Source organism: Miniopterus natalensis, chromosome X (assembly GCF_054644295.1).
Source record: "Miniopterus natalensis isolate mMinNat1 chromosome X, mMinNat1.hap1, whole genome shotgun sequence".
Lineage (NCBI taxonomy): Eukaryota > Metazoa > Chordata > Mammalia > Chiroptera > Miniopteridae > Miniopterus > Miniopterus natalensis.
The window spans coordinates 45801733-45873821 of NC_142103.1; positions in this window are offsets into that span (position 1 = coordinate 45801733).

The following is a 72089-nucleotide window of genomic DNA, read 5'->3' on the forward strand; positions in this document are numbered from 1 at the left end:
TCCTGTTGGATTGATCCCTTTAGTATTATGTAGTGACCTTCTTTGTCTCTTGTTACTATGGTCTTTATTTTGAAGTCTATTTTGTCAGAAATAAATATTTCTATGCCTTCTTTTTTTTCCTTTCCATTTACATGGAATATGTTTTCCATCCCTTCACTTTCAGCCTGTTGAATCTCTAGCTCTTAGATGGCTCTATTGTAGACAGCATAAATATGTCTCATGTTTTCTTATCCATTCAGCTACCCTATGTCTTTTGAGTTGCGGCATTTAATCTGTTTACATTTACTTTTATTGATATATGTTTATTTAATGCCATTTTTTTTCCTTTATGCTGATATACCTTTCTCTCACAATTCCTTTTTTTCTTAGAGCAGTTCTTTAAGAATTTCTTGCAATGCTGGTTTGGTGGTACTGAAATTCTTTAGCCTTTTTTGTTGTTGGGAAGCTCTTTATTTCATCTTCAATTTTAAATGATAGCCTTGTTGGATAAAGTAGTCTTGGTTACAGGTCCTTGCTTTTCATTACTTTGAGAACTTCATGCCAATCCCTTCTGGCCTGAAGTGTTTCTGTTGAGAAATCTGCTGTCACCCTTATTGGGGCTCCCATATAAGTCATTGCTTATCTCCCTCTGGCAGCCCTTAATATTCTTTCTTTTTCCTGAACATTGACCATTTCAATTATAATGTGCCTTAGAGTGGGTCTCTTTGGGTTCCTCTTTTGGTACCGTCTGTGCTTCCTGAACTTCTGTGTCTTTCTCCTTCACCAGCATAAGTAAGTTTTCTGACATTATTTCTTCCGCCAGGTTCTCTATCCCTTGTTGACTTTCCTCCCCCTCTGGTACCCCTATTATGCAAATGTTGTTTCACTTCATGTTGTCTCAAATTTCCCTTAACCTATCCTCATGCTTTTTAAGTGGTGTTTCTTTTTGCTGCTCTGATTTTTTTCTACCTTACTTTCTAATTCACTTAGTCAATTCTCTGCTTCATTGAGCCTGCTTTTAATTTTTTTCAGCATATCCTTGATATCACATATCGTATTTTTCATTTCTGCCTGGTTCTTGTTTATCATATCTATACTTTTTTTCATGCTGATGAATCTTTCACTAAGTTCCTGGACATTCCCTTTAAGTGTCTTATGGTTTTTCATTAATTTCCTTGAGCATCTTTATAACCATTACTCTGAAGTCTGTTTCTGATAACTTGCTTAACTCCACTTCATCAAGGTCTTTTTCTGGCAATTTTTCCTTCTCTTTAGTTTGGGGGATTGTTTCTTTGTTCCCCCATTTTAGTGACTCTTAGTTTTTGCATCTGTATATTAGATACATTTGTGGTATCCCAGTCTTGTGTGGTGGGATTTTGTAGTATATGTAGTGTGGCCCCAAGGTGTGGTTTCCTTATGTTTCTGATCTATATGCTCTAGGTGTGTCCCTTTTGTTGGTGTCCTTTTTGTGGGTCTACTGGGGTCTCCTGTTGTGATTGGGTATAGATTGTTGTTGACCAGTTCATGCAAGGACCCTTCTCTCAGGTTGGCTAACTGTGAGGCTCAACCACAACAACATCGTGTGAACTGCTGTACACCTGTAGACTCTATGGTGTTTCTTCAGTGCTCCTTACTCAAAATATACTCAGGTATATTTTCCTTGTTTTTCAAGCTGGCTACTCAGTATTTTAGCTGTAAATCCAGTCCGTAGCTGGGAGCAAGGGCACTGTGTTACTTGTCAGAGTGCTGCCATCCTCCCTTCTCTCTTAGAAATTTAAATATGTTGTTCTACTGTTTTGGGGTTGTTTATAATGAGAATCCAGTCACCATTTGAATCATGTTTTCCTATATGTAATGCTTTTTCTAGACTTTTTCCTTTATCATTGGTTTTGAGTATTTTAACAAGGATGTGTTTTATATTGGTTTTATTTGGAATCATTCTTCTTGTAGTTCACAAGTCTTTTTGAGCTTGTAAATGTATGTCTTTCACTGAATTTAGGGAATTTTTGGTTCTTAATTTTTCAAATATATTTTCTGTTTCATTCTCTCTTTTCTGCCATCTACTAGCCTAGTTACATTATATTGGGTAACTTTATTTAGAGAGTGTACCATAGGTTCCTGTTCATTTCTTCACACTCTTCTTTCTCTCTGTATTATTCAGATTAGAAAATTTCTATTGATCAATCTTGAAGTCAACTGACTATTTCCTCTCTGTCACATCCATTCTGTTGACAAACCTGCCCAGCGAATTTTTCCCCAAATATTTTATTTTTCAGTTTTATAATTTTTATCTGGTTCTCTTTTTCTTTTCTTTTTTAAGTATATCTTTATTGATTTCAGAGAAAGGAAAGGATAAGGAGAGAGAGAGAGAAACATCAATGATGAGGTAGTCATTGACTGGCTGTCTCCTGCACGCCCCTGACTAGGGATTGAGCCCACAACCTGGGCATGTGCCCTGACGGGGAATCGAACCCCGATAGCCTAAATCTTAGGTCGACGCTCAACCTCTGAGCCACACCTGTCTGTTCTATCTGGTTCTTTTGAAATCTTTATTGTTTTCCCACCATTGTTCCCCTCCACCCTGCATCCACCAAAACCCAGGCCTTACCCATAACTATGTCTCTGTCCATAGATTATCCATATAAACATATAAGATCTTTGAAAAATCTCTTCCCATCCACTCCACCATCTCCGCCTTCCCTCTGAGATCTTTTCGTCTGTGTCATGCTTCTATGTCTCTGGATCAGTTTTGATCACCAGTTTATTTTGTTTATTGTATTCCACATATAAGTGAGGTCATGTGATACTTGTCTTTCTCTGACTTGCTTTTTTCATTTAGCATGTTACTCTACAGTTCCACCCATGCTGTCCCAAAGGGAAAGAGATCCTTCTTCTTTACAACTGCAAAGTATTCCAAGGTATAAATGTCCCACAACTTTTTTATCCACTTATCTACTGATGGGCACTTGGGCTGTTTCCAGATATTAGCTATTATAAATTGCTCTGCTATGAATATAGGGGTGCATAAGTTCTTTCTCATTGGTGCTTTGAGTTTCTTAGGATATACTCCTAGAAGTGGGATCACTGCATCAAATGACAGTTCAATTTTTAATTTTTTCAAGAATCTCCATACTGCTTTTCATAGTGTCTATAGGAGTCTGGATTCCGACCAGCAGTATACTAGGGTTCCCTTTTCTCCACATCCTTGTCAGCACTTGTTGTTTGTTGATTTGCTGATGACAGCCATTCTGACAAGTGTGAAATGATACTTTATTTGGTTTTAACTTGCATCCTTCTGATGATTAGTCACTTTGAGCATATTGTCATATGTCTCTTGGCCACCTGTATGTCCTCTTTGGAGAAGTGTCCATTCAGGTCCACTGCCCATTTTTTAATTGGATTGTTTGACTTCCTTTTTTTAAGTCTTATGAGTTCCTTACATACTTTGGATATTAACATTTTATCAGATATGTCATTAGCAAATCTGTTCTCCCATAGAGTGGGATACCCTTTCGTTTTGTTGATTTTTTTGTTTGTTTGTTTGTTTTTTTGCTGTGCAAAAGCTTTATATTTTGATGTAGTCCCATTTGTTTATTTTCTCCTTTGTTTCTCTTGCCCTAAGCGATGTATCTGAAAACATATTGCTACAAGGAATTTCTGAGATTTTGCTTTCTGTGTTTACTTCTAGGACTTTTATGGTTTCATGTCTTACATTTAAAACTCATCCATTTTGAGTTTATTTTTGTGTATGGTGTAAGTTGGTAGCCTACTTTCATTTTTTTGCATGTATCTGTCCAATTTAACACTGTTCATAGAAGAGACTATCTTTACTTCATTGTATGTTTTTGTATCCTTTGTCAAATGTTAATTCATTGTAATGTCTTGGCTCAATTTCTGGTTTCCCTGTTCTTTTCCACTGATCCATATGTCTTTTCTTGTGCTAGTACAAGACTGTTTTGATTACAGTGGCTTTGTAGTATAACTTGATATTTGGTATTGAGATCCCACCAACATTGTTCTTCCTTTTCAAGATTGCAGTGAGTATTTGGAGTATTTCTGTTTTCATAAAAAATTTTGAAATGTTTGTTCTAGATCTGTGAAATATGCTTTTGGTAATTTAATAAGGATTGCATTGAATTTATAGATTCCACTGTGTAGTATGGACATTTAATTGATGTTGCTGCTTCCGATCCATGAACATGGTATATACTTCCACTTGTTTACCTCTTCCTCTATCTCTTTTTGCAACATACTGTAGTTTTCTGAGTACAATTCTTTTGCCTCCTTTGTTAAGTTTATTCCTAAATATCTCTATTTTTTGTTGCAATGGTAAATGGGATTGTTTTTTTAGTTTCTCTTTTTGAGAACACATTATTTGTATATGAAAATGCCATTAATTTCTTGTCCTTAATTTTGTATCCTTCTACCTTGCCAAATTCATTTATTAAACATAGTAATTTTTTGGTGTAATCTTTAGGGTTTTCTATGTACTATATCATGTTATCTGCAAATAATGAGATTTACTTCCTCCTTTACAATTTAGATGATTTTATCTTTTCTTCTTTTCTGATCACTGTGGCTAGAACTTCCAATACTATGTTGAATAAGAGTGGTGAAAGTGAGCACCCCTTTGTTGTTCTAGTTCTTAGTGCAAATGCTTTTAATATTTGCACATTGAGTATGATATTGACTATAGATTTGTCATGTATGACTTTTATTTTATTAAGGTAAGATCCCTCTTTCTCACTTTGCTGAGAGTTTTTATCAAAAATGGGTGTTGGATATTGTAGAATATTTTTCTTTGTCTATTGACATGATGATGTGATTTTTGTCTTACAATGAGTTTATGTTTTGTATCATGTTCATTGATTTGCGAATACTGTACCAGCCTTGCATCTCTGGCATAAATCCGAATTGGTCATGGCCTATGATCTTTTTAATATATTGCTGGATCCGATTTGCTACTATTTTGTTGAGTATTTTAGCATCTATGTTCATCTGAGATATTGGCCTGTAATGTTCTTTCTTTGCAATGTTTTTATCTGGTTTTGGAATTAGGCTAACACTGGCTTTGTAAAGACAGCTTTGAAGTATTTCTTCTTCTTGGATTTTTTGGAATAGTTTGAGGAAGATAGGTGTTATTTCCTCTTTGTATGTTTGATAAAACTCCCCTGTGAAGCAGTCCAGCCCAGGCCTTTTTAGTGCTGGAAGATTTTGATCAGTGCTTCAACTTCATCCATAGCTATCAGCCTATTCAGGTTTTCTGATTCTTCCTGATTGAGTTTTAGAAGGTTGTATTGTTTTAGGAATTTGTCCATTTTGTCCCAGTTGTCCGGCTTGGTTGCATATAGTTGTTCATAGTATTTTCTTACAATCCTTTGTATTTCTGTTCGTTCTGCTGTTACTTCACCTCTTTCATTTCTGATTTTTTTCATTTGGGTCCTCTCTTTGTTTTTTGATGAGTCTGACTAAAGGTACATCAGTCTTGTTTATCTTTTCAAAGAACCAGCTCTTGATTTCATTGATCTTTTGTGTTAATTATTAAGTCTCTATGTCATTTATTTCTGCTCTGATCTTTATTATCTCCTTCCTTCTATTTACTCTGGGATTTTCTTGTTGTTTTCTTTGTAAGTCTTTAAGTTGTAGGGTTAGAGAATCTATTAGACATTTTTCTTGTTTTTAGAAGTAGGCTTGTAGTGTTCTCAACTTCCCTCTCAGTACCGCTTTAATTGTGTCCTATATGTTGTATCATTTTCATTTTTTTCCAGGAAGTTTTTTATTTCTTTCATGATCTCTTTGGTAACCAGTTCATTTTTTAATAACATGCTATTTAGGCTCCATGTTTCTGAATGTTTTTTAGTATTTTTATTCTAGTTGATTTCCATTTTCACGCCATTGTGATCTGAGAAGGTGCTTGATATGATTTTAATCTTCTTGAACTTGTAGAGACTTAGTTTGTTTTCTATGATGTGCTGTATCTTTGTGACTGTCCTATGTGCCCTTGAGAACAATGTATATTCTGCAGCTTTGGGATGGAATGTTGTGTAAATATCAGTTAATAATTATCAGTTAAATCCATCTTATCTAATGTGTCATTTAGAGTCACTGTTTCCTTCTTGATTTTTTGTCTGAGAGATCTATTCATGAAGTCTGTGGGTTGTTAAAACTCCCTACTATGACTGTATTGCTGTTGATCTCTCTCTTAAAGACCTCCAGAGGTTTCTTTTACACATTTAGGTCCTCCTATATTGGGTGCATATATATTATCAGTGATAAATCTTTTTGATGGATCAATCTCTTTATTAATATGTAGTGATCTTTCTTGTCATTCATTACGGTCTTCATTTTGAAGTCTATTTTGTAAGACATGAGTATTGCTACCCCAGCTTTACTTTCATTTCCATTTGCATGGAAAAATTTTTCCCCTCCCTTCACTCTCATCTTGTTTGAGTCTTTTGATCTGAGGTTGTTCACTTGTAGACAGCATATATTTAGGTCATGTTTATTATCCACTCAGCCACCCTATGTCTTTTTATTGGAGTATGTAATTAATTTACATTTAAGGTTATTATTGATAGATAATTATCTATGTTTGTCTGCAGATATGTCATTTTTCGCCTTTATTATGTTATTACATGATCCTTCTCTTTCCACTTTGCTGAAAATTTTTATCATAAATTGGTTCTGGATTTTGTCGAATGCTTTTTCTGCATGTATTGACAAGATCATATGATTTTTTTTTAATTGCAACCATTTTTATTATTATTATAATTATTATTTTTTACTAATATTACTAGTAGTATAACTTCTTAGGATCAACCAAGCAGCTTCATGCAAATGGAGGGGGAAAAAAGTAAGGGCCACATTCTATTTGCCCTGTTGGGGTCAACACAAAGACTTTTTTTTTTTTTTAATTCTCCCCTTTACATTACAAGTCCAATGCAATGAACCAGTCTTCTGTTTGAGATGGCCATTTGGACTGCATAACCTCTAATTTACTTTCTGCACTTACTCTTCCTTTTTTTTTTTCATTTCCTTTGCAGTCCCCCACTGTAATGTGACATACAGTATCAGAGGTTCAATAAAGGTTGGCTGACTGAGGCTTTCAAACTTCCAATACAATCACTTTCACATTTCTAACTTTTATTCAGTTTGTGATTTATGGGTATATGGAGTGTTTTCTATTCCAGAGTTTTCTCATTTGAGTTATCATTTGCAAATAGATGTAACAACCCATAAACTGATATCAGCATCAAAACAGAGCCATCCAAGTGGAGTAATAGATGGCCTTTGGAGGCAAAAGACACTAGCCCATTAGGAAGGGCACAAACAACAAGCAAGAGAGTATGAACACCAGCCTTTACAAAGTCAGGGTTTCTCAGTTCATTTTATGCATTCTGTCCATTCTAAGACACTGTATGATGAATGCCTAATGCAATTGGACTCTCACTCTCTTTTGGTAATGCAGTCTCTCAACAATAGACTAAACCTCAACCTTGCCAACCCCAAATTGGCATGCCAGTCTGCCTCACTCCAGATTTGTGACTTGTCACCACAAAGTAATAGTGATTCTCTTGTCTGTACCAATTGCAGGCTGCAGATGGGTAGCCTAATGCTGTAATGTCGGACTAAATTCTCCGCAGATGAACTGGAAAATTTCCTCACTCATTCAGAAATCTGCCGGCCAGCTGTCAGGTCTCCAGAACTCCCCTACTTGCCTAGGTCACTGGTGAACAGATGGTGTTCACCACAATGATTAGGCTGTGTTTTCCATTCAAACCCTTTTCTCTTATCAAATAATTTAATCCGTTCTTCTTTCTTCATAGACTCATGCTCTGGAGCCTCACATTAGTAAACTTGAGGCCTAGAAGCCTCTTTGCATAGACATAGGCATCTCCCTTGACTTAAGGATGTCACGATACTGGATCAAAGCACCAGTAGCATTCTTTCAGCATTCCTTGACTGGTGGTCTTTTTTTCTTTGCTTTCAAAGCCACTGACAGAGGGTTGGGTCGGTCTCATGCTCTGAGCACCCTCTGTCCTCCTCTTCTGCCACATTTCTCTAACTCGATCATATGATTTTTATCTTTCATTTTGTTTATGTGTTGTATAGCATTTTTTGATTTGTGAATATTGTTCCAAAATTGCATCCCTGAAGTAAATCCTACTTTAAATGGTTGATAATCATTTTAATATATTTCTGGATTCAATTTGCTAACATTTTGTGGAGGATTTTGGCATCAGTGTTCAGGGATATTGGCCTATAAATTCCTCTTTTTGCAGTGCATTTATCTCCTTGGAATTTGGATATTGCTGGCCACATTAAAAGAGCTTTGAAGTCTTCCTTCTTCTTGAATTTTTGGCAATATTTTGAGCAGGATAGGTGTTAGTTCTTCTTTAAATTTTTGGTAAAACTCCCCTGGGAAGCCATCCAGTTCAAGATTTTTCCTTGCTGGGAGTTTTTTTATTATTATTATTATTACTTATTCAATTTAATTAGTTGTTAGTTGTCTATTCAGAATTTCTGATTCTTCCTGAGTAAGTTTTGGAAGATTGTATGTTTCTAGGAATTTGCCCATTTCACCCAGGCTGTCCAATTTGTTGTCACATAGTTGTTTTAATATATATATATTTTAAATCCTTTGTATTTCTGTGGTGTTAGCTGTAACTTCACCTGTTTGGTTTCTGATTTTATTTATTTGGGTCCTCTCTCTTTGTTTCTTGTTGAGTCTGGCTAAGGGTTCATTCATCTTTTTTATTTTTTCAAAGAACCAGCTCTTGGTTTCATCAAAATATTTTTTTTTAGTCTCTATGTCATTTATTTCTGCTCTGCTCTTTATTATTTCCTTTTTTTCTACTTTGGGCTTTTCTTGTTCTCCTTCTAATTCTTTAGGTTGTAGGGCTAGATAATTTATTAAGGATTTTTTGCTTCTTGAGGTAGGCCTGCAGTGCTATGAACTCCCCTCTCAAGACTGTTTTTGCTGTGTTCCATAGATTTTGGGTTGTGTGTTCATTTTCATTTGTTTCCAGGAAGTTTTTGATTTCTTTCTTGATCTCATTGGTAACCCATTCATTGTTTAATTACAACGTATTTAGCCTCCATGTCGTTAAATGTTTTAGAGTGTTTTTATTGTAGTTGATTTCTAATTGCATAATTGCATATTATTGTGACCTGAGAAGATTCTTGATATGTTTTCTATCTTCTTGAACCTGTAGAGACTTTTTTGGTGTCCTAAACTGTGGTCTGTCTTTGAGATGTCCTGAGTGTGCTTGAGGAGAATGTATATTCTGCAGTTTGGTGGTGCAATGTTCTGTAAATATCAATTAAATCCATGTTTTCTAGTATTTTATTTGATACCACTATTTCCTTCTTGATTTTTTTGTCTGGAAGTTCTACCCAATGAAATCAGTGAGGTGTTGAAGTTCCCTATTTTGACTGTATTGCCATTGATGTCCTCCTTAAAGTCCTCCAAGGATTTGTGTTTTTTAAAATTATATTTAAGCTCCTCTATATTCGCCGATATCTTTACCAGGGTTATATCCTCTTTGGGATTGATCCAGTTAGTATTATTTAGTGACCTTCATTGTCTCTTCTATGGTTTTCATTTTGAAGTCTGTTGTTTTAGACATGTGTATTGCCACACTTACTTTTTTTGTGTGTGGAAATTTTTTTCCTTTCCTTCACTTTCACACTGTGTGAGACTTGTCCTGAGTTGGTTCTTTTGTAGACAGCATACATATGGGTCATGTTATTTTATCCATTCAGCTATCCTATGTCTTTTGATTGGAGCTCTTTATTTCATCATCTACATTAAATGATAGACTTGCTGGATAGAGTAGTCTTGGTTTCAGATCCTTGTTTTCCATTGCCTTGAATACTTCATGTTATTTCTTTTTGGCCCATAGTGTTTCTGTTCATAAATCAGTGGACAGCCATATGGGAGCTCCTTTGTAGGTAATATATTGATTTTTCTCTTGCTGCTTTAAGATGCTTTCTTTAATTTTTGGCATTTTAATCATGATGTGTCTCAGCATGGGCCTCTTTGAATTGTTCTTGCTTGAGACTCTTTTTGCTTCCTGAACTTGTGTGATTATTTCTTTCAACAGGAAGTTTACTACCGTTATTTCTTCAAAGACGTTGTCTACACCTAGCTTACTTTCTTCTTCTTCTGGAACTAGTATGATGTGGGTATTGTTATGGTTCATATTGTCCCATAGTTTCCTTAAACTGTCCTCCTGATTTTTAATTGTTTTTTTGCTTTTTGATTCTCTAATTGAGTGATTTTTTTTTCTACTCTGTCTTCTAATTTACTTATCTGATCCTCAGCTTCCTCTAATTTTTTGTTTTTCATTTCTTTGTTTTCTTTATTTCTGGAATGTTTCTCTTCATTTCAAGTTGTTGTTTTTCATAGTCTCTGTATCTTTTCTCATGCCATTAAGCATCCTTGTAACCATTATTCTGTACTATATATCTGATAAATTTAGCTCTTCTGGAGAATTCTCTTATTCTTTTGTTTGGGGCTTGTTTCTTTTTCTCCCTATTTGGGCTGTCTGTTTTGATTTGTTTCTATGTATTAGATTGATCTGCTATGACTTCCAGTCTTGGTTGGGTGGCCTTATTGAGTAGGTGACCTGTGCAGCCCAGGGGCAGTCTCCTTTATCACCAGACCTGGGTGTTCTAATAATGTTCCTTGTGTGCATTGTGTGGGACCTCCTGTTGTAACAGAGTCTTGATTGCTATGCACTCATTTGTGCTTGGGCTTTCCCTTCAGCCTGGCTGACAGTGAGGCTCAACTGCCAACTCAGCATGCACAATGCATGTAGTGTTTGGAGCTTGCCAGTATCTCCTTGTGGATATACTGCTTGTGTAGCTTATTGGATTCTGCTCTATGTAACTGGCCACTGGGTTTATTGATTTTGGACTTCTTTGGAGGATCTCTTTTGTAGGCCAATATCAGATGCTGTTTGTATCTGACACTGAGTACCCTGTTTGGAGCTAACAGTGATCCACAGCTTGAGGCTATTTCTGCAGGTTTGGTTATGTGTGGAATCCACCAAAGTGTACACCAAATTTTGCTTTTCCTGGATGAGAGTACAGAAGCAGTACAAGCAAAGTCTTAGGGCATCCAGAGATCCACTACTCCCTGTAGGCTTATTGATTGTCTCAGTCACTTAATGAGCCTTAGGCTGTAGAGCTCAGCAGGGCAAAAACTCCACAGAGTGGGGTTGAGAGGATATCCAATGAGCGAAGTAATGTCTTCCCCCCACCCAAGCTAAAGCTGCATTGATGAGAAAGGTCTGCCTGAGAAAAGTGACCTCTGCAGTATTGGGGAATGACTTACCATATGAATCCAGGTGATAATCCCTCTAACTCTTTCCCTAGATCCACCAACCCCTTATTCTCTTCACAAAGCTCTAGTCCATGCTGCCCAGCCTCTGCCAGAGCCCAAGGTGATTGGCTAAACATGAAATTTTGTGTATTGACCCTTTGAGGGGTACCTCCTTTTCCAACCACCTTTCTCTGGCAGACAGAAACCCTGCTGCTCTTCACAGTCAGATATTATGTGGCACCTTTCCCAGTTCTAGTGTCTGAGCTGGGGAGCCTCGTTTGGTGTTTAACATTCTGATTTCTTAGGAGGTCCCCCCTGAAGTTGAAATATCTCTCTGGAACTTAGCTTTTGCCTGTGGGAGCTTGTCCAGCCTTTTCACACCTCCACACATCCTACCAGTCTCAATATGGCCTCCTTTTTACATCTTTGGTTATAAGCATTCTCTCCAGCTATCCTTCAGTTGGTTACTCAAGGTGATGTTACTATATTTTAGTTGTAATTCCAGTTTGGTCCTGGAAGAATGTCAGTGTAGCTTCCAATTAATTTGCTGCCATCTTGTGTCTCTATCAACACCAAAGAACTTTTTATTATGTATGTTATATCTATCAATATATGCTGTATTAGAAATGAAATCTGAAAATTTAAAACATATTAATATGTGAATTAATTTAAAAATCATAACAATAACAAACTCATTACATGTTAATATATATATAGAATATATTATGAAAAATAATATTTTCTGCCAGCTCAGGTGTGGCTCAGCAGTCGAGCATCAACCTAGGATACAGGAGATTGAGGTTTGATTCCCCAACAAGGCACATGCCTGGGTTCCGGTCTCAATCCCCAGTCAGGGGTATGCCGGAAGCAGCCAATCAATGACTCTCTCATCATTGTTGTTTCTATCTCTCTCTCTCCCTCTCATTTCCTCTCTCAGAAATCCATAAAGATATATTTAAAATAATAATAATAACATTTTCTAAAACAAAAAGTGAGAATAATGGCTAAATATAAGAGACTTATATCAAATTCTGCATTTAATATTTTTTAAAGTTCATGAATATAGATTTTAAGGAAAGAATATCATGACAACTTTATTTTTTATGCCTAAGAGGGTTGGGGAAAGTTTTTCCCTTTTCATAAAAGAACTGGTATAAAAAACAAGGTAACACAGAAGTGGAAGAAAAATTATACAAACATCAACAGTTCAGCTTTACTTAAGGGAGAAACATTTATTTAGCATTCCTTGTTTCTGTAGTGAGTAATGGAATTATGTGGTATCTCACTCTTTCATTTCCTCCTTGTATTCTAATTATTAAGAGAACTTTCTCATAATAATGGCAGCTACTAAGCCACTTGGAAAAGATAAAAGACACTGCATAGATTCTGTTCATACAAAATTGGACTTAGAATGATTTTGAGAGTCTCTTCTAAATACAATTTCTGAATAAGTTACAAGCAACACTGGGATACAGATGATTTGTTATTTACTACTCAAACTTTTTTTATTTTTTAAAATTTTTAATTACAGTTGAAATACAACTTTATATTAGCTTCAGGTGTATAATCCAGTGATTAGGGATTATATAACTTACTATGTAAATACCCTGATAATTCTAGTACCTATCTGACACCAAGCAGAGTTATTACAATATTATTGACTGTATTCCCTATGGGGTACTTTACATTCCCATGACTATTTTGCAACTACCACTTTGTACTTTTTAAACCCTTCAAAATTTTCACCCATTCCCCCAACCTGTCACATTTGTCAACTGTCAAAATTTTATCTATATCTATGAGTTGTTTGTGTTTTGTTTGTTCATTTAGTTGTTTTTGGTTTTGTTTTTAGATTCCACATATAAGTGAAATCATATGGCATCTATTCCTCCAACTGACTTATTTCATTCAGATCAATACCTTTTATGTCAATCCATGTTATTTTGCAGGTGGTAAGATTTATTCTTTTTCATGGCTGAGTTACATTCCATTGTATTCATACACCACTTCTTTGTTGTTTTCTCTACTAATGGACACGGGTTCATTCCATATCTTGGTTATTGTAAATAGTGTTGCAATGAACATATTGATATATATGTTTTAGATTTAGTATTTTGTGTTTCTTCGGATAGCTGCCTTGAAGTGGAATTGTTGGGTAATTATGTGTCTCTTATTAAGTAGCATTTATTTATTTATTTATTTATTTATTTTTAAATATATCTTTATTGATTTCAGAGAAAGGAAAGGAGAGGGAGAGAAAGAGATAGAAACATCAATGATGAGAGAGTCATTGATCAAGCCCCTAACCGGGCATGTGCCCTGACAGGGAATCGAACCCCGATTGCCTGGATCCTAGGTCGACGCTTAACCGCTGAGCCATGCCCGGCCAGGCAGCATTTATTTTTAAGTCTATTTTGCCTGGTATGTATGTATTGCTACCCTAATTTTTTTTTTTTGGTTGTTTTTTCCATTCTCATGATTTGTATTTTCCCATCCTTTTACTTTTAGTCTATGTGTGTATTTCACCTAAAGTGAGTCCCGCAAACTACAGATTTGGGGTTGTTTTGACTTCATTTTCACTTATTTCTAGAAAGTTTATTTCTTTATTGATCTCTTTTTTAGCCCATTCATTGTTTAATACCATGCTATTTAGCATCCATATGTTTGAATCTTTTTTAGTGTTTTTATTGTAGTTGATTTCTAATTTCATGCAACTGTGACCTGAGAAGATGCTTGATATGATTTCAATGTTCTTGTACTTACAGAGACTTGTTTTGTGTCCTAACATGTGATCTGTCTTTGAGAATGTTCCATTTACACTTGAGAAGAATGTATATTCTACAGCTTTGGGGCAGAATTTTCTGTAAATATCAATTAAATCCATCATATGTAGTGTGTCATTTAGAGTCACTGTTTCCTTTCTGATTTTTTTGTCTGGAAGACCTATCTAGTGACGTCATTGGGGTGTTAAAGTTCCCTAGTATGACTGTATTGCTGTCCATCTGTCCCTTAAATTACTCCTGAAGTCTTTTACTAAATTTAGGTCCTTTTATATTGGGTGCATATATGTTTATCGGGGTTATATCCTCTTATTGGACCAATCTCTTTAGTATTATGTAGTGACCTTTCTTGTCTCTCATTATGGTATTTATTTTGAAGTCTATTTTGTGCAATATAAATATTGCTACTCCAGCTTTTTCTTTTCATTTCATTTGCATGGAAAAATTTTTTCCCTCCCTTCACTCTCATCCTGTGTGAGTCTTTTGTTCTGAGGTGGGTCTCTTGTTTGCTTATCCACTCTGCCACCTTATACCTTTTTATTTGGATATTTAATCCATTTACATGTAAGGTTATTATTGATACTTATATATTGGCATTTTATTTCTTTATGCCAATGTTTCTTTCTCTAGTTCTACTTCTAATTATAGCAGTCCCTTTAACATTTCCTGTAATGCTGGTTTGGTGGTGATAAACTCCTTTAGGCTTTTTTTGCCTGGGAAGCTCTGTATTTCAACATCTCTTTTGAATGGTAGCCTTGCTGGAAAGAGTAGTCTTGGTTTGAGGTCCTTTTTTTTGCATTACCCTGAATAATTTATGCCATTCCCTTTTGGCTTATAGAGTTTTTAGTGAGAAATCGGCTGACAATCTTATTGGAGCTGCTTTGTAGTTAACAGATTGCTTTTCTCTTGCTGCCTTTACTATTCTTTGTCTTGAATTTTTTGGCATTTTAATTATGATGTGTCTGTGCGTGGTCCTCTTTGTTTTTTTCTTGCTTGGGACTCTTTGTGCCTCCTGAACTTATGTGACTGTTACTTTCACCAGGTTTGGGAAGTTCTCTGCCATTATTTCTTCAAACAGGTTCTCTAATCCTTGGTTACTTTTGACCTTCTCTAGCATGCCTATGAAGTGAATATTGTTACTTTTCATGTCCCACAGTGTAGGAAAAGGCCAGCAAACAACAAACAAACTGAAGGAGTTGGGTAGCAAGCTTCCCCAGAATTGCAGAAATCCCCTTGAAAACGAGGGAGACATTTCTGACAGGAACTGAAAACAGATCCTTATCGATCTGGGAAGCTTGCCCCCAGGAGAGTTATGGCCTTAAGGACAAATGTGAAGCATTAGCACAAAACAAAGCCATTTGTTCATGCACATTTTATAGTTTCTACTGATCACTATTTCTCACACCTGCCTTTCTGTAGCTCACAATAAAAATCGCTGGATGGTGAGGAGGGTTGTTGCAGCTCCTCCAGAGTCTCAACCCTCTGCATCTCCACCTAAATTCTACATTCTCCGTGTCTTGAGTTTTCTTCACGTCCCGCGAGCACAACACCACAGCTCGCTTAGACTCTTCTCCAGTTTTTTAATTGTTTTTTCTTTTTGGATCTCTGATTGAGTGATTTGTTCTACCCTGCCTTCTTATTCACTGATCCAATCTTCAGCTTCCTTTAATCTGCTGTTTATTCCTTCCAATGTATTCTCTATTTCTGCTATGTCATTCTTTATTTCTGACTAGTCATTTTTCATAGTTCCCATATCATTTTAATGCTGTTGAGCATCCTTACAATCAGTGTTCTTAACTCTAGATCTGATAGATTGCTTATCTCCATTTCATTTTGCTCTTTTTCTGGGACTTCTCTTGTTTTTTCCTTTGGGACTTGTTTTTTTGTTTCCCCATTTTGGCTATTTGGGTTTATTTCTATATTTTGCAGTCCTGCTAAGACTCTCAGTTTTTTTGGATGGCTCTGGTACAGGCCAATGTCAGAAGATGTTTGTGACTGGCCTTGAGTACCCTTTTTGGAGCTATCAACACCCCATGGCTTGAGGTCCCTCTGTTGGGGCTAGGTGCCTTTGGGCAGGACCAAGATGCATAACAATGTCTGCTTTTCCAAGGCCTGGGTCCAGAAGCAGATCAGACAAACTCTCAAACACTCTGAGGTATGCCTCTGCTTGCAGGCTGATTAATATAATTTTTTAATGAGCCTTAGGCTGTAGAAAATCCACAGGATGGGCTGATTGTTATTAGTCTCTTAATGAGCCTCTGGCTATAGAAACTCCATGGTATATGGCCTGAGCTTTATCAGCAGGGTGGGGCAATTGCTTCTCCTTCAGGCAAATGCTGCTTGGAAGGTAAATGTCTGCCTGTGAACTATGTCCCCTGCTGTTTGGGGGAATGACTTGGCACAGGAATTCAGAGATAACCCTGATTTCAATCTCCAGAGCCCACAACCTTAGATTTTTCTCACACAGCTCCAGTCCACTCTGCCCTCCTTTTGCTGGAGCCCAAGCAGAGTGGCTGCAAATGAAACTTTGTGCCTTTTATCTTTAAGAGGGTGCCTATATTTCCAGCCCTCTCTCCCTGGTAGACAGAAACCCAGCTGCTTTTCGCAGCCAGTTGTTTTGTGGGTACCTTTCTCAGTTCTGATGCTCCTGGCTGGGAGCCCAGCCTGGGATTTAGGCCCCAGAGTCCTCAGTGGGAACATCCCACAGCTGAGATATCCCTCTGGACATTCAGCTGCTGCCTGTGGGAACCTAGCCAGCCATCTCACACCTCCGCACTGCCTACTAGTCTCTTTGTGTTTTCCACTTTTCCTCCTTGGTTATGAGGGTGCTCTCCAGCTCATATTCAGTTGCTCTTGATTATTCAGGATTTTTTTTTAATATTTTAGTTTTAATTTCAGTTTGGTCCCAGGAGATTGTTAGTGTAGCTTCCACTCAGTCAGCCACCATCTTTAATCCTATTCTTAACTATTTTAAGTGAGGTGTAATTGTCATATAACATTATTTAAGTTTAAGGTGTACAACATATTGATTTAATTCATTTATATACTATAATATGGTTACCATCAGTGTTAGCTAATTCATGTATCACATCATATAATTATCTTTTTTGGTAATAGAAACAATTGAGAACTAGTCTTTTATCAATTTTGAAGTTTTTAATACTTGTTGTCTATAATTACTAGATCTTCATTAGATCTCCAGGATATATTATCTACTGGTTGCAAATTTGTACCCTTCAAAATGTCCCCAGTCCCTCCACACCTCTGTTTTTATAGGCTCAGCTGTTTTTGATTCCACATATAAAGGATTACATACAGTATTTGTCTTTTTCTGTGTTACCTATCCTATTTAAAATAATTCCCTCAAGGACCATATATGTTGTAACAAATGGAATGCTTTTCTTCTGTTATGATGAATGAGTGATATATTATTGTGTATATATACCAAATTTTCTCTATCCATTCATCTGTAGATAGACTTTTAGGTTGTTTGCATATCTTAACTATTGTGAACAATGCCCCAATAAACATGACAGTGCAGTTACTTCTTCAATATCCTCTTTTATGTTTGACCCATTGGTTATTTAGATGTATTTTGTTTAAGATATACTTGTAAAATTTTCCAAACTTTCTTGTTATTTATTTCTACTTTAATTCCATTGTCATTAGAGAACATAATTTCTATAATATAAGTAATTTTGAATTCATTGGTAATTGTATGGTTTAGAACATTTTCTATTCTCAAAAAAGGTACATGAGTTCTTAAAAAGAATGTGTGTTTTAGTCTTGATGTGTGAGATACTCTCTAGATATATGATTGGTCTAATTGGTTTATAGTATTTCTCAAGGCTTCTATTTATTTATTATACTGCCTACTTGCTCTGTATATTATTTAATGTTGGATAGTTAATTCTTCGACTCTTAGTAATGGATTATCTATCCTCTCATTTTTGAAAGTTTTTTACTTATATCTTATTGGCTCTATTGGAAAGTACATATATATATTTATAATTGTTATGACTTCCTGATGCATTAACTCTTTCATTGTTATAACATATCCTTCCTTATCTCTAGTATAAATTTTTGTCTTAAAGCCTATTTTGTCTGTTATCAGTATAGATATTTCACAGTCCCTTTGGTTATTGTTTGCATGATGTATTTTTTAAAAGCTTTTAGTTTCAATTGTTTTTAAATCAAAAGTATGTCTCATACACAACATATAAATGAACATATGTTAATTCAGTTTATCAATTTGTGTCATTTCATTGAAAGACTTTGTTGGTTCATACTCTTTTTTAAAATTTTTATTTATTGATTTGAAAGAGAGTGAGAGAGGGAGAGATAGAAACATTGATTTATTTTTCCACTTATTTACGCATTGATTGGATGATTCTTGTATGTGTCCTGAACAGGGATCAAACTTAAACCTTAGCATATAAGGGCAACACTTTAACCAAGTTAGCTACCAACCAAGGCTTGGTTTATATTTAAATTAATGATTGATAAGGTAATATTTGCACCTGCCAATTTATATTTTTTTAAAAAAATAATATGATTGGTCTTTTGTTTCTTTATTTCTTCAATACTACTTTCTTTGGTGTTAAAATAAATTTTCTGGTATGCCATTTTGATGCCTTTGTTTCTTTATTATTTTGAGTTATTTTTTGTAGTTTCCTGAGGATAACAATTAATATCTTAAATCTTTTAATTTGGACTAATATCAAGGAAAGTTAAATAAGTTGTAAAACTTTTTTCCAATTACACTCTATCTTCTTCTTCTTTGTGTTATTATTGCCACACATATTACATCTTTACACATTTAAGAGTATCTAAATAGTTTTAAAAGCTTTATATAAGTTTTTACATCAAATAGAATAAAATTATTAAAAGACACTTTTAGGTAATATTTATATTTACCACTGTAATTATTTTATCAGTGTTGTTCATTTTTTCATGTGGATTTGTATTAGCATCTAGTGCCTATCATGTCTGTCTGAATCACTCCCTTTAATTTTTCTTATAAAGCAGGTTTGTTAGTCACAGATTTTCTCAGTTTTTGTTATTTTGGTAATGTTTAATTGTTCCCTCAACTTTGATAGTTTTTCCAGACATAGAATTCTGGTTGACAGTTTATTTTTCCTAGCAGCTCTTAGAATATGTTATCTCACTCTCTTCTAGACTACATGGTTTCTGATGACAAATCATATCTTAATCTTATTGAAGAATTTCTACTTGGTGAGTCATGTTTTTTTGCTGCTTTCACAATTTTCTTTGTCTTTGACATTTGATACATTTTTATGGATCTATAAATATGTGTCTGAATTTATTCAAATATCTACTAATGTTTTTCATCAAATTAGAAAAAAAATAGCCATTATTTTTAATATTTATTTTGCTTTTTCCTGTTTCTTTTGACCTTCTGGGTCTCCCACTATGCATATTTTTGTACATTTAGTGGTGTCCAAAAGGTTTCTGGGATCTATTATGTTTCCAGATTTGTTTTTTGAGGTTTTTTTGCTCCCTAAACTGAACAATCTCAATTTATCTATTTTGAATTTATTGATGCTGTTTTAGCCAGTTCAAATATGTTGTTGAGCTTATTTAACTATTACTTCATTTTAGTTACTATACACTACATCTTTAATATTTTTTATTTTATTGGTATAATTTTAATGCTTTTATTGATATTCTCTAATTTATGATACATCATTCTCATACTTTCTTTTAGTTCTTTAGACGTTGTTTAAAACATTTATAACTTATTTGTAATATTTATATATTTGTAATGGCAAATTAAAAGTCTGTCTACTAAGTGCAACACATGGTCTTTCTCTGGAACAGAATTTATTCATTAACTTTTTTTCCTGTGCTTGGGTCATACATTCTTATTTCTTTATATGTATTATGATTTTTTTGTTCGAAATTGAACAGTTAAAATATGATAAATTTGGAATTCTGAAAATTGGATATCTCCCTCCCTAGGGTTTGTTTCTATTTGTTGATGTTCATTCAATGATTATCCTGGCCTAATTCTGAAAAGAGTTTCTTTGCCACATTTGTTCACTGAAGTCTCTGCTTTATTAGTTAGTGGATAATTAATGCACAGAAACGAATGGGATTTGAACTATTCAGTCTCTCAGCCTTTGTGATTTTTGAGGCCTACCTTCACACAGGCATTTACGAATTCTGTCTTAGCTTTAGTTCTCTGCTTATACACAAACTTTTGGTCAGCCTGAGTTGAGAGCTTATTTCCTTATTAGGTCTCTCTACACATGTACATAACCCTACACATGTGAATTCCTTTCTATATCCTCAGGAATATATTGAACTTTTTTAGTGACTCCTATAGACATTTAATTTCCCAATTTTTAAGTTTTCTCATCATCCTCTTGTTGTTGCTAACTAGAATTATCACCTCAGGTAGCTGAAATGTTAAGCAATCACAACTGATTATTTTTAAGTAATAACCCAAGAAGGAAATGTGGTGGTTTGCATAAAGTAACTCTGAATTGAAGCAAATAAAGACAAACTGAGAATTGAGTTTTTGGCTAACATCAAATGCCAGATAGTGACAATTCCTCAAGCTTTTGCAGAGTTCCACACCCATTATTCATCCTCCAGTTACTGCTAGGCTGATGGTTTTCACTGTTATCATACTTGCAGGACACTTGATTTTTAAAAATTTATCTTTATTATTGAAAGTATTACAGATGTCCCCCTTTTCCCACTCATTAACCCCCTCCAACCTGTTCCTGCCCCCAGGCACTTGATATTTTAATGTGAGAATGGAGCTGGGGAAAAAGAAAAAACTATGGCAAGTTAAAATGCCACAAAATTTATTATTCTTATTAAGATTTACCTGTTGTTCTTTCTTGAATAAATGCTTCTCAGATTTCTTCCAAATTTTCAATTTACAGAGTTCCAAAATGCTTATTTTGACAATTTTTCTATGCCCTTGTGTTTTATATAGGGGTGATGATTTTCACAATTTCTTTCTCCATAATCCAGTAGTGCCTCCTAATTATATTTTCTTAAGTAACAATTCAATTGTAGCACTAGACTTCCCTTCTGTTGGAAAAACTTCTCAAAGTATACTAGAACCAACCTCCAGAAGAAGATAGGGCTGAGAAACAAAAGAAACAGGGTGACAGCTCCAGAATAAATGTGTTTACAAGGGGAATTTATGGACAAAACTAGAGTTTAAGACATAAGCAAGATGGTGGAACTTGGACCCAAATATAATGGAGACTTGATATATATATCCACCAGGAACACAGATGGCTTCAAGCAAAGTGGCATATGCTTGTTAAAAGCTCCATATTCCAAATCAGTAAACAATGTAATGGTCTTATCTTCTATAACAGAACATTCTTTTCATGTGATGCAGGCCCACCTACCTTGGAGTGAATTGGCAGTCGCTGAGTGAAACTTACTTCTTAATATGGCGTTAGCCTATCCTGGCTGGTATGGCTCAGTTGGTTGGAGTGTCATCCCACACACCAAAAGGATGCAGGTGAGATTCCCATTCAGGAGGTCAGGGCACCTATGGGAGGCACCCAATCCATGTTTCTCTCCCTCCCTCTCTCTCTCTCTCTCTCACTCTTACTTTAGAAAAACATCCTCAGGTGAGGATAAATAAAAATAAATAAATAAATAAATAAATAAATAAATAAATAAATAAATAAATTTTTTAAAAAGATGGCATTAGTCACTTCAAGTATGAGAAATCATTTTACCTAACACCATATTTTGGGATTTTCAACAATTTTATGTGTCCTCTTTCTTTCACAAAAGTGAGTTTTCTCCTTTTAAAATTTAATTTTTATAATTAAATATATTGGAGTGACTTTGGTTAATAAAATTAAATAGGTTTTAAGTGTAAAATTCTATGATATATCAACTGTATATTGTATTGTGTGCACACCACCCAAAGGCAAATCATCTTTCATCATCATATTTTTGACCCTTTTACCCTTTACTATCTCACACTCCCCTTCCCTCTGGTAATCACCATACTGAGTTTATGAGTTTTTGTAGTTTTTTAAAAAATGTTTTTTACTTTAAAAAAAATTTTTTTTTTAATTTGCTGTTTTCAGCTTTATTTACTACATACGTGTGAAATCATATGGTTCTTGACTATTTCTGTCCAAATTACTTCTCTTAGCATGATATTCTCAAAATATCTTCTCTTAGCATGATATCCAAGTTGTAGCAAATGGCAGTTTTTCATCTTTGCTTATGGATGAGTCGTATTCCATTGTATACATATACCACATCTTGTTTATCTAGTCAACTTTTGAGGAACACTTTGGTTGATCCCACATTTTGGCCACTGTGAATAATGCTGCAATAAACATAAGTGCATATATGTTTGTGAATAAATGTTTTCAAATATTTTGGGTAGCTATCCAGAAAAGGGGTTGCTGGGTCATATAATAACTCTGTTCTTAATTATTTTAGAAATGTCCATACTCTTTTTCATAGAGCTGTACCAGTTTACATTCCCACTAGCAATGAATGAGGGTTCTTTTTTCTCCACAACTGCTCCAGTACTTGATATTACTTTTCTTGTTGATAATAGCTATTCTAACAGATGTGAGGTGGTATCTCATGGTAGTTTTAATTTGCATTTTCCTATCAGCTAGTGAAGTTAAGCATCTTTTCATATATTTGTTGACCATTTCTATGCCTTTCTTATATATATATATATATATATATATATATATATATATATATATATATATATAATCTTTATTAATCTGAGAGAGGAAGGGAGAAGGAGAGAGAGAAATATCAATGATGAGAGAGTCATCATTGATTGGGCGCCCATTGCACAGCCCTGACTGGGGATGGAACCTGAAATCTTGGCATTTTTCCTGACTGGGAATCAAACGACAATCTGGATCCTAGGTTGATGCTCAAGTGCCGAACCATGCCAGGCCGGGCTGTATGTCTTCTTGAAAGAAGTATTTCTTTAGGTCCTCTGCTTATTTTTTTATTGAATTTTCTGGGGTGACATGGTTCAAAAAAACTTACAGGTTTCAAGTATACAACTCAAATAGACATTATGTGCACACTGCATTGTGTGAGTGCAACCATCACCTAAAGCAAAGTCTCTTTCCATCCTTATGTATCCCCCCTTTACCCAATTCCACTAACCTCACCCCATTTCTCTCTATCACCACATTGTTGTCTGTGATGATATGCTTTTATATATGTAACTTTTGCTTAATCGCTTCACCTTTCATCCAGAACATCCCTGCCCCACCCCCAGCCCGTGACAGCTGTCAGTGTGTTCAGTGTATCCTTTCCACTGTTGTCATTTTGTCCATCAGCATATTTTTTAATTGAATTGTTTGTTTGGTGTTGAGTTGTATGAGTTCTTTATATATTTTGAATATGAACTCCTTATAGTAGCTGTTGCTTGTAAATAAATTCTCCCATTCAGTTAATTGCTATTTTGTTTTGTTGGTGGTTTATTTTTCTGTGCAGAAGCTTTTTAGTTTGATATAGTCCCATTCATTTATTGTTGCCTTTGGGGTCAAATTCATTAAATCCTCTCTAAGACCAAGATCCATAAATTTGGTACCTATATTTCCTTCTATGTAATCTATTGTTTCAAGTCTTATATTTAGGTCTTCGATCCGTTTTGAGTTAATGTTTGTATATAAGGACAAACAATATTCTAGTTTTATTATTTTACATGTGACTTTCAAATTTCTCCAGCACTATTTATTGAAGAGGCTTTTTTCTCCATTGTATGTTTTTTGTTCCTTTGTCAAAAATTTGCTCATATACAGGTGGGTTTTTTTCTCAGTCTCAATTCTGTTCCATTGCTTTGAGTGTCTATTTTTCTTCCAATACCATGTTTGTTTATTGTCACTTTGTAATGTAATTTTAAAACAAAAGTGTGATACCTTAAGCTTTGTTCTTTTTTCTCAGGATTGCTTTAACTTTTCGAGGTCTTTTGTCATTCCATACAGATCTGATGATTTTTTGTTCTATTTCTTTTAAAAAATGTCCAATGGGAAGGCATAGGTGGGTTGGGTGAAAAAGATGAAATGATTAAGGGAAAAACACACACAAAAACTCATAGACAACAGTATGGTCATTACCAGGGGCAGGGGGTGATGGGGAGAGGGTAAAGGGGGGATAAATGGTGATAGAAAGACATGATTTGGGGTGGTGAACACAATACAATATACAGATGATGTATTACAAAATTGTACACCTTATACCTACATAATATAATTCACCAATGTAACCCCAATAAATTCAATTTAAAAAGTGCCATTGGGATTTTGATGGGAAATAGCATTACCTCTGTTTATTGCTTTGGATAATGTGGCTATTTTAACAGTGTTGATTCTTCCAATCCAAGCATATGGAATATTTTTCTTTTGTGTCTTTTTCAATCTCTTCTAATCATGCGTCATTTGTTTCTTGTAGTAAATCCTGATTGATGTGTCTTTCTTAACTATTTATCAAAAATAACATTCTTATTATTTTCCACCACTGCACCTTGCTTGTTTTCTTAATCTCACTTATAAACTTTAAAGTCTATTTCTTTATTTATTTTCTGGCTCTGCTGATAGACTGTAAGCTCTGCGAAACTAGTGACCACATCTTTCTTATTCAATATTATATCTCAGTAACTAACCCAATGATTGGCACCCAGTAAATAATTGTTAAATATTTGTGGAAATATAAATGAGGGAATAAATATAAAATTATAGCAAGGTATAAATGAATGGATAACAAATTATGGTTTGACATGTATTTAATATTTATTATGCTTTCAAATAGTGTTGCAACCTTGGATTATGAGTGTAGAGGTACCTTGAATTTCAGACTAAAAAAAAATTTGAATAAAAAACTTTATTTTGTCCTGTACTTAGTACTGATAAGTACTTATAGTAAAAGAAATAATAATTCAAAAGAGGAAGTACTCTAAGCTTATTTTATTATTCAGAGCTGTATTTTAAAAATTGAATTATATTTTACATTTAATATTATTTTGTATTAGTTTCACTTTTACAGCATAGTTGTTAGACAATTATATACTTTACAAAGTGTTCCCCCTGATATTTCCAGTAACCACCTGGCACCATACATAGTTATTAAAATATTATTAACTGTGTTTCAAATGTTGTAATTTACATTCCCATAACTATTTTGTAACTATCATTCTGTATTGTTCAATCCCTTTACATTTTTCATCCAGCCTCCCAAAATCACTTCTGTATGGCAACCATCAGTCAGTTCTCTGAATCTATGAGTCTTTTTTCTGTTTTGTTTGTTTGTCTATATTGTTCTTTAGATTCCACATATAAGTAAAAATATATGGTATTTGTTTTCCTCTGCCTGACTTATTTCACTTAGCTTAAGACCATCTAAGTCTGTAGATGTTATTGCAAATGGTAAGATTTTATTCACTTTTATGGCCAAGTTATATTCTGATGAATATATGTATCACTATATTTTATCCACTACTCTATTGATGAACACTTGAGTTGTTTATATAGCTTGGCTATTGTAAATAATGCTGCAATAAACATAGGGGTGCATATATTCTTTTGAATTAAAGTTTTTGGTTTCTTCAGGTACGTACCCAAAAGATAATCACTGGGTCATAAGGCAGTTCATTTTTAAATTTTTGAGAAACTGCCATACTGATTTCCATAGTAGCTGTACCAATGTGCATTCCTAACAACAGTGCATGAGGATTCCCTTTGTGTGAGGTGATACCTAAATGTAGTTTTAATTTGCATTTCTCTGATGATTAGTGACATTGAGCATCCTTTATTATGCCTATTGGTTTATCTGTATGCTCTTTTTGGAGAAGTGTCTATTTAGAACCTTTGCCTATTTTTCAAAAAAATTGGTTAATTTATTGGTGTTGAGTTGTTTGAGCTCTTTATGGATTTTGGATATTAACCCCTTATCAGATGTATCGACTGACGAATATGTTCTACCGTTCAGTGTTTTGTCTTTTCATTTTGTTGATGGCTTTTTTTGGTGTGTAAAAACTTTTTAGTTTGATGTACTCTAATGTGTTTATTTTTTTTCTTGACCAAGGAGATATGTCAGAAAAAGTATAAATAATAGAAATGTCTGAGATTTTACTGCCTTTGTTTCCTTCCATGAGTTTTATGGTTCTGAGTCTCACATTTACGTTTTTCAATCAGTTTTAGTTTATTTTTTTAAATGAAACTAGATGGTCTAGTTTCATTCTTATTCATGAATCTATCCAATTTTCCCCCAACCATTAACTTTTAAAAATTTAATGAATTTATTGGGGCGACACTGATTAATGAATTATACACGTTTCAGGTCTTCAGTTCCACAACAATTCATCTGTACACTGTATTGTGTTCACCACCCCAAGTCAAGTCTCCTTCCATTACCATTTGTCCCCACATACCATCCTCCACCTCCTCCACCTTACTTCCCTCCAGCAGTCACTACATTGTTGTCCTTGTCTAATAGCTTTTTTCTAATTTTTTCCTTTTTTGCTCAATCTCCCCAGTTCTCCCAGCTCACTCACCACCCCGCTCCCAACAATTGTTGGCCTGCAATCTGTCTATGAGTCTGACAATATTTTGTTTTTTAGTTAAATTTTTTCATTAGATTCCACATATGAGTGAAATTATATGGTACTTGTCTTTCTCTGACTGGCTTATTTCACTTAGCATAATGTTCTCTCCAGGTCTATCCATGATCTTTTAAAGGGTTTAGATTTCCACTTTTTTTACAACAAAATAGTATTTCATTTTGTAAATGTCTCACAGCTTTTCATTCTTTTTTAAAAATTTATCTTAATTGTTGAAAGTATTACAGATGTCTCACTTTTCCCCCATTGACCCCTCCACCCTGCACCTGCCCCCTCCCCAGGCCTTCACCACACTATTGTCTGCTTTTCTTTCTTTTCTTTTCTTTTCTTTTCTTTTCTTTTCTTTTCTTTTCTTTTCTTTTCTTTTCTTTTCTTTTCTTTTCTTTTCTTTTCTTTTCTTTCTTTTCTTTTCTTTTCTTTCTTTTCTTTTTTTTTCCTCTTTTCTTTTCTTTTCTTTTCTTTTTTTCTCTTTTCTCTCTTCTCTTCTCTTCTCTTCTCTTCTCTTCTCTTCTCTTTTCTCTTCTCTTCTCTTCTCTTCTCTTCTCTTCTCTTCTCTTCTCTTCTCTTCTCTTCTCTTCTCTTCTCTTCTCTTCTCTTCTCTTCTCTTCTCTTCTCTTCTCTTCTCTCCTCTCCTCTCCTCTCCTCTCCTCTCCTCTCCTCTCCTCTCCTCTCCTCTCCTCTCCTCTCCTCTCCTCTCCTCTCCTCTCCTCTCCTCTCCTCTCCTTTTCTTTCTCTTTTCTTTTTTATATATCTTTATTGATTTCAGAGAGGGAATGGGAGAGGGGGAGAGATAGAAATGTCAATGATTAGAGGGTTGCCATTGATCAGCTGTCTTTTGCACACCCCCTGACTGGGGATTGAGCCTGCAACCCGAGCTTGTGCCCTGACTGGGAATCAAACTGCAATTTCCTGGATCCTAGGTCAATGCTCAACCACTGTGCCATGCCCATTCAGGCTTTTGTTTGTTTGTTTTAATCCTCATCCGAGGATATTTTTTCCATTGCTTTTCAGAGAGAGTGGAAGAAAGGGAGAGAGAGATAAAAGCATCGATGTAAAAGAGACTCATCAATTGGTTGCCTCCTGCGTGCACCCTGAATGGGTGGGGGACTGAGCTTGCAACCAAGGCATGCGCCCTTGGCCAGAATCAAAGCTGGCATCCTCCAGTCCATAAGCCTACATTCTATCCACTGAGAAAAACTGACTAGGGCATTGTCTGCTTTTCTTATCCACTAATTTACTGATAGACACTTGGGCTGCTCCAAATCTTGACAATTGTAAATAACTCTGCAATGAACATAGAGGGCATATATTCTCTTGAATTAGTGTTTTGGGTTTCTTTGGTTAAATTTTCAAAAGTGGAATTGCTGGGTCATACAGCAGTTCCATTTTTAATTTTTTGAGGTAAATCCATAATGCTTCCACAGTGGCTGCCCCAATTTGCACTCCCACCTACAGTGCACTAGAGTACATTTTTTCCACATCCTTGCCAACACTTGATGTTTGTTGATTTATTGATGATAGTCAAACTGACAGGTGAGAGGTGATGTATCATTGTGGCTTTAATTTGCATTTCTCTGATATTAGTGAAGTTGAGCATCTTTTCATATATCTATGACATCCATATGTCTTTTTTGGAGAAGTGTCTATTCAAGTCTTTTGCCTATTTTTTTAATTGTACTGTTTGTTTTTTTGGTGTTGAATTGCATAAGTTCTTTATAAATTTTCGCTATTAACCTTTTACCAGATATATTAGACAATATGTTCTCCCATTTAATGGATTGTCTTTTCATTTTGTTTATGGTTTCTTTTGCACTGCAAATAATTTTTAGTTCAATGTAATCCCATTTGTTTATTATTTTTTTTGTTTCCCTTGCTTGAGGAGTTATATCAGAGAAAAATATTGCTGAAAAATGTCTGAGGTTTTACTCCCTAAGTTTTCTTCTAGGTTTCAAGTCTAACATTTAAGTGTTTAACCTATCTTGAGTTTATTGTAGTGTATGGTGTAAGAAGATGATTTAGTAGTAATTTTTTTGCAATTATTTGTTTATTTTTAACACCATTTATTCAATACACTGTCTTTACCCCATTGTGTGCTTTTGCTTTCTTTGTCACATATTAATTGAATATAAAGGTGTGGGTTTATTTCTAGGTTCTCTGTTCTGTTCCACTGATCTATATGTCTGTTTTTATGCCAGTACTATGTTGTTTTGATTACTATGGACTTGCAGTATGGTTTGATATCAGGTAACATGATTCCTCCAATTTTGTTGTATATCAAGATTGCTGAGACTACTCAGAATCTTTTTTGGTTCCATATAAATTTTTGCAGCATTTGTTCTAGATCTGTGAAATGTATCATTGGTATTTTAATAGAGATTGCATTGAATCTATAACTTGGATTGGATATTTATGGACACAGGCAACATCATACTCAATGGACAAAAACTACAAGCATTTCCCTTTAGATTGGGGACAAGACAAGGATACTCACTTTTACCACTCTTATTCAACATAATACTAGAAATCCTAGGGGTAGCAAAGAGGAAGAAGAAATAAAAAGCATACAATTTGGAAAAGTAAAATTCATTCTTTGCAAATGACATGATACTGTATAAAGAGAACCCTAAATATTCTACCAAAAGCTACTAAAATAGATGAATGAATTCAGTAAAATGGCAAGATACAAAATAAATATACAGAAATGAGTTGCATTTTTATACAACAATAATAAACTCTTATTCATTATTGTTTAAGAAAATAATCCCATTCACAACTGCTTCAAAAAGAATGAAATAACTAGGAATAAACTTAACAAAGGATGCAAAAATCCTCTACTGGGAAAATTATGACACTGAAGAAAGAAAATGAAAAAGATACAAATGGATTGAAACATATACCATGTTCATGGATACAAAGAATTAACACCATTTATTAAATAGATGGTCTCTACCCCATTGTAAATTTATGCATCCTTTGTGAAATATTAATTAATCATATAAGCTTGGATTTATTTTTGGGTCTCTATTCTGGTCTATTTATCTATATGTCTGTTTTTATGTCAATAACATGCTGTTTTGATTACTATGGTCTTGTAGAATAATTTAATATCAGGTGGTGTGATTCCTCCAGCTTTGTTCTTCTTTCTCAAGATTTTTGTGGATAATTAGGATATCTCGTGTTTTCATACAAATTTTTGGATTATTTGTTCTAGTTCTGTGAAGTATGGCATTGATATTTTGATAGGAATTGCAGTGAATCTATAGATTGTTTTGGGCAGTATGGACATTTAAACAATATTATTTCTTTATATCCATGAGAATGGTATGTGCTTCCAAATATTTCTATCATCTTCAATTTCTTTCTCTCAGTGCCTTAATATTTTCTGAGTAAAGATGTTTTACCTTCTTGGTTAAAATTATTCCTAGGTGTTTTATATTTTTGATGTAATTTTAAATAGAATTGCTTTGTTATTTTCCTTTCTGAGAGTTCATTATTGGTGTAGAATAATGCAGCAAATTTCTGGATATTTATTTTGTATCCTTTTACTTTACTGAATTTATTTCTCAGTTCTAGTATTTTTTTGTTGTTGGATTCTTTAGGGCTCTTTATATACAGTCTCATATGATCTGCAAATAATCACGATTTTACTTTTTCCTTTCTAGTTTGAGTGTTTTTTATTTCTTTTTCTTGTCTAAATGCTGTGACTAGGACTTCAAGTGTTGTGTTGAATAAATTTGTGAAAATGGGCATCCCTGTCTTGTTCCTGATATTAAAGGAAATGCATCAGTTTTTCCCTTTTGAGTTGACTTTGGCTGTTGGTTTGTCATATATGGCCTTTATTATGTTGAGGTATGATCCCTTCATTCCCACTTTGCTGAGAGTTTTTATCAAAAATGGGTGCTAGATTTTATCACATGTTTTTTCTGCATTTATTGATATAATCATATGATTTTTGTTCTTCATTTTGTTTATATGATGTATCATATTTATTGATCTGCAAGTATTATACCAGCATTGCAACCCTGGATTAAATCCGACTTGGTCGTGGTGTGTAATCTTTTTAATGTATTGCTGGATTTGATTTGCTTGTACATTGGTGGTGTGAATGGTGCCTGCTCCAGGGCCATACCACTCAATCTCTGATACTTCCTGAGTCCACCTGGACCTCTACACACTGGGCTGAAGAACTTTCTTCTCTGCAGGAAGTGAGCTTCACAGGTACTCAGGAGAGTGGGCTATTACATTCTTTCAGTTTGATGAATTTCGGAGAGGAAATGCTCAACTCAAGAAAGTTGACACCTGTGGTTTGGGAGGGGGATGCAGCACAGGGTCATGGGCAGCTATCTTTTGAGCTCTCTCAGAGCCACAAAAACCAGTGTTTCCTCACATGACTGTTTTCAATTCTGATCCCCACTCCCTTTGCTGGAGCCTAGGGTGGGAAGCTTGGAATAAAATTTTGTATTCTGGCCCTTTAAGACAGGACATGGGCTTCTGGACTGACTCCTATCTGTCCTTGATGGACAGGATCCCTGACTATTTTCACAGCCAGATATCATGTGGTTTCCTCTTCCTGACTCTGCTGGTTCTGGTGCTTCAAACTGGGGAACCCAGCTTAGGGTTGAGACCCCACACTCCTCAGGGAAAACCTTTGAAAGCGAGACATCTCTCCAGATTCTCATCTGCTGCATGTGGGTGTGGGACTTGCCTTTTTCTGTCTCTGTCCTTTCCACCAAACTTGAGTTAACTTCTTTAAGTCATTGATAATAAAACTTCTAGTCAGCTAGATTTTAGTTTATTATTTGGGTTAATTGTTGTATAATTTAGTGGTAATTCTAATTTGGTTCTGAGAGGAGGTGAGTGTAACTTGCACCTACTATACTGCCATCTTGTTTTGTTTTGTTTTTACTTTTTGTTTGTTTGTTCGTTTATTTGAATATTGTTGAAAATTTACAGATGTCCCCCCTTTACCCTTACTGATCCCCTATATCCACATCCACCCCATTCCCAGGCATTCCCCAGACCAGTGTCTGTGTCCATGGCTTATGCTTATAAGCATGTAAGTTCTTTGATTGATCTCTCCTTGCCCACTACCCCCTCCCCATCTTCCCTCTGAGATCCCTCAGTCTGTTCCATGCTTCTATGTCTCTGGATATATTTTGTTCATCAGTTTATTCTGTTTATTATATTCCACATATAAGTGAGATCATATGGCATTTGTCTTTCTCTGACTGCCTTATTGCACTTACCATAATACTTTCTAGTTTCCTTCATGCTGTGCCAAAGGCTAAAAGGTCCTTCCTCTTCACAGCTGCATAGGATTCCATGGTATAAATGTGCCACAGCTTTTTTATCCAATCATCTACTGATGGGCACTTGGGCTGTTTCCAGATCTTAACTATTGTAAATCGCCCTGCTATGAACAAAGGTGTGCATAAATTCTTTTTGATTGGTGTTTTGGCCTTCTTAGGATATATTCCTAGAAGTGAGATCATTGAGTCAAATGGCAGGTCAATTTTTAATCTTTTGAGAGAACTCCAAACTGCTTTCCATAGTGGCTGCACCAGTCTGCAGTCCCATCAGCAGTGTACTACGGTTTCTCCACATCTTCACCAGCACTTGAAGTTCATTGATTTGTTGATGGTAGCCATTCTGACATGTGAGAAGTGAAACCACATTGTGGTTTTAATTTGCATCTTTCTGATGATTAGCAATGTTGAGTATTTTTTTCATATGTTTTAGCTATCTGCATGTTCTCTTTGGAGAAGTGTTTATTTAGGTCCTTTGCTCATTTTATAATTGGATTGTTTGTCTTCCTTTTGTTAAATTGTATGAGTTCCTTATACATTTTGGATATTAACCCTTAATCAGATTTGTCATTGGCAAATATGTTCTCCCATACAGTGGCTCCCTTTTTGTTTGGTTCATGGTTTCTTTTGCAGTGCAGAAACTTATTATTTTGATGCAGTCCCATTTGTTTATATTCTCTTTAGTTTCTCTTGCCCTAGGAGATGTATAAGCAAATATATTGCTACGAGAGATGTCTGAGATTTTGTTGCCTGTTTTCCTCTAGGATTTTTATGGTTTCTGCCTTACATTTAAGTTTTTTATCCATTTTGAATTTACTTTTATGTATGGTGTAAGTTTGTGGTCTAGTTTCTTTTGTTTTTTTGCATGAACTTGTCCAATTTTCACAACACCATTTATTCAAGAGACTGTCTTTAACCATTGTATGTTCTTGCCTGCTTTGTCAAATATTAATTCACCATAATTAAGTAGGTCAATTTGTGGGTTCTCTGTTCTGTTCCACTAATCTATATATCTGTTCTTGTGCCAGTACCAAGCTATTTTGATTACAGTGGCTTTGTAGTATAACTTGATATCTAGTATTGTGATCCCTCGAACTTTGTTCTTTCTCAAGATTGTAGTGGTTATTCGGGTGTTTTTTGGTTCCATATAAATTTTTGAAGTGTTTTTTCTAGGTCTGTGAAATATGCTGTTGGTATTTTAATAGAGATTGCATTGAATCAATAGATTGCTTTGGGTAGTATGGACATTTTAATGATGTTAATTCTTCCAGTCTATGAACATGGAATATTATTCCATTTGTTTATATCTTCTTCTAGTTCTTTTTTCAGTATCCTACAGTTTTCCGAGTACAGGTCTTTTACTCTTTGGTTAAATTTATTGCTAGCTATCTTATTTTTTTGTTGCAATGTTAAATGGGATTGTTTTGTTAGTTTCTCTTTCTAAGAGTTCATTATTGGTGTATAAAAGTGGCATTGATTTCTGGATGTTAATTTTGTATCCTGCTACCTTTCTGAATTCATTTGTTAAATCTAATAATTTTTTGGTGGAGTCTTTAGGATTTTCTATGTACAATATCATGTCATCAGTAAATAATGATCGTTTTGCTTCCTCCTTTCCAATTTGGATGCCTTTTATGTTTTCTTCTTTTCTGATTGCTGTGGCTAGCACTTCCAGTACTATGTTGAATAAGAGCGGTGAAAGTGGACACCTCTATTTTGTTCCTGTTCTAAGGGGAAGTGGTTTTAGTTTTTGCCCATTAAGTATGATGTTGGCTGTAGGTTCATCATATATGCCTTTTATTATGTTGAGGTATAATCCCTCTCTTCTCACTTTGCTGAGACTCTTTATCAAAGATGGGTGTTGGATTTTATTGATTGCTTTTTCTGCATCTATTGATATGATCATGTGATTTTTGTCTTTCAATTTGTTTATGTGATGTATCTTGTTTATTGATTTGCTAATATTGTACCAGCCTTTCATCCCTGGAATAAATCCCACTTGGTCATGATCTATGATCTTTATAATGTATTGCTGTATCTGATTTGCTAATATTTTCTTGAGAATTTTAGCATCTGTGTTCATCAGGCATATTGGCGTGTAATTATCTTTCTTTGTAGTGTCTTTATCTGGTTTTGGAATTAGGCTAATCCTGGCCTCATAAAAAGAGTATGGAAGTGTTCCTTCCTCTTGGTTTTTAAAAATGCTTTGAGGAGGATAGGTGTTAATTCTTCTTTGAATGTTTGGTGAAACTCCCCTGTGAAACCATCTGGGCCAGGCTTTTGTGTTTTAGGAGCCCTTTGATTACTGCTTCAACTTCATCAGCAGTTATCAACCTATTCAGGGAGTGTTGGAAAGTTGTATTTTTCTAAGAATTTGTCCATTTCATCCAGGTTGTCCAGGATGGAGGCATATTGTTTTTCATAGAATTTTCTTACAATCCTTTGTATTTCTGTTGGGTTAGTTGTTATTTAACCTCTTTCCTTTCTGATTTTGTTTATTTGTTTCCTCTCTGTTTCTTTATGAGTCTGGCTAAAGGTGCATCAGTATTGTTTATCTTTTCAAAGAACCAGTTCTTGGTTTCATTGATCTTTTGTATTGTTTTTTATTCTCTATGTCATTTATTTTTGCTCTGATATTTATTATTTCTTTCCTCCTACTTACTCTGAATTTTTCTTTTTGTTCTCTTTCTAAGTTTTTAAGTTATAGGGTTAGAGAGTCTATTAGAAGTTTTTCTTGTTTTTTGAGGTAGGCTTGTAGTGCTATGAATTTCCCTCTCATTACTGCTTTTATTGTGTCCCGTAGATTTGGAGTTGTTGTGTGTTCATTTTCATTTGTTAAAAAGAAGTTGTTGTTTTTTATTTCTTCCTTGATCTCTTTGATAACCCACTTATTGTTTAAAAACATGCTATTTATCCTCCATGGATGAACACTTTTGAGCATTTTTATTGTGGTTGATTTCTATTTTCTTGTCATTGTGGTCCAAGGAGATGCTTGATATGATTTCAGTCTTCTTGAACTTGTAGAGACTTCTTTTGTGTCCTAACATGGTCTATCTTTGAGAATGTCCCATGTGCACTTGAGGAGAATGTGTGTTCTGTAGCTTTGGGGTAGAATGTTCTGTAAATATCAATTAAATCCATCTGGTCTAGTGTGTCATTGACAGTCAGTGTTTCCTTGTTGATTTTTTGTCTAGACTACCTATCCAATGAAATCAGTAAGTTTTTCCCTAGTATGATTGTATTGCTGTCTATCTCTCACTTAAAGTCCTCTAGAAGTTTTTTATAAATTTAGGTTTTCTTATATTGGGTGCATATATGTTTACCAGGTTCATATCTTCTTGTTGGATTGATCCCTTTAGTATTATGTAATACCTTTCTTGTCTCTGGTATGGTCTTCATTTTGAAGTCTATTTTGTGCAATATGAGTATTGCTACCCCAGCTTTTTTTCCATTTCCATTTGCATGGAAAATTTTTTTCCATCCCTTTACTCTCATCCTGTGTGCATCTTTTGTTCTGAGAATAGGTCTTTTGTAGACAACATATATTTGGGTCATGTTTTCTTATCTATTCAGCCACATCATATCCTTTTATTGGGGCATTTAATCCATTTACATTTAGGATTATTAATGAAAGATACTTATCTACTGCCATTTTATTTCTTTTTGACTATGTTTCCCATTATATCTATTTCTACTTTTAATTATAGCAGTCCCTTTAACATTTCCTGTGATGCTGGTTTTGTAGTGATAAACTCCTTTAGTCTTTTGTTGTATGAGAAGTTCTTTATCTCACCATCTATCTTGAATGATAATCTTGTTGGATAGAGTAGTCTTGATCTCAGATCTTTGTTTTGCATTACCTGGAATACTTCATGTAATTCCCTTCTGGCCTGTAGAGTTTCTGATGAGATGTCAGATGACAGCCTTATGGGGGCTCCTTTGAAGGTAACAGCTTGCTTTTCTCTAGCTTCCTTTAAGATTCTCTCTTTGTCTTGAATTCTTGGCATTTTAATTATGATGTATCTGGGTGTGGGCCTCTTGAGATTCTTCTTGCTTGAGGCTCTCTGTGTCTCCTGAACTTGTGTGACTTTTCCTTGACTAGATTAGGGAAGTTTTCTGCCATTATTTCTTCAAACATGTTCTCTAACTCTTGTTTACTTTCTACATCCCCTGGCACTCAAATAATATGAATATTGTTACATTTCATGTTGTCCCACAGCTCTCTTAGACTGCCCTGTTTTTTGTTTTTTTCTTTTTGGGTCTCTGATTGAGTTATTTTTACTACGTTGTCTTCTAATTCATTGATCCGATCCTAAGCTTCCTCTAATCTGTTGTTTATTCCTTCCAATGTATTCTTTATTTCTGCTATGTCATTCTTAATTTCCTTCATGGTTTCTATATATTTTTTCATGCTTTCGGGCATCCTTACAATCTATATTCTGAACTCTATATCTGAGAGATTGCTTATCTCCATTTCATTTAGCTCTTTTTTTCTGGAGACTTCTCTTGTTCTTGCTTTTGGGGCTTGTTTTTTGGTCTCCTCATTTTAGCTACCTTTTTGGGTTTGTTTCTAATTATTAGGTAGATCTGCAAGGACTCTCAGTCTTTTTGGATGCTCTCTTGTACAGGCCAATGTCAGATGCAGTTTTTGACTGGCCCTGAGTACCTTTTGGGGCTATCAATGACCTTAAGCTTGAGATCTCTTATTCTGGGCCTGGGTGCCGCTGGTCAGGACCAAGATGCACACCAAAGTCTGCTTTTCCAAGGGCTGTGTCCCAAAGTAGCTCAGGCAAAGACTCAAAGCACTCTGAGGCCTGTCTCTGTTGCAGGCTGATTAATCTGATTCTCTTAATGAGCCTCAGGCTTTAGAAGCTCCACAGGGTGGGGCAGCTGGTTGTTATGTTTCTTTACAAGCCTCAGGTTGTAAAAACTCCTCTGGGCAAGGGCAAGAGGCTTTCCAGCATGGTGGGGCATTTGTTTCCCCCTTCAGGCAAAAGCCAAAAATTTTCCTCTTGAGAAAGATGTCCCCCACAATCTGCGGGAATAACTTGATGAAGGAATCCAGATGGACATTCCCTGATCTCACTCTCCAGAGCCCACAACCCCAGACTTTCCCATACAGCTCCAGTCCACTCCACTCCCCCTACACCAGAGTCCAAGGTGAGTGGCTGCACATGAAACTTTGTATTGGCTCTTTAAGAGGGTGCCTGTAGTTCCAGCCACCTCTCCCTGGCAGACAGAAGTCCTGCTGCTTTTCACAGCCAGATATTATGTGGGCACCTTTCTCAGTTCTTGTGCTCTTGGCTGGGATGCCTCACCTGGGGTTTAGGCCCCAGAGTCCTCAGTGGGAGCCCCCCACAGTTGAGATATCCCTCTTGACTTCAGCTGCTGCCTGTGGGAGCCCAGCCAGCCCTCTTGCATCCTCACTTCTTACCAGTCTCTATGCAGTCTCCACTTTTCCTCCTTCATTATGAGAGTGTTCTCCAGCTAGTCTTTAGTTGATATTCAGGATGTTTTTTCTATGCTTTATTTGTAAATCCAGATTGGTCCTGGGAGAGTGTCAGTGTAGCTTCCACTCAGTCCACTGACATCTTGGATCTCTATGCTGCCATCTTCAATCTCTGAATATCTAGTGCTGTGTATTTTATGTTTTAAGTAATAACTAGTATATTATAGGTATCCTGAAAACATTTTTGAATGAATAAAATATATACTTTTTCTCCCCCCAAGTTTTATTAATGTACAATTGTCAAATAAATGTTTATGCATTTGAAATGTCTATGTGATACATCTATACATTATAAAATAATTTCCAAATGAAGTTAACATATTTATCATCTCACATAATTATCTTTATTTTGTGCTGAGAACACTTAAGTTATTCTACTACCTAACTCAAGTATACATTACAGTATTATTTACTATAGTCACCATGATGTACATTAAATACACAGAAGGATTTATTTTATTTCTGAAAATTTGTACCATTTCAATAATATCTTTTCATTTCCTCTATTCCTTAGCCCTTGGCAATCAATATTTTACGTTGTTTCTCTGAAATCAACTTTTGTTCTTAGACGCTACATGTTTTTTAAAACACACAGCATTTGTCTTTTTCTGTATTGTTTATTTCACTTAGCATAATGCCCCATAAGTTTATACTACTTGTTATAAATATCAAGATTTCCTTCATTTTAAGTCTGAATAGTAGTCCATTGTGTGTGTGTTTGTGTGTACATTTTCTTTATCTATGTGTTTATTATCTGTGGCATGCCAGTGATGATAATATTTAACTTATGAAGTTGTTTTGAAGATTAAGTGAGAACATTCATCTTAAAGTAATTAACATAGTGCTCAGCATTTTTAAGTTCCCTATTTAATGTTAATTATAGTTGTTATTATTGCTTTGGGTTAATATGAAATTTAGGTTCAAGTACAAAAATGGTATTTCAGGTGAGTCACTTTCACCAAGTTAATATTCATGTCTAGAAAATGGGGCATATAATGTTATTACAAAAATAAATAAATAAATAAATAAAGCCATATACTGTTTCCCCCCAGAGTTGCTGTCAGATATTAATGAGGAAACCTATGTGAAAACATTTTGTAGATTATATTATAAAAAATATTATATGTATATTAAATATATTTACATAATTTTATTTGAAGGATCAATATGATAAGATAATATAACTAATATATTTTAATTGTTGATCTTTCCAAGATAACGTATTTACACTTTACCAGCACTTTGTAACTTAAAGCAACATTGGTGGTTACCTTGTCCAAACTCTCCACTCTCCACCTACTTAGAATAAAGTGAGGTTTAGAAACCATTTTTTTTTTACCCAAAGTAAATGATAAGTTCATGGGAAAACTGAGTTTAGAATTCAGACTTATTTATGTCTCATCAAGTGTAGTTTTCAATGGAGCCTTTCCTATGTTTTAGCTCATAAGAAAATCAAACCTTAGAAGTATGATGAAATATTAGGATGCACATGTCACAGTGGTTTTCAAATCACATTTCATTGGTGACTAGTTCTAGAATGCTTATGTCATTATGGATATTTCTAGGGTTTCTAATAAATGCAATAATGGTGGATGCAAAGACATCCTTCTACCATCTACAAACATAATTATTTCATTTATACACTTATCTAAACCCTTATGAGTATATATGCCTTAACTCACATTGCAAAATTACTCATTATGCTTAAAAATGAAAAACACTTTTCTTAGTATGTTGTTTTTACAGCTTCCAGAGGTTTAATTAATGAAGGTCTCAGTAAACAGGACAATTTTAAAAGAAAATACTGATATGTCTGAACACCGTTTTCATATTTCCAATGAAATCAAGCTAAAAGAGACATGGAAAGTTGTAACAGGATTGTTTTTTTTTTTGTTTTTTTTTTGCTAATGTAAATTTTACTATGGTTAGTAATATCAGGATAACAGAAATCTATTAAGGATGTAAAGAAAATCTTTTCTCAGTGATAGTGTAATTTTTGGTGAAAATGAAAATAATGTATAGTGGTAACTAGTTTATCTTTGGTGTAAAATACACATTGGTTCAAATTGCCAGCTTTTTGACCTTTGAAGAAGTTATTTACCCTCTGTAAGAAATTTGTCTGAGTGTGGCTCAGTGGTTGAGCGTCGACCTAGGATCCAGGCAATCGGGGTTCCATTCCTGGTCAGGGCACATGCCCGGGTTGCGGGCTCGATCAATGACTCTCTCATCATTGATGTTTCTGTTTCTCTCTCCCTCTCCCTCTCCTTTCCTCTCTCTGAAACCAATAAAGATATATTTTTTTAAAAATCTTAAAAAAAAGAAATTTGCCTTATCTGTCAAACAAGATTTTATAATAGTACCTATTTTATAAGAATGTTATGAGGATTAAATAATATACTAGTCCATCTAAAATCACTTAATACAGTGCCTGTAAAAAGTAATAACTCAGCAAACAGAAACTGTTATGATCAGTAGTTGTTGCTGAAGTGATACAGGACTAGAGCCTAAAGGTGCAAATAATATAATATTTCCCTATCCCAAAGGTAGTGATACAATTTATCTCTGCTAGGGATACAATTTTATAGAATAATTGATAGCTACTAACTTTGATTTTCACTCTAACTTTCACATTGAACTGAATTTGGTCTTTTTAATTTATCAACAAAAACTAAGAAATTTAAATAAATATTATACCCCATGTGAGATACTGACTTTAAATACAAATATACAATGCCATTGAAAACTTTTCATGTGATGACTGAAGCTCTCAATTAGACAGTTCTCTGAATTAAAAAGATCTGTCTTACATTATGGCTATATATTTGACTTTTTAGATATCACCATTGGTCTTAGCCAAATAACCTTTTCAGATCCTGTTAAACTGATATTAATCTTTGGCGGCAAACAAAACGAGTTCTATTTTATGCATGGTAAATTTTCACATATTTGAGGAGAGCTCTCCTGCCTTAAAATGAAGTTTGTTTTAGGATAAATAAAGTTGTTTCAAATATTTCTCATATAACAATCTGTCTAGTTTGATTAATATACTCACCATTCTTTCCAATTTGTCACATAATTGAAAAAAAATTTGATGCCCTTTTAAGAAACCAATATTCTAGGCTTTTTTTGTTTTTTTTTTACTTTGGAAGGTAGATCAGGAATATCTTCTTCCCCTATTTCAAATATTTTACTCTTGTATTTATTTCATAATATCACATTAATTTTTTAAGCTATCATATTTTTCCTATGCTCAGGTCATTGTCAATAAAACCAAAGAACTCATATGCATATATGCATAACCCATGGACACAGACAATAATGTGGTGAAGGCCTGGGGTGGGGGGTAGGTGTGTGGTAGAAGGAGTCAAAGGGGAAAAAAGGGGGATATCTGTCATTCTTTCAACAATAAAAATAATTTTAAAAGAAAAAAAACTCATTAAATATTTGTTACATGGGTTATTAGAATGCCTTCCTCATCTATTTCATGGATACTTTTTCCTTTTCAAGTGTATAAGTATTCCATTTATTTAATAATATTAGATTGACACTGTTTTATCTTTCCATCAAAATTTTTTAAGCTCATGATGACAAGCACATATTCTATTTCAAGATGTGCCACCAGAAGTGGTGTCAACAAAATGAAAAACTGAAAACTCCAAGCTCTAATTTTCCCAATGAAACAAACAAACACAAAACAGAAACCTTACTGTCTGAACCACTATATCAGTGATTTGGAAAGCTTTCAAAATTTAGAAAAAATTCACCATATGACCCAGCAACCTATCTTCTGGATATCTACCCCTCCAAAATTGAAAACACTTATTCACAAAGGCGTATGCATTCTTATGTTCATTGTAGCATTATTCACAGTGATCAAGACATGGAAATAAACTAAGTGTCCTTTGATAGATGATTGGATATAGAAGTTGTGGTACATATATACAATGGGATACTACTCAGCTGATAGAAAAGATGAAATAATGCCATTTGTGACAACATGGCTAGACCTTGAGACTATCATGCTAAGTGAAGCAAAAACTTAAAAACCGTATGATTTCATTCATATGTGGCATATAATAAGAGCAACAAATGAACATATAAGAAAACCAAATAAATAAAAAAGAACTCTTAGATACAGACAAGAGTATGGTGGTTACCAGAGGGAGAGGGAGTTGTGGGGAGGTGGTAAAACGGGTAAAATTTACAATGATGGAAAAAAATTGACTTTGGGAGGTGGGCACACAATGCAATACACAGGTGATATATCATAGAATTTTACACTTGAAGACTATATTATCTTATGAACCAATGGGGAGACCTTGGTTCTTGTCTTCTTGAGGGAAAGATTTCAATCAAGAGACAAAGTGTGGAAAAGAAAGCACGAATATATTTGTTCTGGGGGCACCCTCAGCAGACGACCACCAGAGTTTGTGTTTGAATTTTGGAGCCTTTATTAGCTGGCCAGCAGCTACAGTTGCGGCGTCTCACCCATGTAAGAGCTGAACTGCAGCAATGACCCTCAGTTCTTCTCTTACTTTATGCTCAGTAACCACAAAGGCACTGCAGTAAAGGGGTTTCCAATAATTTGTTAGGTTGTCAGCTTTTGGTACAGGGAACAAGGGGGGACCTTTAGCAACACAAAAGGAACGATTTAAACACAATGTCTTACAATGAGTAATAGGGTTATGCTTGGCCAGAGTGTGACTGGTTTGTTCTTTCTATGGGAACTCAGGGGGGGCGGTGATTATTGGGCTAGCTTGTCAGGCCTTGTCCTGTATAGTAGGGATCTTGCTCTACCTTTACTGTTAGTTCCTTAGGTATATTCTTCTGGCCATTGTGGCCAGAACATATTGGCTGCAGCAAAAATATACTTAGGACAATGAAACAAGGAAGGGCATAGAAGAAGCAAAAGGAGAGCCTAGGCTGAGCTGCTTTGGATCACTGAGAAGTCATAGAGAGAGGACAGGTTTGGAGACCTTGGTGACATGTTCAGGTGGTAAGCCCAAGACCAGCTGCTGCTGCCTATTGCTCCCCTGGTTGTAAGTCTCATGAAGTCCCCTTGGAGGGGAGAAGGTGATGGCACTGGTGTGCTCCCATGGGGACATTAATTTGGAGGGGTTTTAAATGCTGGGAATTTAGGGGGGGTCCCAGGGGCAGATCAATAGAACATTCATCAGCTTTATTCTGACATAACAAAATGAGGTTTATTCTCTTAACTTTATTTGTCCTTGGGTGTGGTTGGCAAATTGCACTAACTGGATTCTGTTATCTGTCTCCCTGAGTGGGGTGATTTAAGCTATTTACCCTCTGGCTGGGGAGGAGAAGTGCAAACCATTTATCCTTAAGTATCCTTGGTTTATGGAAGATAGGATATACTAGGTGGCTGTAAACTGCTGTTTAACAATCTGTCTCAGTTTCCCTATTCCACTCATCCTGGAACTTTTCTAGCTTTTACTATGTAATAACAAAAGCATTGATAAAATATGACAAGAAATAATCTTTACAAACAGTTTTAAAAGGAATAAAAATAGAGTCCTATAATCTTCAAAATTAAAAAAAAAAAAAAGCAAACACTGGAGAAAGAGAAAAATCTGATTTCCAGAGTTAAAACCTTATAATAGTCTTATACCAAACTATTCATAAGAAATCCCAAAGCATGTGAAGAAATAGAAAAACACGACTCATTTAAATAAACACACTAAGTATATTACTGTCCCAGAAGACCAGATATCAGACATGCTAGACAATGGCTTTAAAACATCTATATTAAATACGCCACAAGCACTAAAGGATAACAGAAACAAACAAACAAAAAATCTGAAGGAAATTAGTAAAATGACATAACAAAATGAGAACATCAACAAAGTGATAGAAATTAAATAAAGAAAAAAATAGAAATTCTGGAAATAAAAAGTACAATAACTAAAATGCAAAGTTTGCTAGGGAAGTTAATCACCAAAATTAAACTGGAGGCAGAAAAAAAATCAGAGTACTTGAAAGTAGAAATATGGAAACTATTGTGTCTCAGGAGCAGGAAGAATAAAATGATGAAAAGTGAAGAGAACCTGAGGGAATTGTGGTGTACTCTCAAGTGGCCCAACATATGTATTATGGAGAAAAGAAAGAATGAGAAAGAGGTTATTTGAAAAAAAATAATGGCCAGAAAATTCTTAATTTCTTGAAAAACATATCTACAAAGTTCAAAAAAATACAGACTTGTAGAATGGATAGAAAGCATGATCCAACTCAATGATGTCTATAAGATCCACTTTTGATCTAAAGTCACAAATAAATTGGAACTGAAAGTACATAAAAGGGAATTTTATTAAAATGGTAAAAAATGAGAGCAGGAATAAATATCTATATATGAGACAAAGTAGACTTTAAGTTCTAAATGATAACAAGAGACAAAGATATTATATATTGATAAATGGGGCAATTCATCAAGGAGATATAATAATTAAAAACATATATGAATCGAATATCAGATTCCTAAAATATATAATGCAAACATTGACAAAATTGATGAACTACAAAGTTTTTTGATAGTAGTTGGAAACTTCAGTGTTTCCCTCTTAATGATGTATAGAATATCCACACAGAAGATTAACAATAAAATAGAGGATATGAACACTATAAACCAATTAGACCTAACTGACATAAAACACTGCATGAAACATCAACAGAATACAAAATTTTCTCAGTGCACGTGAAATATTCTCCAGGATTGATAATTTGTATGCCACAAAAAAATTCATAGCATTAGGGGGGTTTGCCAAGTGAGAGACATAGGAGGTTTGTTGAGAGCTAAAAACAGATTTATTGAAAACCACCTGGGTGCAGGTGGGGTGAGTCTCAATGGGCAGTCACCACCCCAAGGAGGTAGAGACTCTTTTTCATAGGGCTTAGTTGGTTGGGAGGGGGAGTGGGGAGTTGGGTAAAGAGTTCAATCTTGTTTGTTTTTTCTGTCATTCCTGGAGTCAGATACAGGTGTGCTCTCTGGTCGTTTGTGGTTTGTCAGGGCCTTGTGGGCACTTTGTGGTTGTCAGTTGCCAAGTTCCTGCTTTGGTAACTGCTTGTACCAAGAGAGGAGTTTTGGACTCCAGTTGCCAGGGACTCGGGTTGCCAGGGACCTTCTACTTAGTAAAATTTTAAGAATATTGAAATCATAAAAAGCTTTTATTCTGATCACAATGGATTGAAACTAAAAATTAATAAAAGAAAAAAAACCTAAAAAATTCCAAATGATGTGGAAATGAAACACATAATAGTAAAGAACCACCCTTTCAATGAAGAAATCACAATAAAAATAAAATTATAGAATAACTGGAGACAAATGAAAACAAAAATGCAGCATACAAAAACATAGGAAAGAGAAAAATAGGGAGAAGATGGCAGCTGAATAGGCAGACCTTTCATGCACTTCCTCCTAGGACCAGAATGGAAATAAAACTAATTGAGAAGCATTCACTCGGAATTACCAACTGAACTACAGCTGAGGAGGAGACTTATATCAAGGAAAGAGAAAAAACACCTGGAGACTGGTAGCAGGGGCAAGGTCTCAAGAAGTGCTGACCCAGCTTGCATAAGCAGCAAGCCAAGAGTGAAGAGGGCTCTCTCACCTATGGGAAGGTCTTTTCCCTGAGAAGATCTAGGCTTGGACCAGGCTGGGCTCCACAGATCAGAGCAATGGCCCATGTAATATCCAGCTGTGAAAGGCAGCCAGGCTTCTTTCCATTGGGAGTCCAGAGCCAGTTAAAGATAAAGCCTCATTTTTTAAAAACCCAGAGCACAGGATTTTCCTTTGCAGCTACTCACCCAAGGCTTTGGTGGAGGGAGGGCAGTGCAGGCTAAAGGTACCTAAGGAGAAGCTGCGGTAGGAAGCATTGTGGGGAGACATGGAAAATGGAAGCCAGGAGACATGCATTTGCTCATACCCCTCCACACTGAAAGGGACATTTTTCCTGAGGAACTGTCCCCTACCAGAGTCCACAGCTCAGGAGAAAGAAAAACAACCCACCCTAGGTGATACAGCCTGCTTCGCCCTCAGGAGCCCTGCCTGCCACACCCTTCACCTCAACCTTTGCAGATAAGACAGCGGCAGAAGTGTGAACAGTCTCAGAGAGTGTCAGTGACTGGTTTGGGAATGGAGCCATCCACCCCACTATCACTGGAACCTGACTGGTTCTTCTCCAAAAGTCCCAGTTTTCAGCTGATCTCACTGGATTGCATAGGAGAATCTCCACCCAGCTGAGGGCAGGGAACTTTCTGGGACAGAGCTCTGGGATGGGGAACCACACCTATCACTTTCCTTGAGATCTTAATGGAAACTCCCACTCAGGAGAGACCCAGAGGTCTATACTCCAGATTCCAGCTAATGCACTTTAAGAAACAGACTTTTGAGTGATTAAAATTGACAGCTGGCTGGCAGGCAAAAGCAGGTGGAGGTGGAGGCAGAGCCCCGGGGGACCTGTGGAAGTTTGCTGACCCATCCCTGGGCCCCAGGCTGCTAAAAAACTGGCCTTAGAGTGCAACTTGGCAACTTCGGCAAACAGCCAAGTCCTGTGGAAAAAGACACAAACTTTAGATCACTTGAAGCTTCAAACAAGTTGCTAAGAACCAAAAGAGGACAGTTTCTGACAGTGGTTAGCACCTAAGTACATCCCTGAAATGGCAAACAGAACAGTCAGCCTCAGTCATCAGAAGATCAGGATCCAAAGGGAGCTCTCAGGAGGCATTAAACTCTGCTGAGATATATACAACTTTCCTTTTTTTTTCTTTATCTTCTTGATCTTTCTTCTTTATTGACTTTTTTTATTATTTTAGTCTCTCTTTTTCCTTTCATATATGTACATTTCCTTTCCCTTTTCTTAACCTATTTTGTTTTCTACTTTCTCCTGCTTTCTCTTCATTTTTCCTTCTCTTATTTTTGTCTATCCTCTTTATCTTCCATTTTTGTTTATAATTAGTTTCTTCCTCTTTTCTTTTATACCATTTTCCTTATCCTATTCTTTATTCTTATTTTCTTTCTTTCATCTATGCCCTTTCATATTCCGTTTTTCACCCCTTTTTTTCCTCATATTTTTTTCCTTTCTTTTCTTCCATTGTTCTCTTTTCTACTTCCTAATTATCTCATCTTTTGTGGTTGCTTTTGTTGTTCTTGTAGGGGTCTTGTGTATATTTTTGTTTTGTTGTTTTGTTGTTTTGTTGTGTTGCATTTTGTTTTGTTTTGTCAGCACCTGCACAACAGCTTATAAGACATGGTTAAGGGTGAGCCTCACAGTCAGCCATCCTGAGAGGAGATTCCACCCATGAGCAGGACAACAACATTCAAGACGCAGTTACGACAAAGGTGTCCAAATAACTAACACAAAGATCATTCCAAGAATACTCAGCTCAGGAAAACTAAGAAACTGCACCAATGGGTCCCACAAAACACTTACTACATAAGGCCACCCCACAAAGACTGGGAGACATAATAGTTTGATCTCATACATAGAAAATATTACAAAGGGACAGTAAAAAGGGGAGACAAAGAAACAACCCAAAAATGAAAAGAAAAAAAAAAGGAGGAAACTAGAGAAATAATAATAAACAAAATAGAGGCAAGCAATTTATCAGACATAGAATTCAAAGTAATGGATATAAGGATGCACAAGGAACTTAATGAAAATTTCAAGAAATTTAAAAGGAATTACAACAATATGATACAGGAAATAAAAACCATAAATAAGAATCAGTTAGAAATGAAGAATAACATATATGACATCAAGAATACACTGGAAGGGGAAAAAAAGTAGATTACATGAGGCAGAAGATCAAATCAGTGACTTGGAAGACAAGGTAATAAAAAAAAAACTAACTAGAGCAGCAAAAAAACAACAACAAAACACTTTAAAAGCATGAGGATGGTTTAAGGGAACTTTGGGACAACATGACATGTAACAAAATCTGCATAACAGGGGTCCAGAAGGAGAAGAAGGTGATCAAGGAATAGAGAACATATTTAAAAAAATAATGACAAATTTCCCTAACCTGATGAAGGAAAAAGTCACACAAGTGCAGGAAGCACAGAGAGCTCCAATCAAGATGAACCCAAAGAGAGCATTCCAAGACACATCATAATCAAAATGACAAACATTAAAGACAAAAAAAAAAGAATCATATAAGTAGCAAAAGAGAGCCAGAAGGTTGTAGGGCAACAAGGGAGTACCCATTAAAATGTCAGCTGATTTCTTAACAGAAACATGTCAGGGAAGAAGGGATTGGTAGGAAGTATTCAAAGTAATGAAAACCCAGGACTTGAATATAAGACTACTCTATCCAGCAAGGCTATAATTTAAAATTGAAAGGGAAATAAAGAGCTTCCCAGACCAACAAGAACAACAAAAAGCTAAAGGAGTACATTACCACCAAATCAGCATTGCAGGAAATGTTAAAGGGAGTGCTTTAAGAAGAATAAATTAAGAGAAAGAGGAACATAGGTATAAAGGGAAAAAAATGGCTGTTAATAAGTACCTATCAATAATAACCTTAAATGTAAATGGATTAAATACTCCAATAAAAAGGCATAAGGTAGCTGAATGGATAAGAAAAGATGACCCATATATATATATATATATATATATATATATATACTGTTTACAAGAGACCCACCTCAGAACAAAAGATACACACAAAATGAAGGGATAGAAAAACATTTCCATGCAAATGGAAACAAACAAACGAACAAAAAAGCAGGGATAATAATACTTATAACTCACTAAATACAGTTCAAAGCAAAACCAATAATAAGAGGTAAAGAAGGCCACTACATAACACTAAAGGGATCGATCCAACAAGAAGATATAACCCTGGTAAACATATATGCACCCAATATAGCAGCACCTAAATATATAAAAAACCTCTAGGAGGACTAGAAAGGAAGTATCGACAGAAATACAGTAATACTAGGTGACTTGAACACAACATTGACATCACTGGATAGACCTCAAAGAAAGAAACCAACAAGGAAACAGAGACCTTAAATGACACACTAAATCACATGGATTTAACTGACATTTACAGAACATCCCACCCCAAAGCTGCAAAATGTACATTATTCTCAAGTGTACATGAGACATTCTCGAAAATAGACTACACGTTAGGAAACAAAGTCTCTACAAGTTCAAAAGGATTGAAATCATATCATACATCTTGTCAGGACACAATAGCATGAAATTAGAAATCATAAAACAGTCAAAGACTACAATAAATACAGCCAAAAACATTCAAAGACATGGAGACTAAATAGCATCTTATTAAACAATGATTGGGTTACCTATGAAAATAAGGACAAAATAAAAAATTCCTGGAAAGAAATGAAAATGAACACATGACAATTCAAAATCTATGGGACAGAGAAAAAACAGTCCTGAGAGGAAATTTCATCATAGCACTATAAGCATACCTCAATAAATAAGAAAAATACTTAACAAAATATTTAACCCTACAACATAAAGACTTATAAAGAGAACAATAAGAAAAGCCCATAGCAAATAGAAGTAAGGAAATAATAAAGATCAGAACAGAAATAAATGACATAGACACTAAAGAACAATAAAAATTTTAATGAAACCAAAAGTTTGTTCTTTGAAAAGATAAAGAAGGTTGATGAACCGTTAGCCAGACTCATCAAGAAACAAAGAGAAAGAACCCAAATAAATAAAATCAGATATGAAAGAGGTGAAATGCCAACTGACACCACAGAAATAAAAAGGATGGTAAGATAATACTATGAACAACTATATGCCAACAAGCTGAACAACCTGGATGACAGGGACAGATTCCTAGAAAAAAAAACACAACTACAAAGCTGAATCAGAAAGAATTAGAAAACCTGAGCAGACCAATAAAAACATGAAACTGAAGCAGTATTAACAATTTTAAAAACTACCAGCAAACAAAAGCACTGGTCTGGATGGCTTCACAGTGGAATTTTGCCAAACATTCAAAGAACTAACACCTAACTTACTCAAACTATTCCAAAAACATCCAAGAGGAAGGAACATTTCCAGGCTCTTTAAACAAGGCCAGCATTATCTTAATCCAAAACCCAGATGAAGACAATAAAGGAAAGAGAACTACAGGCCAATATCCCTGATGAATATAGATGCTAAATTCCTCAACAAAATATTAGAAAATCAGATCCAGCAATAGATTAAAAACATCATACACTTTGACCAAGTGGAATTTATTCCAGGGATATATGGCTGGTACAATATTAGCAAATCAATACATGTGATACATTACATAAACAAGTTGAAAGACAAAAATCACATGATCATATCAATAGATGCAGAAAAAGCATTTGACAAAATCCAACATGCATTTTTGATAAAAACTCTCAGCAAAATGGAAATACACAGATCGTGCCTGAACATAATAAAGCCATATATGGCAAACATCATTCTCAATGCGCAAAAATTGAAACCATTTCCCCCAAGGACAGGAACAAGACAAGGATGTCCGATTTCACCATTTTTATTCAAACATTGTACTGGAAGCCTTAGCCACAGCAATCAGACAAGAAAAAAACAAGGTATCCAAATTGGAAAGAAGGAAGTTAAACTGTCATTATTTGCAGATGATATGATATTGTACATAGAAATCCTAAAGACTCCACCAAAAAATCTACTAGATTTTGAAAAATAAATTTGGCATTGTAGCAGGATACAAAATTAACACCCAGAAATTGAAGTCATTTTTATACACCATAAAGATCTCTCAGAAAGAGAAACTAAAAATACAACTCCATTAACCATTGCAACAGAAAAATTAAGATACTTAGGAATAAACTTAACCAAAGAGATAAAAGACCTGTACTCAGAAAACTACGACATTAAAAAAGAGATAGAAGAAGATATAAACAAGTGAAGGAATATACTTTGTCCATGGATTGGTAGAATTATTATCATTAAAATGTCCATACTACCCAAAGCAATCTATAGATTCAATGCAATCCCTATTAAAAGACCAATGGCATATTTCTGAGATCTAGAAGAAATACTCCAAAAATTCATATGGAACCAAAAAACACCCTGAATAGCCACAGTAATCTTGAAAAAGAAGAACAAAGTTGGAGGGATAACAATACTAAATATCAAGTTATACTAAAAAGCCAAGGTAATCAAAACAGCCTGGTACTGACACAAGAACAGTCATATAAATCAATGAAACAGAACAGAGAACCCAGAAATCGACCAAAGTCATTACGCTCAATTTATATTTGACAAAGGAAGCAGGAGTATACAATGGACTAAAGATAATCTCTTCAATAGATGTTGTTAGGAAAATTGGGCAGGTACATGCAAAAAAAAAAAAAAAAAAAGTGAAACCAGACCACCAAGTTATGCAATACACAAGAAAAAAGTCAAAACTGATAAAAGTCTTAAATATAAGTTGTGAAAACAGAAAAATTCTAGATGAAAATGTAGGTAGCAAAATCTCAGACATCTCTTGTTACAGAATTTTCAGTGATACATCACTTAGGGCAAGAATAACAAGGCAAACATAAACAAATGGGACTACATCAAACTAAAAATTTCTGCACAGCAAAATAAACCAGAATCAAAATGAAAAGGGAACCCACTGTATGGGAGAACATATATGTCAATGATACATCTGATAAGGGGTTAATTTCCACAATACATAAAGTATTCATACAACTCAACAAGAGGAGGACAAACAACCCAATTAAAAAATGGGAAGATTACCTGAATAGACACTTCTCAAAATCGGACATACAAATGGCCAAGAGACATATGAAAAAATGCTCAATGTCACTAATTACCAGAGAGATGCAAATTAATACAACAGTGCATGACCACCTCACACCTGCTAGGATGGCTGCCATCAATAAATCAACAAACAACAAGTGCTGGCACAGATATGAAGAAGAAGGAACCCTTGCACACTGCTGGTGGGAATGCAGACTGGTACAACCACTATGGAAAACAGTGTGGAGTTCCCTCAAAAAATTAAAAATGGAACTGCCATTTGACCCAGTGATCCCACTTCTAGGAATATATCCTTAGAAGCCTAAAACACCAATCAGAAATAATATATGCACCTCTATGTTCATAAAAGTATTATTTACAATACTTAAGATCTGGAAGTAGCCCAAGTGCCCTTCAGTAGATGAATGGATTAAAAAAACGTGGTGCAGTTACACAATGGAATAGTATGGAAGTGTAAAAAAAACAACTCTTACCTTTGAGACAACATGGATGGACCTGGAAAGTATTATGCTAAGTGAAATAAGCCAGACACAGAAAGACATGTACATGATCTCACTTATATATGGAACATAATGAACAAAATAAGCTGATTAACAAAACAGATCCAGAGACATGGGAGCATGGAACAGACTGATGAATATCACAGGGAGGGTTTGTGGGAAATGATTAACCAAAGAATTTATATGCATAAATGCAAAACCCATCAATAGACAATAGTGAGGTGAAGGCCTAGGGAGGAGGCCAAGTGTTGTGGGGGGGGGGAGGGTCAGTGGGGGAAAGCAAAGGGGACATCTGTAATAGTTTCAACAATAAAGATAAATGAAAAAAAGTTAGGCGACACACTTAAAGTAGCCCAAAGGGGGACATTTACAGCAGAAAATACATAAATTGAAAAAGAAGTAAGACCTCAAATAAAAAGCCTAATTTCATACATTAAAAGAAGCAGAATAAGAAGAAATTTGTGCCAAAATCAGAGGACAAAAATAATCAATAAAATTTAAAGTGGAGAGATACAAATTAAGGAATAAAAACAGAAAATCAGTGTAAACAGAAGTTGGTTCTTTGAAAAAATAAATAAAATTGAGAAACCTTAGCTAGACTAAGAAAAAGAGGCAATTCTAATTATTAAATATGAAACAAATGAGCGACATTATTACCAAATTTACAAAAATAAAAATGAATACATATATAGCATGAGCAATTATATGCCCATAAATTGGATGAACTAGAAGCAGTGGGAAAACTCCTAGAAGCAAACAAATAGTAAGACTGATTTACAAAGAAATAATAAAACTGAACAGTCTTAAATAATAAGTAGATTGAAACAGCAATCAAAATATAACCTCCAAAAGAAAACCCTGGACCTGAAAGCTTCTCTGGTGAATTCTAACAAATATTTAAGAAAGATTTAACACCAACATGTTAAAAACATATTAAAAAGAAAGGAACATTTTCTAACTTGCTCTATGAATCCAGAATTACCATGATATCAAAGCCAGATAAAGACATAGCAAAGAAAGAAAACATCAGACCAATATCATTTATCAATATTGATGCAAAATTCATCAACAAAATACTAGCACACTGAATTCACCAACATATTAAAATAATTATACACCATGGTCAAGGTGAGTTTATTACCAAAATGCAAAATTCAACAAAGAAAATTAACCAATGTAATATACCACATTAACTGGATAAAGGGGAAAACAAAACAAAACACACGACTACCTTAAATAGATGTAGAAAAACATTTGATAAAATTCAACACTATGTCATGGTAAAACATTCAGTAAATTAAGAATTGGAAGTGTATAAGTTTGCTAGGGCCACTTTAACACAGTACTATTAACTAGGTTGCTTAAACAGAAAAAAAATTATTTCCTCAAAATTATGGAGGCTAGAAATACAAAATCATGCTGTCAGCAGGGTTGGTTCTTTCTGAGAGCTGTAAGAATTGGTTCCATGCTTCTGTCCTAGCTTTTGATGTTTTGCTGAAGTTCATTGGCATTCCTTGAGTTGTAGAACCATCAATCCATTCTCTATTTTCATATTCACATGGCATTCTCCTTTTGATTGCTGTTCTGTCTCTCAATTTCCCATTTATGTATCACTAACCATATTGGATAAGAGCCCAACCTAATGACCTTATTTTAACTGGATTACCTGTATAAAGACTCTATTTCCAAATACAATCATTTTCTCTTTTGCTGAGTGTTAGGACATCAAAATATGAATTTTGGGAAGACATTTCAAATAATAAGAAAACTAAAATAAACTCATGGCTAACATCATACTCATTTGTTATAGCTCTGCCCCTAAGGTCAGGTACAAAACACGGATGCTCAGTTTTAGCACTTCTACTCAATATACTATTGAAAGTTCTAACCAGAAAAAATTAGTTTATAAAAAGAAATAATGTGGATAAAAATGTGAAAGAAGCCAAATTTGATACATTAAAAAAGGCATGAGCTTATATATAGAAAACCCTAAAAATCTCACAATAAAGCTGCTAGAGTTAAAAAAAAAAAAAATCATCAAAGATACAGGATTCAAAATAAGTTGCATTTCTATAGTGACGATGAACAATACAAAAAGAAATTAAGAAAACAATTTCAACCCTGGCCAGTGTGCCTTAATGATTAGAGCCTTGGCTCACATATCAAAGGTTCTCAGGTTCGATTCCCTGGTAAGGGCATGTACATGGGTTGCAGGTTCAATCCCCAGCCTGGTCAAGGAGCATGCAGGAGGCAAACAATCGATGTGTCACTCTCACATCTATCTTTCTCTCTCTCTCTCAAAAAAAATATCCTCAGGTGAGGCTTAATAAACAAACAAACAAAACAAAAAACAAAAAATTAATATACAATGGAATGCTACTCAGGCATAAGAAAAAATAAAATAATAGTGCCATTTACAACAACATAGGTGGGCCTTGAAAATATGCTAAGCAAAATAAGTCATTCAGAAAAAACTGAGAACAATAGGATTTTACTTATATGTGGGATATAAAACTGAAAGCAACAAATGAACAAAAGAGAAAAACAAAACTCATAACAGACAACAGTATGGTGGTTACAAGATGGAAGGGGGAGTAGGGGGTAATAAAAGAAAAAGGGGGTCAAATATATGGTGATGAAAGTTTTGACTTTGGGTGAGGGACACACATGGAATATACAGATATGCATTATAGAAATGTACATTTGAAACCTATATAATTTTATTAACCAACATCACCCCAATAAGTTTAACTGAAAAAGAATAAAATACATAGGATAAATTTAACCAAGGAAGGAACAGACTTATACTCTTTTTTAAAATTTATCTTTATTTTTGAAAGTATTACAGGTATTCCATTTTTCCCCCATTGACCCCCTCTGCCTCATTCCCACCCCTCTCCAGGCCTTTACCCCATTATTGTCTGTGTCCATGGGCTATGCATATATTCATATAACTTCTTTGGTTAATCTATTTCCACCCTCCACCGCCCTTCACTCTGATATATGACCATCTGTTGCATGCTTCAGTGTCTCTGAGTCTATTTAGTTTGTCAGATTCTTTTGTTCATTAGCTTCTTCTTGAAGAAGATCCTTCAACATTTCATGTAGTACTGGTTTGGTGGTGATGAACTCCTTTAGCTTATTTATTATTTTTTAAAAAATATATCTTTATTGATTTCAGAGAGAGGAAAGGAGATGGAGAGAGAGAGATAAAAACATCAATGATGAGTCATTGATCGGCTGCCTCCTGCAAGCCCCCGACTGAGGATCGAGCTGCCAACCTGGGTGTGTGCCCTGACCAGGAATCGAACCCCGATCACCTGGATCCTAGGACAACGCTCAACTGCTGAGCCACGCCCAGCCGGGCATCCTTTAGCTTTTTATTATCTGTGAAGCTCTTTATCTGACCCTCAGTGTAAATGAAAGCTTTGTTGGGTAGAGTAATCTTGGTCGTAGGTTCTTGCTTTTCATCACTTTGAATATTTCGTGCTACTCCCTTATGGCCTGCAAGGTCTCTGTTGAAAAATCAGCTGACAGTCATATGAGTGCTCCCTTGTAGGTAACTAATTGCTTTTCTCTTGCTGCTTTTAAGGTTCTCGCTTTGTCTTTAACTTTGGCAATTTAATTATTATGTGTCTTGGTGTGGGCCTCTTTGGGTTCCTCTTGTTTGGGACTCTCTGTGCTTTCTGGACTTGTAAGTCTATTTCTTTCACAAGGTTGGGGAAGTTTTCTGTTATTATTTTTTCAAATAGGTTTTCAATTTCTTGCTCTCTTTCTTCTCCTAATAGTACCCCCATAATATGAATGTTGGGGTGCTTAAAGTTGTCCCAGAGACTTCTTACACTAACTTCATATTTCTGGATTCATTTTTCTTTTTGCCCTTTTCATTTGGTGTTTTTTGTTTCCTCATATTCCAAATTGCTGATTTGATTCTCAGTGTCCTCTACTCTACTCTTGATTCCCTATAAATTATTCTTCATTTCAGTTCGTGTAGCCTTCATTTCTGATTGGTGCTTTATTATGTCATTGATTATCTCACTGGTTTCCTTAATAGTATTACTAAGATCCTTGAGCATTCCTATAACCATTATTTTGAACTTTGTATCTAGTACCTTGCTTGGCTCTATTTCATTTAGTTCCTTTTCTGGATATTTTTTCTGTTTTATCCTTTGTGTCATGTTTCTTTGCCTCCACATTTTGGCTGCTTCCAGGTGTTTGTTTCTATGTTTTAGGTAGAGCTGCTATATTTCCTTGACTTGGTAGAGTGGCTTTGTGTAGTAGGTATTCTGTAGGGCCCAGTGGCTCAGCCTCACCAGTCACCTTAGCCAGGCCTTCTACGTGCTTCCCTGTGTGGGCTGTGTGCACTGTCCTCTTGTAGTTGAGTCTTTGCTGCTGTTGGTGTCACTGGGAGGAATTGACCCCCAGGCCAATCGGCTGTGAGGATCAGCTACAACTATAGCCAAAGAGCTGCTGTGTTGGAGACACCCCTATGGAGCAGGATTTACTTCAGTGGAGCTTTGTTATTCACCAAGTATGCCCCTTGAGTGTGTCACTCGTGGATGTGGTAAGGTTGTAATCTAGCATGGTTGAGTCTGACCACCAGGTGCACTGTCTCTGGGGTTCCCCGGGAGGTGCAAAGTCAGCCTCTGCCTGTACCTTGCCCAGGGCTACCCAGCATGAGCTACACAGCAATCCATAGATGGCTATTACTTGTGCTGGGCTTGGAGGTGTCCAGGAGGGGCCAAACTAAGAACTAATGCATTCTGCCACTAGTGCCAGGCCTGGGGCCACTTATCAAGAGGTATTGGGCATGCTGAGGCCAGCTACTTCTTGTTTGAGAGATTTTAGGAAAGTCCTAAGCATGAGGCTAGAGAGGCCACTTGCATAGTAAAGCCACTGGAAATGGCTTGGATGAGCTTGCAGATAGAGAGGGGCGGGGTCCCCAGGAACCACCAGGGTGGGGCCAAATGTGTGAGTCAGGTTGATGGAGATTCAAATATGGTGCCTGCCTGCCAGCTCTGTTGGGTGTAAAGCTGGCCAAAGGAGCAATGGCCTCTGCCAGCTCTTCTTTCTGGGAGAAAGCTGCCCCTCCAGCTCGAGCCCTGATTCTAGGCAAGTTAGCTCTTCCTCTAATGGCCTAGGTTCCTTTCAAGGTGCTGCCCAGTGCTTATGCTCAGAGGGAGCACATATGAGTAAGTCTGTGCCTCGGCCCTTTAAGAGGAGCTGCCTGGGACTCCCACAGGCTCCAAGTCCCTCTGTCTCAATCCCTGCTGGTTTTTACAGCCAGAGCAGTGGGACTTCTCTTCCAGGCACTGGATCCCTGGGCTGGGGGCCTGATATGAGGCTGGGGTCCTGGTGTGAGGGTAGGACCCATGCTCCTCCAGGAAACTTCTACCTCTGAGATATCCCTTCTGGTCTTAAACCACTGCACCAGGTGTGAGACCAAGACTGGATCTCCACTATTCAGCCTTGATCTGTCCCATGTCTCTGCCCATCCTACAGGATGCTTCTTTAGTTCCCTTGTAGGATTTTTGTTCAGCTAGATTTCAGGAGGTTCTTAGTGATGGTTGTTTTGTATTTTAGTTGTAATTTTGATATGGTTCTGGGAGTTGTTGGGTAGTGTAGTTACCTAAGCTGTCATCTTGTATCTCCTGGAGACTTGTACTCATAAAAGTACAAAATGATGCTGGAAAAAAAGACAAATAAATGAAAAGACATTGTTTTGTCATGGCTTGTAAAAAGTACTATTGTTAAAATGACATGACTACCCAGAGTTATTTAGTGATTTACTGAAATCCATATAAAAATAACTATGTCATTTTTAGAAGGAAGAGAAAAATTCATCTTAAAACTTATATGGACTCTCAAGGGACCCAAAAGAAACAATTTTGAAAAAGAAGATCAAAGCATATAGATTTTAATTCCTTGTTTCAAAACTTACAATGGGCTACAGTAATCAAAACTGTGTCACAGAAATATGAACTGATATATAGATCAATAGAACAAAGGATGCAGAAATAAACTCTTAAAAAGGAAATCTAATGAATAGAATATTTACAAATTATGCACCTGATTAGATATTAATATTCTGAATTTTTAAATGACACTATTAGGATTCTCCAGAATAAAATAAAATCATTAGGTTATATAGATAAATAGATTGATTGATAGATATGATTCTTATTTTAGGAATTGGCACCCATGATTATGGAGGCCAAGAAATCTCATGATCTGCCATCTGTAAGCTGAAGAACCAGAAAAGCCAGTGTTGTATTTCAGTTTGTATTTGAAGACCTGAGAAGCAAAGGAGCCAATGGTGTAAGTTCCTGAGTCCAAAGGCCTGAGAGTCAGGATGCCTATGGTATAAGTCCTAGTCTGAAGTGAAAGTGGTGCAAATTAATAGTGCTGGTGTTCAATGGAAGAAGACGGATGTCCCAGCTCAAGCAAATAAAGCAAATACACACTTCGGCATTTTTTGTTCTATTCAGGTCTTTAATGGATTGGATGATGCCTACTTGCATTAGTGGAGGTGAACTTCAGTACTCAGTCTACTGATTCAAACTCTAATTTATTCCATAAATTTCTTCAGAGACACACCCAGAAATAATGTTTTAACAGTTTATCAGTTAAGTTGAAACAAAATTAATGATCACAAATTCCTCTATTTTCAACTTGGAATTTATACACATTTCCTTGAAACATACTTTATCTCTTAATAAAAACAATAAAAAGTATATAATTACACATAATATGACTATTCTTATGACCAAAATTGACTAATATCTTCACAAGAAAAGGATGTAAAGTCCTTGAATGATGTTTATGTTTCTCCTGATAACCCATAAATGCAAAAACTATGATGTACAATTAATAATACTTAAATATTGATATAAAATAAGTACATCTTATGTTATATCATAAGGGAATAAGAAAGGAAAAGACAAAAATATTTGCTAAATATATGTATACACACACAAAAATGTATTCATAATAACATAAATGACAAAATTTGGCCTCCTAATGACAATAACAATCTTCATTTCTGTAATTGGTCTTATGGTTTTAGTTGATATTTGTAACTTCATTTTCTACTACACATTCTATAATTTTTTTGCCTTTAGAAAGCATCCCCCCTGGTCCTAATTCTGTACCTAGTGGGGTGATCCAAATCTTCATTCCTAAAGGGTCTGGACCATTAATAGTCCAGCCTGGATTGAGTTGTTGTAGTGTTTCATTAATCTTTTTTTTTTTTTTTTTTTAATATATCTTTATTGATTTCAGAGAGGAATGGAGAGGGAGAAAGAGAGCTAGAAACATCAATGATGAAAGAGTCATTGATCGAGCCCACAACCGGGCACGTGCCCTGACCAGGAATCGAACCCCGATCGCCTGGATCCTAGGTCCATGCTCAACCGCTGAGCCAGGCCCGGCCGGGCTGTTTCATTAATCTTAATCACAAGACATGATGATACGGAGGGATACACTGAGAGACTTCCTGTATTCCAGACATACTTTTTCTAATATCCACTGTGGAGTAGAAAGCCAATTTACCCTTGGTAGACAAGACCGATCACCACAGCCAACACTGTAAGTCCTTTTTCTGGCTGTTGATTTAGAGGCATTAGGAGCCCAATGTGACCAGGTAGCAGTCTTAAGTTCCAGTTCAATGAAATAATTGTTCCCTCTCTTGGTGGAATCATTCCTCCCTCTGGTACAGATACCATATGCCTGTGTAGCATAAAGTTTCCAGAACAGAAAGCAAAATTTTTGCTAGTAGGTTACTAGGGGTAATAGTGAATGGTTCCACTCCCAATCTGCCTCTTGATTCTTGGGCCTATGAATCCTTGCTATGAGGGAAAAAGCACCATATATTACATACTTATTCAGAACATATACAGCCTTCCAGAGAATTTGTTCCAATCCTGTAAGTTATTACCACATAGCTAGTAACAGAACTGAGTCTTCAAATGCCATTTTATCATCTGATCAACCCAGCTGCTCCAATATGTTAGGGGTTCTGTTAAGACCAGTGAATTTGATGAGTACAGGCCCATTGCCACACTTCTTATGCTGTCAAGTGACTTCTTGATAAGACACAATGCTATGTAGTATACAATAATGATAAAAGGCATCTATAGGTTTACTGATGATAAATTTGTCAGAAGCATCACATAAAGGGAAAGCAAATACAAATCCAGAGTATGTATCTATTCCATAAAGTACAAAATGCTGTCTCTTTTGTGATGGAAGCTGTCCAATACATATAATCAACTTGCCACCAGGTAGCTGGTTGATCACTCCAGAGAATGATGTCATATCAAGTGACAGTGTTGGCTTCTGCTAGTGGCTAATTGATCATCAAAGGTGGCTGTAGTAAGGTGGATTTTGTTGAATGGAATTCCATGTTAATGAGTCCAAGCATGACCTCCAACTCTGTCACCATCAGTGACTTTATTCATTAACCTGATGGATAGTGAAAGGGTTGGCTGAGGAAAGAGGATGATCGGTATCCACAGAACAGGCCATCAAATCCACTTGATTATTAAAATTCTCCCCTGCTGAGGTTAATCATTGGTCAGCATTTACATGAGATACAATATGATGTTTCAGTACATGTGTACATTTTGAAATCATGAGCACATTTAATGAAAATATTCATCACCTCATAGAGTTACCACTTTTTTGCATGTTGAAAACATTTGAGAATTAATCTTGTATTTCTTTTTTTAGTGGTTGGAAAAATAAAGGTCTAGTCTCTTAGGAAGTTTGATTACTATAATACAGTATTGTTGTCTGCATTCACTATACTGTGCATTAGATCTCTAAGACTTATGTACCATTGAACAATATATTTCCCTGGGTTTTTCTTTCTTTGAGAATTTTGGAATACTGATTCAATTTATTTACTCATTATTATTCTGTTCATATTTTTTATTTCCTTATGATTTTTTGATGGTAGGCTGTATGTTTTTAGAATTAAATTCATTTCTGTTTATCAAAATCATTGATGTATAATTATTTATAATATCTCATGATTTTTTTGTATTTATGTGCTATCAATTGTATTTCTAGTTCTATTTCATTTAATTTGTTTTGATCTTTGTTGTTCATATTTTACTGCAAACTTCGGGCTTAATTTTTTCTTATTTTTCTAGATTCATGTGATATCAAGTTAAGTTGTTTATTTCAGATTTTTCTTTTTCCTTAATATAGACATTTATTTCTATGACATTTCTTTTAGATATGTTTTTTCTCCATCCCATAAATTTTGGTATGTTTTATTTTCAGTTTTGCTTCTTTCAAGATATTGTTTTATTTCCCTTTTCATTTTTTCTTTAACCCTTTGTTCAGGACTGTGTTGTTTAATTTTTATATATTTGTGAATTGTTCAGTTTTCTTATTTTTATTGATTTCTAGTTTACACTACTGCAATTGAAAAAGAGACTCAATATAATTTCTATCTCCTTAAATTTGTTAATATTTGTTTTCTGAGCAAACATATGATATATCATGGAGAATGTTCCATGTATGCTTGAGAAGATAGTGTATTCTGCTACTGTTGAATGGTATGTTTTGTTTATATTTTAGATGTATTTTGTCCATTGTTTTATTCAAGTTTTCAGATTCCTTATTTATGTTTATGTCGCAATAATCTACCCATTGTTTAAGTAGGTTATTAAAATCCCGTTCTATTATTACATTACTGTCTCTTTCTCTCCTCAGTTCTGTTAATATCTATTTTATATATTAAGATGATCCAATGTTGGGTGCATATATATTTATAATTTTTATATCTTTTTGCAAATTGACACCTTTACCATTATATAATGACCTTCTTTGTCTCTAAGACAGTTTTTGACCTAAAGACTGTTTGGTTTGATGTAAATATAGCTCTTCCTGCTCTCTTTTCGTTGTATTTGTATGGGATATATTTTTCCATCCCTTCACTTTTAGCTTATGTGCATCCTAAGGTGAGTCTCTTGTAGGTAGTATATAGTTGGTTCTTTTTTATTAATTTAGCATCTCTGTTTTTCAATTTGTGAATTCAATCCATTTACATTTAAAGCAATCATTCATAGGTAAGGACTAACTATTGCTATTTTTAATTGTTTTCTGGTTGTTTTATAGGTTTTTTGTTTTTTCTACCCTTGATGTCTTCCTTTGTTATTTGATGATTTGCTGTAGTTGCATGCTTTGATCATTTTGTCTTTATATTTTGCACATCTACAAGGCTTTTGCACATTGTTTACTATGTGCTTTCATAAAATATTCTATAATTATAACTTTGTATTTTACACTGGTAGCACCTTAAATTTTATTACTTAAAAAAATGTGTGCTTTTACTCTTTCCCACCATATTTTATGTTTTCATATTACCATTTACATCTTTTTATATTATGCATTCATTAGCAAATAATTGCTGCTTTAGTAGTTTTTAATGCTTATGCATTTTAAGCTTTATACTAGATTCATGTGATTTTTTTATACCACCATTACAGTATTAGTTATCTGAATGTGTCTATACACTTACACTTGCCAATATTTCATATTTTCTTATATTCTTAGATATCTAATGAACATCCTTTGTTTCAGTTTGGAGGATTCCTTTTTAATATTTCTTGTAAGGCAGGTCTAGCAATGATTAGTTCTTGTAGGTTTTGTTTTTCTAGGATAGTGTACATCTCTCCTTCATTTCTCAAGGACAGCTTTGCCCTATAAGGTATATTTTCCTGGTTGGCAGATTTTCTCCCTTCAGCACTTTAACTATATCATTCCTTTCTCTTATGATCTGCATAGTTTCTTTTGAGAAATCTGGCTATAACCTTGGGGTGGGGTTCACTTGTATATAATGTCTTTTTTTTTTTTTACAATTTTCAAAATTCTGTCTTTTCTTATATTTTTACTGTAGATTATGTGTTTTGGTGGTCTTATTTATGTTGAATTTTTTTGAGAATCTTTGAATTTCATGGTCCTGGATGTCCATATTTCTCTCCATATTCAAGAATTTTTTAGCAATCATTTATTTCAGTAAGATATATGAACCCGTGCTTTTCTCTTCCACTTTGGGGACTTTCATAATATTTATATTACTTATTTTTCTGATATCTTGTTAATCCCAGTGGCTTTCATTACTCTTTTTTAGAACATTTTATTTTAATTGTATATTTTTAAAATATTATCTACTTCATAGATTATTTTTTCTACTTGGTCAACAGATGTTGACATTGCCTATTGCATTTTTTTAATTGAAACTTTACCTTTTATTAGAGCAGTTTAAACTTCAAGGCAAAATTGAAGGAAAGGTACAGAGTTTTCCCATTCATTCCCTGCTTCCACACATACATAGACTCCTCAATTAACAAAGCTCCTCCTCCACTAGAACGGCATATATGTTAAAATTGATAAACCCATATTTACACATTATAATCAATCAAAGTCCATAGTTTGTATTACATTCACTCTAGCTGTTGTACATTCTAATTGTTTGGACAAATATATGACATGTATACATCATTGTGAATTTATTCATTATATTTTACTTTTGTAAAAATCCAACTAGTCATCATTATTCTCCACCACAAAGCCCCTGCAGCCTCTGTCCTTTTTACTATCTTCATAGTTTTTCCTTTTCCAGAATGTAACAGAGCTGGAATCATACATTGTGCTGGAATTTTTTTTGGCTTCTTTCATTTAGTAATATCCACATAAATTTCCTCCATGTCTTTTCATGGTTTCAAAGCTTATCTTTTTTAGTGTTGAATAATATTCCATTATCTGGGTATACTATAGTTTATTTATCCATTCACCTTCTGAAGGACAACTTGGTTTTATCATTGTTTTTACAATTATGAATAAGCTGTTATAAACATCCTTGTGCAGCTTTTTAGGAAGACATAAGTTTTCAGGTCCTTTGGATAAATACAAAAGATTGTGATTGTTTGATTGTATGGTAAGAGTATGTTTAGTTTTTTAAGAAACAACCAAACTGTTCTCCAAAGTGGTTATACAGTTTTGCATTACCAAGAGCAAATAATGAGAGATATTTTTGCACAACATCTTCACCAGCATTTAGTATTGTCAGTGTTCTGGATTTTGGCCTATCTTTATAGGTATGTACCATCTCATTGTTATTAATTTGCCTTTAACTGATAACATTTGATATAACATCTTTTTATATGCTTATTTATCATGTATATGTACATTTATATGCATATTTTTCTTAGTAAGGTATATTTTCAGATCTTTTGCTCATTTTTAATTTGTTTTTTTTTGTTTTGAATTTAAAGGACTTTTTGTGTATTTTGGATAAAAGTCCTGTATCAGACATATTTTTGGAAAATATTTTCTGCTAGTCTATGTATTGTCTTCTCATTCTCTTGACACTATCTTCCACAGGGCAAAAGTTTTTAATTTTAATGAATTTCAGCTTGTTAATAAATTTTTTCATGGACTATGCCTTTGGTGATGTATCCAAAATGTCATTGCTATATACCTCATCATCTAGGTTTACTACTGTTTGTATGTTTATATTTGTGATTAATTTTTTAAATATATTTTTATTGACTTCAGAGAGAGAGGAAGGGAGAAGGAGAGAGAGATAGAAACATGAATAATGAGAGAGTGATTGATCGGCTGCCTCCTGCTCACTCCCTGCTGGGCATCAAACCTGAAACCCGGGCATGAGCCCTGACCAGAATCGAACGGTGATCATCTGGATCATAGGTCGATGCTCAACTGCTGAGCCACACTGGCAGGGCAAGATTTGTGATTAATTTCGAGTTAATTTTTGGCAAGGTATAAAATATGTATATAGGTTATTTATTTGTTTTACCTGTGAATGGCCATTTGTTCTTGCACTATTTGTGGGAAAGACTAGCTTTGCTTCTCTGTCAAGGATCAGTTGACTATATTTCTGTGGATCTTATTTCTAGACTCTATTTTATTACATTGATCTATTTGTCTATTATTTTCTTGATACCACAGTATCTGTTTTTTAAAACATCTTTTTATTGATTTTAGATAGAGGAATGGAGAGGGAGAGAGAGAGACAGAGACAAAGACAGAGAGAGAGAAATATAAATGTGAGAAACACCAATCAGCTTCAGTATCAAACCTGCAACCTGGGTATGTGCCCTGACTGGAAACCAAACCCATGATCTTTTGGTGCACAAGATGATGTTCAAACAACTGAGCCACACAAACCAGGACAATACCACAGAATCTTAATTACTGTAGGTTAAGAGTAAGTTTGAAGTAAGATACTGTCAGTGCTCCAACTTCGTTTTTCTCCTTCATTATTATGTTGAATACTCTGGGAATTTTATTTCTCCATATAAAATTTAAAATCCATTTGCCAATATTCACAAAGTCTTTCTGTCCATTACCATGACATAGTTCTCCATTAATTTGTGGGTTTTTTGTTTTGCTCATCAGCAGTTTTCAATTTTCCAAATATAAATCTTGTATTTAATTTTTGCTGGTTTTATGTAAAAATATGTATATATGCAAAATTTCATATATATATGCATATAAAATTTATATATACTATAATAATAAAATTATATATATATATATATATATATATATACACGTGTGTGTGTGTGTGTGTATTTTTTTTTTTTTTATAATTTCAAATTTCACTTCATTGCTGGTATATAAGAAAGCAATTGACTTTTATATAACCTAGTATCCCCCAACCTTGCTATGATTGTTGGTCAGTTTCTAGAGTTTTTGTTGTAGTTGTTGTTTTTATTGTTGACACTGTTAAAGATGTTCCCATTTTCACCCCCTTTACCCAACCCAGCCTAAGCCACCTCCCCCTCCCCCTCCCCATGGCCATCATCACATTGTTGTCTGTGTCCATGGGCTATGCATATACGTACTTTGGCCAATATTTTCACATTCTCTCATCCAGTCCCTCCAACACCCTCTCCTCTGACCTCCATCAGTCTGTTCCATTTATCCACGCTTCTGATTTTATTTTGTCCATAAGTTTATTTTGTGCATTAATTTCCACATATAATTTAGATTATATGGTATTTGTCTTTCTTTGACTGGCTTATTTCACTTAGCAAAATAATCTCCAGTTCCACCATGCTGTTGCAAATCGAAGGTAAGAATTTGTTCTTTTTTAACAGCCTCACAGTGTGCAAATGTACCACAGGTTTTATATCCATTCATTCATTGATGAGCACTTGGGTTGCTTCCAGACACTGGCTATTGTAAATACCGCTACTATGAACATAGAGGCTATATTCATTCTGATTGGTGTTTTGTGATTCTTAAGCTATATTCCCAGAAGTGGTATTGCTGGGTCAAAAGACAGTTCCATTTCTAATTTTTTGAGGAAACTCCAATCTGCTTTCCACAGTGGCTGCACCATTCTGCCTTCCCACCAACAGTGCATGAGGGTTTCCTTTTCTCCACATCCCAGTCAGCACTTGTTTGTTGCTTTCTCTTATTTATTTTATTTTATTTTTCTTTAAAATATTACAGATGTCCCTTTTTCTCCCCAATGACCCATTCAACCCAATCCCATCCCCCTGCCAGTCCCTCTCCCCACCATTGTCTGTGCCTTTGGGTTCTGCATATATGCATATAAATTTTTTAGTTACTCTCTCCCCTCCACCCACCCACCCTCCTCCATCCCTCTGACATTCATCAGTCTCATCTATGCTTCCATGTCATTGTATCTATTTGTTCATCAGTTTATTAAGTTCTTTAGATTCCACATACAAGCAAGATCATGTGATGTTTGTCTTTCTCTGCCTGGCTTATTTCACTTAGCATAATATTCTACAGGTGCATCCATACTGTCCCAAAGGGTATGAGATCCTTCTTCTTTATAGTTGTGTAGTATTCCATGATGTACATGTCCCACAGCTTTTTTATCCACTTATCTACTGATGGGCACTTGGGCTGTTTCCAGATCTTAGCTATTGTAAACTGTGCTGATATGAACATAGGGATGCATATATTCTTTCTGATTAGTGTTTCAAGATTCTTAGGATATATTCTTAGAAATGGGACCACTGGGTCAAAACGCAGCTCCATTTTTAATTTTTTGAGGAACCTCCATACTATTTTCCATAGTGGTTGCACCAGTCTGCATTCCCACCAACAGTGTCCTAGGGTTCCCCTTTCTCTGCGTCCTCACCAGCACAAGTCATTTGTTGATTTGTTGATGGTAGCCATTCTTACAGGTGTGAGATGATATCTCTTTGTGGATTTTATTTGCATCTCTCTGATGATTAGTGACTGAGCATTCTTTTATATATCTATTGGTCATTTGTATTTCCTCTGTGGAGAAGAGTCTATTCATGTCCTTTACCATTTTTTTACTTTATTGATTTGATTCTTTTTTCTAATTTTATTTTTATTTAAAATATTACAGATGTCCCTTTTGCCATTTTTTAATTGAATTGTTTGTCTTCCAGGTGTTGAGTTGTATAAGTTCTTTATATATTTTGTAAGTCAACCCCTTATCAACTGTATCATTGGCAAATATGTTCTCCCATACAGTGGACTCCCTTTTGATTTTGTTGATGTCTTCCTGTGATGTGCAGAAGCTTTTTGGTTTGATGTAATCCCATTTCTTTATTTTATCCTTTGTTTCCCTTACCCTAGGAGATATATCAGCAAAAATATTGCAATGAGAAATGTCTGAGTTTTTACTGTCTGTTTTCTTCTAAGATTATTTTGGTTTTATGACTTCTTTTGCATGTACTTGTCCAAGTTTCCCAGCCCCAATTATTGAAGAGCCTATCAATAATCCATTGTATGTTTTTACCTCCTTTGTCAAATATTAATTGACCATAGAGATGTGGGTTGATTTCTGCACTCTCTGTTCTGTTCCATTGATCTATATTCCTGTTCTTATGCCAGTACCAGGCTGTTTTGATTACAATAGCTTTGTAGTATAGTTTAATGTCCAGTATTGTGATACCTCCAACTTTGTTCTTCTTTCTCAAAAATGCTGATACTATTCTGGCTCTTTTTGGTTCCATATAGATATTAGGAATATTTGTTCCAGATCTGTGAAGTATGTCATTGTTATTTCAATTGGAATTGTGTTGATTCCTTAAATGTGTTTTTATTGGTTTTAGAGAGAGAAGAGTAGAGAGGGATAGAGAGATAAGAACATTGATGAAAGAGAAACATTGGTAGGCTTCCTCCTGCATGCCCCCTACTGGGGATTGAGTCTGCAACCTAGGTGTGTGCCTTGACCAGGAATCGATCCCATTACCTCTTGGTTCATGGGTTGATTCTCTACCACTGTACAACACCGTCCAGGCTGCATTGATTTTTTAGATTACTTTGGGCAGTATGGACATTTTAATGATGCTAATTTTCCAATCCATGAACACTATATGTGCTTCCACTTATTTGTAACTTTCTCCATTTTCTTCTTCAATGTCCTATAGTTTTACAAGTACAGGACTTTAAACTCCTTAGTTAAACTTATTCTTAGGTACCTTATTTTTTGCTGTTGTGATAACAAATGAGATTGTTTCCTTAGTTTCACTTTCTGATTTTTTTGGAGTTTTTTTCTAAAGATAATTTTGCCATATGTGAATAAAAACAGTTTTACTTCTTCTTCCCAATATGTATTTTGTTGTCTTTACTCTACTTACTGCATCAGCTGGAACTTCTGGTATGATGTTGAAAAGAAGTGATAAGAGCAGACATCCTTGCCTTGTCCCTCAACTTAATGTGAAAGTTTAGTTTCTCTCCATTATGTTAGCTATAGGTTTTTTGTAGATAGTCTTTATCAAGTTGAGAATGTTCCTCTCTATTCCTAGTATACTTAAGAGTTTTTCCATTGATGTGTGTTGGATTTGATCAAATGTTTTTTCTGAATCTATTGATATGATCATATAGTTTTCCTTTTTAAGTCTATTGTGATATATTACATTAAATGATTTTATAACGGTGAATAAGCCTTGCATACTAAAGATAAATTCTATTTGGTTACAGTGTATGCTTATTTTCACACATTGTTGAAGTCATTTTGTTAATAATTTGTTGAGAATTTCTTTTTCTGTTTTCATGAGCTGTAGCAGTATGTAGTTTTCTTGTCTTGTAATATCTTTATCTGTTTTTGGTATTAGGGTGATGCTGGTCTCAGAGGATGATTTAGGAAGTATTCCCTCTGTCCAAGCAATTTGTAGATCTCTGGTTCTTTCAGGTTGGTTACTGGAAAATTAGTATGTTCCTTTTGTGGGTTCATGTTTTCTTGATTTTCTATTGTTCCATGTACTCTTGCATTTCTGCCTTTACATTTGTACATATAGTCACCTGTTCCATACTTTACTGACTGGCTTTGAGAGAAAAATGTCTTCATCCATCTTCTCAGTTAGGTTTTATGAAGATTTTTCAGACATTTCTATGGATGTGCCCACTTCACATCTCTTGTTCCCTCTAGGAAAGTATGCTAATTCTTAAATCCATTTATTCTCTGAATTCCACAATGTCTGGCTGGATGCTGAGAGCCTTTAGTTTTCTCTAGTGGGGTGGCATAAGATGCTCAAGTTTGTATGCCTTCTCCCAATCATACAAAGATAGGTCAGCATTCTTCTTATTCTTGTGAATGCTGTGTAAAGGTTTGGACTTGGTGTAAGTGGTTGCGTTCCAGAAAGCTGAGCACAAGATATGAGTGAGGTACACAAAGTATTGGAGGTGCCCATGCACCAGTTGAATGGGTCATTAGGTAAGCAATCCCAAGAAGCTTATGAGTAAGGTTCCTCACAGGGTCCACAAAGCATTTAGTAAGATCAGTGTCCCTTTCATGAGTTCTGAGCCCCAGTTGTTTTGCTCCTGGCTTCTCCTCTACCAACTTGTCAACTTTGCCAATAACTTCAGTATTCCAGATGGAGCATGAAAGAGGTGAGCCTCTTGGACAGTATCTTACCTGACTGGAGAAGCCAACCACTCACTGACTACACTTTCATTTTGCCATTTTCAGGAAATAACAGATTAAGTTGGTTTCTCTTGGCATTGAGCTGTGCAGTCTTGTGGGAGGGATGCTGTGGATAAAGTGTAGCTATTTTTATCCTCTTCAATGTATTTATTCTTGTGGAGGTTTTTTTGGCTCAGTGGTGTTCCTGAATTTCTCCACTGGACTTCTGGACTTCCACAAAAGTGCTGTTGACCACAGGTGGTTGTCAAAATAAATGTTCTGTGGAGGAAATACAGTAAAAAAATTCTGTTCTGCCCTTGTGCTATGTCATTCTTCCCCAAATTTCTTTGTCACTAATTTTATTACTGTTCGACTCCAAGTCCTTGGACATCTAACTAAACCACTGGAAATAGTCTATCAATTGCTATAAGTTTGGCCATATATTCTTCTAAGCAAAATGAACAACCAGGTTCACTGCCCAAACTTCTGCCCACTAGTGGGATTTTTTCATTATCATTGTCCTTCAGGGATGTCCTAGAGAAGGAATGTCCCAGAGAGTCTGAGTAGCATTTGGGGCACATTTTTATGTAACTTAATTGTGTCATCAGTATCTGTTCAGGTTCAATCATATATATATACCACTTCAATTTGATGATGGAGTTTTGCTGTTCACATCCATATTTATAGCTTGGTGGGTCAGATAACACCCTGTTTATTATGGGCAGCTCAGTTTGCATGGTAACTTGGTAACCCTTCATTGTTTAATTTCTGCTAACCTCAGTAGCAGTTTAAGTCCTGTTTCTCAGTAAGAGAGTAATTATTTGCAGATGATGGAAGGGATTTGCTCCAAAATTATAAAGGTCTCCTCTGTGATTTACCTATGGAAGACTGATATACAAGTGTTTTACCAATAAGTATAGAGCAGTTGCTATTTTTCTCTTACCAGGTATGCCCAGTCAACATATGTAATCACACTTACATTGCCTTTGACAGTTGAGTGATACCACTTGTTTTCTGACATGCCATGGTCCAGTTATTTCCATTTCATTTAACTTTACAAGTTGAGTGAAAGTGGTTCCCATTGTAAGGTCTGGCTTATTTAGAAAAGTCATCATGTAGTTCTTCAAAGATGTTGGAGCACCCCTCACAAATTTATTTCTCCGAGTATTGGTGAAAGGTATACCTTTCAGACCCTCCTAATGTGGGTGAGTAGATTTCAAATGACAAATTCACTCTCACATTTCAAATTCTCCAAACCCCTGAATCTTTTTCTTTATATAAATCAAGGAAGATCCGACATTTCTAATTCACTCATAGTAGGCCATATTTTTGGTTCACATTTCAACCAGTCAACCAAAATGTTAGAGAGCTTTATAACTACCAAACTGCAACATTAGTTTCTTTTTTTCTTAGTGTGTCCAAAACAATAAATGCAACTTGATCCAATTTTATATTTTTTCTATAATTTTCCTACCCCCTTAGTATTCATTATCATACACATTCCCCACATTCCTGCTTGTAGAAATTAGAAATATCAAGTAAATTTTTGGAGTGTACCTCATCTCCTCGTGGATTATACTTTGTAACTTACTTTTAGGGGACTACTGAGAATTTAGTTATAGGTCTACAGGGAAAAGAGGTGGTGGGGCTGGGCCTGAGGAGAATGAGCATTGTCTTTCAAGATAACTGCCTTAGGTGAGAGAATTACCATATCCTCAGGTAACACTGAGTTAATCCTAAAATGAAATGACTGACGCCACTGTGGGTGGGGTTACTACTCGGCATTGGGAGGTTACTTATGCTGGCTTTTGGGAGGCCACTTTTAATGACTGTTAGAAGGCCAAGTCCATTGGGTGTAGTCAGACATCTTCCAGTGGCAAATAAACTGGTAAGAATTTAGGATCTCAATTTCCCAAGCTTCATCAGAGCCTTCCTATATACCCCTTCCAAACTTACACAATCCCATTATTTTCCTATTAATACCCTGACTTTGAAAGTAGATAACCTCTGAGTCTAAGAGTTCAATTTGCTTTGTAATTTAGAGAATTGTAGAATGAGTTTTGCCTGGCCGGTGTGGTCCAGTTGGTTGGGTGTTGCACATAGCACTGCAAGGTTGCTGGTTTAATTCTGGGTCAGGGCACATGCCCAGGTTGTAGGTTTGATCCGCAATAGGGGGTATGCAGGAGGCAACCTATTGATGTTTAGCTCTTACATCAATGTTTCTCTCTTCTTCCCCCTTCCTCTCTCTCTAAAAAAAAAAATTAAAAAAAAATCAAGAATGAGTTTCATGTTTCATTTTCAGAAATTTTAGCCCTGTGGCTACAGGAGAAAAAGCTTTTCTTTACGTCACACATAGTAGCTCCTAGACATTTATGTACCTCTTGCATAAATTAGAA